Below are 72,089 nucleotides of genomic sequence, written 5' to 3' on the forward strand. Positions count from 1 at the left end.
ATCGATTTCCAAATCCATCTAATAACCAGAAAAATAGATTACAATATCACGCCAAAATCGACATGGGAAACATCAAGACAACTCAAAATGAAAAATTGTGTATATCCTTGAATTTCGCCAGCAAATATGTAGACTCATCTGCTACAGATACCGTGCATATATACGAGTTTGGTCACCTTAATTGCTTTAACTTGCTTTTATGTGTTTCATGCCTTGGAAGATTTTCGAAAAGGAGCCTGATTCAATAGATGCTACTATATAACCAGATTTCAAAAGAATATAATCCTCCACATCAACACAGGGGCACGGGCGGCCCAGTCGTCCAAGGCGCCGCGATTCGCTGTGCAGAGTTGCGTCCCTTGGGCACGCCAGAAACCTATGATTGTGGGTTCGAATCCCGGTTCGCAACAGTTATGTTTTCAAGGTTTGTCAGCACCCTAAACGTGCTCGTGGGTTTCACCGAAGTGGTAAACGTCTGAGACCTGCATCACTTCGGGCTTTCCTCCAACATTAAGCTGACACGCCGTGATATAACTGGAATACTGTTAAAAGCGGCGTTAAACCCAACTCACTCACTCACTCTACATCAACACCACACCAAATATTAACCAAATTGTATCAGCAGTAACTTTTCAAAGGGTATGATTATGAATCGCCAATCAGGTTTCAAAAACATTTCCTTTTCAGCATTACTTGGTGTTATAAGATCACAACTGCGTGTACTTCCAAATAGAGTGAGTGAGATGCGTATAACGCCGTTTTGAACAGTATTCATAGGCAGCCTAGTGACGTCACGGGATTCCCCGGGTCGCCATGAGCGGGCTTTACGAACTGCAAAATAGCTTGAAATAAAAGCTGCAATCCTTCTTCAATGTGCACTTATCCGACAAATAAACAATCTGAATAACCAATAATAGCAATACTTAACATAATTATTAGCAAAGCACAGTATCTAGATACATGTCAGTAGGAGCCAAATGCAGAGTGCTCATCCCACGTCCACTCCGACTCGGCTGTAATGGCTGCCGTTTGTGCTGATCGATCATTCACATCGGCTCAATTTGTTATTGCAGGCGGAATTATTCTAACAGTTTACATTGATTTTAATTAGATGAAAAAAAAGTAAATATTTCTTTTCACTTCCGAATATGTCACATTATGCCCGTCTAGTTAAACCTTTGTGTATTTATGATTTATTTCTCCATGTCGGTACGTCAGAAAACTGTGATGGAGACAATCTTGAAGATGAAGGCATTTGATAAATACAACTGTAATAAAACAGGAAGATCGCACGCAACATTTATATTTTTGGATGTGTAAATGATAACGGCTTTAATTAATTAAAAGAATAAGACGAACCGGAAATGACAAGCCCGGTATTATTTTGCACGGGTATAAATGAAGTGTCAACACGGATCGCACGAGATGAATACACATTCAGCATGTGGTAAAAAAATGATGTGAAATGCTTCATATCTGATTAGCAGATACCCTGTAAGTATTGCATTGAATTTTAACCACTTGATAATTTAATAGTTACATAAAACAGTAGTTTAGATGTATAATAATACATTTATTTTAGTAACAGTTACATGTATGCCCATTCCTGGATAGAAAAGTGTTTACATTTCGGTTGAAAACATTTGCATGGAGCACGAGAAAGAAATTAGTTAAAATTAACACCGAGGTTTATGAAACTGCTCATGCTGTCCTATTATATAAAACGAAATTTGTTTCGACTTCAGGCTCGTTTAACCATTCTCGTGCAAACTTCAAAACTGTATACCAACTGGTCCCGTATCTGTAGTGTCTATTAATATTTTTTTCTGGAATTCCCCCTTCCTACTTTGTCCAAAATATTACCATTATAAGTATAAATAGGTATACGTACAGTTTTTAGTCATAAGAAAATAGAAAAAGCAATAGTTTGTATTTGGTACGTACACATCAAATATCATAGTAAGTCACTAAATATAATATGGATGTTTAGTTGTGAATAACAACATAAATACAGGGATGTGTTTAATAATGAAGAAGTATGCAGATTTAAAAAAAAGTAGATATGTTAATTATAAATATTTGATTGGTTGGTTGGTTTGTTGTTTAACGCCGCACTCAGCAATATTCCAGCTATATGACGGCGGTCTATAAATAATCCAGTAGGGACCAGACAATCCAGTGATTAATATCATGAGCATCGATCCACGCAATTGGGATCGATGACATGCATCAATCCCAATTCAGCGAGCCTGACCCCCCGGTCCCTTGAGTCGCCTCTTACGACAAGCAATAGTCGCCATTTACGGCAAGCATGTATAAATATTTGAGAAGATATGAATATACACTCATCGCTGCATTAACAATCAGATGGTCATGGCAAAGAGAAAAGGAAACTTTGACGGCCGTCTGGTATTGTGCTATTTTTATGAACTATATGTTCATAGGATGTATCAATTTCATGTTAGGAGATCTGTTGATCGCGTAAAACAAACGTACATATTGTATAAAAGGGATTGTATTTAAGAAATAAACAACGAGTGTGACTTATTTATCGTACAATAAAACACTACAGGGAGAACAAACCACGAGGGGCGCAGCAGTGTTTTATTCTACGATAAACAATGACCACGAGTCGTTTATTTCTTATATAAGATATCAACATTATGAACTGCCTCTTTAAGGATGTTCATAAACAGTACAAGCTTTAAAAATATGTACCCAAGTTTTATTTCAATAATTAAGTGTATGCATAAATATGTGACAGACCTTGGTATGGTCTACATGTTGAATGTGATCTTTTATTTCATAACTGACATCAGCGGGAACACAACCTAAACCTGATGTGATGTATATCCGGACATCATTCTGTGAAACTAAATACTGTGTAAACAAATACAAAATTTACAACATGCATGTTCACTGTATTTTGCTGACTAGATGATATATATATCAAGTTGTCATGGTAATATCAAATCCAGGTTAAAGTTGATCTTCAGCAACCAATGCTTGTCAGAGGCCACTAACGGGATTGAGTGGCCAGACTCGCCCGGTTGGTGCATGTCTTTGTATCCCAAATGCGTAGATCGATGCTCATGATGTCAATCACAGGATTGTCTGGTCCAGACTCAAGTTTTTAGAGACCGACGCCATATAGCTGGGATATTGCGTTAAACAGCAAACAAATAAACAAATCATTTCATTGGAAGGATTCTGTGAACCACAGACATGTGAATAGTTAAATAAACGATAAATGACTGTACATTGATTGCCATTTGATTGAAATACATGTTGAAATGTTATGCCAAACATTACAAACATATATATATGATATATAGACATACATTAATAACAGTAGCATAAAACGTAGCGTGACTTGTAACAGGTTGCTGTACATGCATATTCTTTTATCACTCTTCAAACCTCTCTTACATACATTCAAATTTATTAATTACTATATATTTTATGATAATTATGAAAATTAGTATGCAAATATACACCCTTAATATTTGCGCATCGGTTATATATTCAGAATTTGCACTTTGTGGTATCTGGTATGGTGAGAGGATGGTGATGAGCCATGGTAGCTTTATTTTATTAATTTTGGTAGATAAAAATACCGATACTGTGTGGTGAAGGTATGATTCTACATTATCTGCATAATTTTCCAAACAGTGAGTTTATATTCCATTCATTTGAGGTGAATTAGGCATGAGCTGCTATTAGATAGGTTGTCAAGGAAGTAAGAGGATATAACTCTAAATACTATTCTTCTGAGGCTACTGTGTAATGAAAGCCAAGTCATTCGTTATAAGTTGTGAGGAAATAATTTTTTTGGTGTAGCAGACGCCCCTGAGCTCCATACAGTGGTGGACCATGGACTTGTTTGGGCAGAGTTTGGTGTCTTTCATTATTCTTAAAAATGCTTTCTAATTATTCAAATATTCAAAGTCATTCTTATTGTGTACTGAGGTGAAAATAATGAAAATATTAATTGCATTATTTCGTTACTAAAATCTGTTTTTGTATTTTGTTCAGGTGAGTGAATAAGCCAACTATTACAGACAGATACAAGAGTTACTCCCCTTTCATTCAATTAACAGTTAATTCTCAACACCTATCAAAGTCATTTATCCCGCAATGAGTGAATATATTTCTCCTTTTTTGGGGGGATGAAACCTTTTTTCAATGGTAGGTCTAATAGTGGTATTCTTTTTATTCATCAGAAGGCAACATTACACAATCGTCTAGGATCCCTAGTATTCAGTTACATGTATGTAAAACCACATGTAATAACCAAGTTTCTTGTATTGTAATCTTAAATCTTTATTCTGGTGTCTTTCTTTCTTTTTTATCTATTTTCTTTTTGATCTTTTACACAATACAGATTGACTGAAACAGATGATAAGCTGTCTCAGTGCTTAACAAAAACAAACAATTAAATGACTATTCGTTTTGAACGATAATTAACTTAAAGGGAGAATCAGGCTGACAATTAAACTTGATGGGCAAGTATGGTAAGGTGAGCTTCTCCAGCTGAACTAACACACACATGGTGAAACAATTATCAGTTCTAACAAATATTATATTTGGGATAACACTTTCTTAGTAAAGTACAGATTATCTTACTTTTTTGGAGTTGAGTCCTGTCCGGGATTCGAACACACACTTGCCAGAGTGAGGCACCTAATCGCCAACACTCAAAGTCAGCGATCTAACCCACTCAGCCACCGAGGCTTCCACAAAAATGAAAGTCCGACAACTGGTAGTCTAGATAACGTACTTTGTGTATCCCTCTGACAAGATCAATTCCCACTGGTTTCAACTCGGAAGCATGACAGAAAATCTAAATAAAACTAAACTATTTTTGACACAGAAACAATGACTGGCCAGCAGGTTTCTACACTTGTCAAAGCATGTTTTGTCCAAATATATTTATGACAACTGATAACGGCATATTTTTGAAAGGACGAAGACATACATGGCTTACCATTTCCCCCCAACATTGACTAAACAATTTCATGGACGGACTTGAGATCCAGCTCCGTTGATTGTTCTATCCCTTACTTTTGTTTGTTTGTTTGTTTGCTTGCTTGTTTGTTGTTTGACGCCGCACTCAGAAATATTAAATCTATATGACGGCGGTCTGTAAATAATCGAGTCTGGACCAGACAATCCAATGATTAATATCATGAGCATCGATCCACGCAATTGAGAAACGATGATATGTATCAACCAAGTCAGCGAGCCTGACCACTCGATCCCGTTAGTTGCCTCTTACGACAAGCATAGTCGCCTTTAAGGCAAGCATGCTATCCCTTACTACTTCTATAACTTTCCATATTCTTTATAATTCAGTAAAGTCAAACAAGCTCAAAGTTAATATAACCTACAAAAAACATTTCCATAATCATAACAAATCGTCACTGAAATCTTCACGCGAATGACAATGATGTTAGCATATTTGTTGTTTTTGTGATAAAATGAGTCCAAAAGTTAAGAAACTTGTGATAATTGTATCAATTTATCAATTTATCAATTTTACCAATTTATGATAATTTTATTTCGTTGACTTTGATGTTGGATGTTCTAACTTAAAGGGCAAGTTCACACGGAAATTAACCTATTTTTCTTGTACATTTTCCACATTAAATGTGTTAACCTAGAAGTGTCATAGACAAAAATATAAAAATATCACAATTAATTAACATATTTTTCGCATTAAAACGATTTATATTTTTCACATTTACCAAGTGTTCTATTTCCACATCAAAAACACCATGGCTTATGCCCCTTGCAATATGACGTCATTGGTGCCAATTGATAAACATTATGACGTCATCATGCTTTGTTAGAGCCGCTTCACGTGGTGTAGGTCTAGGTGTGTGATTCTAGCGTCTCAGATGCCAGCCAGCAAAGTGTTATGCTGAGTCACCACTGCGCCGGAGTGTGTCGTAGGCCATGTTGTTTTACCGCAAATTGGTACTTGATATCTTTTGCGTTGAGAATAGACAGGGACCCAGTTGAATTGGCACCAATTACGTCATAATCTAAGGGGGATAACTCAGGCCTGTTTAGCTCGAAAAACGAAGGCCTCATAACGGCATATCATTTTCACACTATTGTGAGCTTCCTACTTTCACTGTGAAAAAAATGAGTGTATATTTTCAAACACAGATACTAACTAATTCTAAAATTGCGTTTTGTTTAGAAAAAGAAAGAAAGTAATTTTTGCGTGTACACTTCCCCTTTAAGTGACATGAGTGAAGGAGCTGTCACCTGACTGATTTGATGGAAGATGTAGCCCGTTTGTCTGAGGCATCGTGGTTCGCTTTGCAAAGTATCCCCTGGACACGCCAGAAACCTGTGACTGTGTGTTCGAATCCCGGTTCGCCCCATTCAGACCCACAACAATTCGGGCTTTCCTCACACATTAAGCTGTCACGCCGTGATATAAGTGGAATACCGTTGAAAGCGGCGTTAAACCCAACTCACTCACTCACTCTTGTTGATATAATTGTCATGACGCATCGCATATTTCCAAAGATGGATTACAGTAGTATACCAGAATCGACGCCCCCCCCCCCCCCCCCCCCCCCCACACACACACACCCGAAAGATTGATATTTCTTTTGCCGAGATTTAAATTCTTGACCAAAATGAAAAAAAAAATGGATAAGTATTTGATTTATGCCTGAAACTAGGAATTTTAGAAGACCCCTTTGTCACTCATATCTTGCATATAAAAGCCGAATTCCATCTAAAATTTCTTGAACCTTAAAATAAACGTTTCATGTCTATGTCAGATGTTAGAAAGCACTCCTAAATCAATAAGCGGTATCTATGATCTGATCTTCAAAGAACGCCACTATTTAAAAAAAACCCACAACCAAACACATTTAAAGAATAAGAATTTGAATGATCTGAGTTGAAACATTCGGATTTTCCATTAGTTCTCTAATCTTAACCTACCATGGAGATGGGGTTAAAAACAAATATGCCTCGCGAAAACGGCACCATGTGCATATATTATGATATGCAGAAATGAGTTCAGGAAACAAACAATATTCCATTCATTTCACCCTTCACATAATTTTAACAAAACAGATTTTTCTAACGTGCAGTTTACATGGTTTTCGGATTTCCTATTAGGAGAAAACATTGTCAACGCGAAAATGACGTTATAAGCGTTTGAACGACGCGTTTTGATTTCCCACGACAATGTATTATAGAATTGACGTGAACAGCGATTGACGACTTCCACAATCCTAGGGAATTCGCTAGCCTGAATACATTTCAGAACAGTTTTTATTATCATTTGGACATTTTCATCTTGAAAGAAGCCGAGAGTTTTTTTCCACAGAAGCGTTGATCATGTCGGCCATTTTAGCATCATATACTTGTCGTCCATGTATTACAATGTACAGTACCTCTGACTGACTTACTGAGGGTGGTTAATACCAAATGAAGACGATATATTGATTATATTATTCGAATCTGTCATATTTCAATGGATAATGTTACGATAGGACATTTCGAGTATCCATACATGTACGTTCACTCGCTTTAAGGGAGCGGTCGGGTAGCCTGGTGGTTAAAGCGTTCGCTCGTCACGCCGAATACCCGGGTTCGATTCCCGACATGGGTACAATGTGTGAAGCCCATTTCTGGTGTCCACCGCCGTGATATTGCTGGAATATTGCTAAAAGCGGCGTAAAACCGTACTCACTCACTCACTCACTCGCTTTAAGAATCTACTTGTCTGCCATAACGTTGTTCGTTATTCGGAAGTGTTGGAAATGAAGCTTTGAGTACAAGTGAGTGAGCAAAGTTTTACGCCGCTTTTAACAACATTCAGTCAGTATAATGCAAGAAGACAGAAATGGGTTCCACACATGCTACCCGAGCCAGTTATCGTTTTCGCACATATGATAGCATATGTCCTTGGTTCACGTTTTGACAACGTCCTGGTGACGTTTAAGCTACATAGTCTGAAAATATATGTATGAGCATCACGGATACATAGAGTTGCTGTACCACTGCTGGTGAAGAGAGACAAAGCCCGGTGAATTTGAAACCCATTTCACTGATAAGTAGGAATCGTATCTTGGCAAGAGAACCATAATCAATAATTTTGTCTTAATGTGATATTCTTCAAAGGTATTTAAGTTTACTTTACAATAAATTATCTTAAAGGTTGCAGACTATTTGGCATTTTGAAGATCTGTTAGCTGACTTGTGGGTCGTTGTTAATAATGTACGCTTGTCTCGAAATAGACATTTCATTAGTATGTGAGTGAGTGAGTGAGTGAGTATGGTTTTACGCAGCTTTTAGCAATATTCCAGCAATATCACAGCAGGGGACACCAGAAATGAGCTTCACACATTTTACCCATGTCGGGAATCGAACCCGGGTATTCGGCGTGACGAGCGAACGCTTTAACCACTAGGCTACCCGACCGCCCCCTTGTTGGTTTGTAAGTATGATGCAAAACTGACAGGTGAAGAAAGACATGTATGGGTACCATGTCCGAATTGTTTTTTCAGGGAGATTATCGTCATTTCTTTAAGTTGATGTCAGTTAAATTTAGTGTTTTATTGTCATTTGTTACCTTTGCGAGAAGAAACTTATGGAATCAGTATGTGCGGGTACAACTACACGTGTTATCGATTGGAAGATTTCAATATGGTTTTTTTCTGCCACTTTTTTCAGCTTTTCCTTGTGACCACGAGTCGTTGATACAAGAGGTATCACTCATTGACAAACACCCACTCATACATCTACGATGAATACATTTTGATGAATATTCGTAGGCGATACACCGAAATAATGTTCATCTTACCAATGATCTACTTATATTTAAGACCCGTGAAGATCCGGGGTAGAATAGGTCTTCAACAACCCATCCTCGCCGTAAAAGGCGACTATGCATGTCGTAAGAGGCGACTAACGGGATCGGGTGGTCAGGCTCGCTGACTTGGTTGATGCATGTCATCGTTCAAATTACATGGACTGATACTCCTGATATTAATCACTGGATTGTCTGGTCCAGACTCGATTATTCACAGACTGCCGTCATATAGCTGGAATATTGCTGAGTGCGGCGTTAGACAACAAACCAACCAACCAACCAACCAGCTTATATTTAAATACATACACACAAATCCATTCACTATTTTGTTAGTACGTCTCGCTGACCTCAACCCAGTGACACAAGGGTGAGGGAATCTTGTCTACTTGTGCTGTCAGCGAATTATTGTTCTTTCAGCCAGTACGATGGAGAAGAGAGATAGATACATACAGACAGATTCTTGCATCATTGTTCATACCCACGGAAGGAGATGTGAACTGTACACTGTACACAGTTCCTCAACGAAAACTTCAAAATTAAAACCTCACACAGTGAAATATTAATGAGTGGATTAGTTTTCGTTCTGTTCAGAACAGGTGCTTACAAGACAGTTGGTCAACGGTATAATAAGTCGATGTTAAATAATACTTTGACCCTGAAAAGTTCATACATACAAGATCGGAAGATACAAAATTGTCACTGTGAAGGGATGGGACTGGTTGAAATGCTTGGAAGGATAAGTGTTGAAGGTATGTGATTAGAGCTTTCCTGCAGATGTTTATAGTGTGAGGGGTCTTGTCAACTGTAATGATGTTAGAGTTGTCAGATGTAAGATTGGCAGATTGGATTTTCAGACTTGACTTGAGTTGACTTGAGGGGATATTGCCCCGCTGAAGTAACATTGCACAAAAAACATGTAAGAATATCTTTGACAAGTATGGTTTATAATTACTAGATGACGGTAGGTTCTAATGCATCATGGATATTTTTATAACATGAAATTGCTGAAAGAAATTGCACATGTATACGAAAAGCTGAAATTCTACGTAACTAGATCTGCTATTGTCAAAATAATCAGAAGTACGTGACAAACAATACATTGAATCTGTGACGGACATATCAAATGTCTTCTATTCAGGTTGTTATGACTCAAAATGATCATGATGTCAAGCCCGTATGGATCGTGTGGTCAAGACTCGATTGCTTAAAGGCCGTTGTCGTATGGCAGGGGTATTGCTGGGTGCGGCGTTAGGCAACACTGTCATTAACACTGACTATATTTTATGAACATTGTGTGGGTTGCGGGCCGTACCGGTAGAGCAAGACATGTTTGTCCTTATCGGAAACACCTGGTTCATCATCACTGATTTTCAGTTATCAATTCACATAATTTTCACCACTATGGTTCCTTTTAGACCCAATGATATTTAGATATATCGAGACTGATTGTTCTTTGGGGTTGACGTCTGAATTCCGATGCAAGTGGCTAGTTGTTAAATTACCTCCCTAAACTGTGACATGTGGAGTTTCCCTAACGTAAAGAGACAGTTTAATATGCGAACAGTAAAAAATGCGTCATGGGCCACAGAATGCACAGTAACCTTCATTTTGATATAATTTAACTGATGAGATAATACGAAAATATACTTTAAAACAGTAATCTAATAAAGTTAAATACTTTAACACACAAATGATGCCACCTTCAGGAGAATAGCTAAGTAATTATGCATCCATAGGTTTCAACACCAGAATGCCAGAAGTGATGAAAGAAACCCATTTATTTTAGATACACAGAAAAACATACAGTTCGGAAACAAAACTAATAACAAAACTGGTCATCTTTTTTCTTTTCCTTTTGCTCGCCTGACAGTATATATTAGAGCAACGCGCACCTGTGACCAGCCCCATACTTCAATCTTTTGAACAAAAAACCCCGAAACTTGTTGTTGCAGTATCATTGTTTTCATATCAAGTCGACCGCTTAATGCAACATTCATGCTCTCACGCCTTCATAAGGAATTTGGAAATGAGAAATCTTTTTCATGGTCCTTTGAGAGAGTTTTCTTACTTCTGTTGATCATGATGTCGAAATTCATTTGCTCTTGTGTCTGGTCGATGACGAGAGACCTTGGTTACTTACGCTAGGCCTTTGGCGGCGTACTGGAGGCGTCTACTTCAAAAGATGAGAACTTTGATGTTTTTCAAGTTGCAGATCATGGCAAATATGTAGATATGGCCGCCATGAGAAGATGATACTGTAAATGTACAGTGTATGTACTGTCTAGGGCCATGGACAAGCTTAGAAGGTGATTAATTGTATAGAAGTGAACATGGTTGAGTGCCTTCGAGGGAATGTTAAGATGTCAAATACTCGCGGGACAAATGTGTTTTTCTCAACTTCTTGCTCGCTGGTTTGTTGTTTTATATTTTTTTTCTTTTTTAAATAAAGTTCGATTGATGCCAACTAAGGTGGCTATGAAAAGGCCAGTAACGGGATTGATATCTATAGTGAGTGAGATTGGTTTAACAATAACGGTATTTCAGTTATATAATGGCGTGGGATGTGGGAGGATAGCGCGGAGAGATGCAGGTCTTACATTTTACCATTACCATTTTATGGTGCTGACAAACCTAGAATCATAACTATGAGGTGCAGAAGGTGATTGGTGATCTATGTTCTGATTTCGAATTTGGCGGCGCTGTCACGAAAGGGAACAGAAAAATGCACTTCACACATGTGAGGAAGAGAATTTATGGATGTCAACTTCTTTATTATGAGGAACAAAACGTTTCGGAGTATAAACTTACTCCTTCATCACCCCCGAAACGTTGTGTTCCTCATAATAAAGAAGTTGACATCCATAAATTCTCTACGTTATGTGTATCACTTCTAAATGCCTTAAAGTTTCAAAGACTTCACACATGTAGATATCGACACCGGGTGCTTTGCGTCATATACCAGGCTGTCTCGGGTGTGAGGATCGGAAGACGAGGATGACATCGTTGGGAGGTATGACGTATAGATTTACTTCAGAATATCATGGTATAATTATAGTTATTTCCTATGTAAATTGGAAATGGGGGAAGCGAAATAATATGACGTGACACTGATTAAAAACATGGATGTTTTAATATGACTTGTTGATCTTAATTCACCATACTCGTTCTCGAGGGTACCACCACCGTGGTTCTAATCTACCGTTTATGTCATCTTTGACTTTCCGCATTTACAACGAACACCTCGTGATGTAATCAAATGACTTTTAAACGACGTCAAACACAAGTGAATCTATTGGAAAGGGGGACATTGAAATCAGATGGAGCAATTACTACGAAATAGACGCGCACCGTCTGTTTAACGTGCCTAATAATTTTCATCATAATTTTGCCTTTACGCTCAATGGATTCATGTTTCGGAAGATAATCGAGACTGATTGTTCTCTGACGTTGACATTATATATCTATATCTATATATATCTACTTAATAACTGAACATAGCACTGGCATTATCGCAGTCGGGACACAGATGGCTCCGCGTCTAAGAGCTGCGTCCCTTTGGCACGCCAGAAACCTTTGATCGTGGGTTCGAATCCCGATTCACCCCGATTCTGTTTCTAGGTTTCCCAGCACCATGCCCGTGCTCGTAGGTTTCACAAAAGTGGTAACTGAAACCTGTATATCTTCGGACGTTCTTTCCACATTAAGCTGACACGCGGTGGTACAACTGGAATACTGTTCAAAGCGGCGTTAAACCCAACTCACTCACTCACTCATTATCTCAGCCATTTATTGTTGGAGTCCACTCGAAGATATCCATCAGCAAATTATCCAAATTAACATTGAAGGCACTGTTCCTTTATACATTTCATTAAAACACATAAACTTCTGTGAATAGAATACTAAAGATTTACTAAAACATCGACTCATTCTTTGGAGTTCATGCTCAACACAGCCAGACATTAGTCTGCTTATCGATCCATCTGGATCAGTGTGACTGGTTCCCCACGAAACGTAGACATGCATGAAAGCGAATACCCTCTTCAGAATCAAATTGGAAAATCAAATCAACATTTTTCGAATTATCAGCCACTGCATGTACCATATTTTACCGTAATTAATTTAACTGTGACAGGAATACTGCATTGCAGTGTACGCCTTTATATATAAATACACTTTAATTTCGTAATGAAGAAATCAATCTTGTTTGCCTCATGCTGTTCAGGGCCTCTGATATACGAAATCAAAAACCTAATTACTTCTCCGCAAGATTTACGACATTTGGAGCCAATATCCGCCACAGGTTCCGATCCAGATAATCATTTAACCCCAGATAGCTGCCTCACTTCCGGTTCATTTGACCGACTCAGTCTTTTTTGTCACGCATGATGAGGGGCCGGTCTAATGAACCTCGATCTGGCATCACTCACTTCCTGCTCGAGCTGACATCATGTCTTATTTAGTTTCGCATCCGAAGATTAGGAGAGGATGCGAATGAGTCGGTTGCATCACTGATCACAGGATATTATAGTCTGCAGTGATCCCTTTGCTTTGGTAAATTGTTCGCAGAGCCCCCAAACCGGATCCTTTAAATATGTTCCTGTTCGAATCAAGGTGGCTGTTCTTGTCCGAGGTTTAATAAGAAAGTATTTTGGGTGTAGATGACCTGAACAATAGACGTACTTCATTACCAGACCTTGTTGTGAGGGAGTTGACATATACATTTACACTGCCTAGATGCTGGCTGGAGGGAAATGGATTTTGAAGCCATCTGACTCCGTTACATCACGACATAGAGTTTCAGTATAGTTTCGACAGCAGCTATATAAAGATGGATTTTATGTAGCATCTTCACAAGAAAAGTATTTATAGTATGGAGGGGACGCAGGTGGCCCAGTCGTCTAAAGCGCTGCAATTCGCTCTGCAGAGTTGCGTCCCTTGTCACGCAAGACGCCTTTGGTCGTGCGTTCGAGTCCCAGTTCTACCCGATAGTTCTATGTTTGTCAGCACCATTTCCGTGCTTATGGTCTTCACGAATTGGTAACCGTCTGAGACCTGCGTCACTTCGGGCCTTCCTCCAACATCAAGCTGACACGCCGTTATATAAATGCAATATTGTTTAAGTGGCCTTAAACCCATCTCACTCACTTACTCAGTAAAGTATGGCATGGGTATGTTCTCATGATATCAACCCTTGGGCTGTCTGTACTGCCAGTTAGTATAAGTGTTGGCACAATCATCAATTCGCGTTATAGTTAATGCTTAATTTAGTAAATATTATTTTTTAACCTGAAAACAATCTGTAACCCATTCGACAAATTGATCTCAACAGCTGACGCAACTCTCATAAGTTCGTACAGACTCAGTATCGGACTGAGGGGTAGAGATGGGTGCATAGGGTCGTATATATAGTCCCCATCCCACCCGTCCCCACAGACTATAAAACTATACAATACCCCACCGTTACCCCACTGAAGGTAGAGATTATACAATCTCATAAGATATACTGGATCCGCTGAGCCATAATGAACAAAAACAATAAATTCAGAATATTACATTTTCCGCCCAGTGCCTTTAATCTTCAGGGTCAAATCCAGGGCAGCCAACACTTGCAATCGGCCTCTGACACCATAACATCAGCATCACCTTCCTTGCCAAACTCCACCGAGCTGCCAAATTTTCATAATCCTACCCCGAATCAATAATTCACTCTCAGAGAGCGTCCTTCAACCTCATCTGACTCTCCGGGGCGGCCGCAGCTTTCTGGCATACTCGGAGGTGCTATACGGGAGAGCAGATCACACGCTAATTTAATTTTGGCTAATTTCCCATGGCCGACTTAATTTCTACTTCATTTGTTTTTCCCATTGTGACAGCTGTCTAGCGAACTTTACGTTTAAGTTAAGGTCTTCGTATCGCCTGAGAAAAGACGGAACCGGATGGAAATTTACTTGCAAAATGTTGAGTAGTTTCGTTATGAAATTTGCGAGTTTGTACAGTATGTAGCGACATTTTAATCAAGCAATGTTTAATGTTCCGTTCAAGATTATTGCACGGATATAGCGACGTGCGTGCGTGCATGCGAGAGTGCGTGCGTGCGTGCCTTTACCAGTCCGGACTCTATGGTGCTAGCTCACTGAGATACCATGCCTCAGTTTAACAAGGTTGTTCAATGTGATATATATATATATATATATATATATATATATATATATATATATATCCGGTCAGGGATATGACGCGGCCAGGGTTTTGATCTACCGACCCTCTGTTCTTCATGGCCGGCATATAAGTACATTCAGTTACTCACACATTTGCATACACAATACATTACAATACAAGCGCAATAGAATGCAGACGCCCAGCATGTGTAATATGTTTGGGAGATTATATAAAAATGCATCTTTATTTAAGTAAACTTAAATACTTTAAGGATGAAATAGCTGATGTCGAGTGCATGATAAGAAGATGCGGCTGTGACTAAAACATACATTGTTTGAACCAGTTATCGTTTACATACAGTTCAACTTGAGTGTACATATAGCGTGTAAAACCTTTCCAATATTTGCACGTGGGCAGTTTTCGTCACGCCAAAAGGCCCGGGTCCGATTCCAAACATGGGTACAATGTGTGAAGCTCATTTCTTGGTGCCCCGCCGTGATATTACTGGAATATTGCTAAAAGCGACGCAATACCATACTCACTCACTCAATTATGGAAATTCTTTACGCTGATTCGATGTGACGTCACACTGCTTCAACATAAAGAACAGAATGGAATGACGTTATCCATTGTTCAGAATGTTACAAAAAACGTTAACATAAAGGGAACATTACGTCATGTAAACAATGTTGAGGGATTCAGTCGGGACAGGACCCGTGAAGATCCGGGGTGGAATAGGTCTTCAGCAACCCATGCTGGTCGTGAGAGGCGACTATGCTTGTCGTAAGAGGCGACCAACGGGATCGGATGGCCAGACTCGCTGTCGTGGTTGATGCATGTCATCGTATCCCAATTACGTGGATCGATGCTCATGATGTCAATCACTGGTTTGTCTGGTCGAGACGCGATTATTTACAGACCGCCGTCATATAGCTGGAATATTACTGAGTACGGCGTTAAACAAAAACAAACAAACAAACAAACAAACAAACAAACAAACAAAACATCATTCGGGTCAGATAGTCCGTGACTCCCCGTAGCTCGGTGGTTATTCTCTAAATCTTAACGCGTTTCCATGACGACAGTTGAGACAAATATGTAGAAGTAAAGTTCGAAACACTTATTTCAAATTAGGACCATTAACCGTTCGACATAATGCCATGAGACACATGTGAATGTTTTCATTTGACATTTATCCGAGATCCTGGTATTGAAGGTGGCATTTATTCAAGATGTATGTTGCCCTATGTTATGGATATGGGGAAATTGTACTTCGATGATTATGTGAATTTTCTGTACGTGAATTCAGGGCCAATACGAAACACAGTCATTTACCATCTGGAAATCACCGATCAAAAAAAGAAGTTATTAGCATATTCCTAATTCGTTTAAAAGAAAATATTTCGAAACTTGACTCCAAAGGTTGAGATCAATTTCAGTATATTTGCATTATTTAACACCCAATCGATCTTGTTTCGTTTCTTTTGCCTCTAAAGTTTCAATTTTCTACGTGTCACATCTGAACTCGATGTAATCAGTTATACGGCGTCAGATCGGTTAAGTATGGAAGATTCAAAGGAACAAAAACCTTAATTGCATTGTATGCTATGTAAAATGCAACAAATACGACACTAGTTTGACATTTTGACAACCCCCTGCGTTATTGCGTTTAAGTTAGATATATCTCCGTGAAATACTGAGGAGATATCTTACATAGGAAATTATATTAGTGATATTCTGGCATCGACAGAGCTCCGTACATTCCATACAAACACATATGAGTGAAGCGCTCAACCAATGCCGGACATCAAGTTGATTCTATGAATGAGATCGGAAGTGTTTGGTTCTTGAAGTTTGTGGAATGGGGTTGGTTTTAATAGAGTTTCGAAACTTGTAAAGGAAACAGACAAATTTTAGCTTTTAGTCTCCGATCTGTTACATTTTCTACGTGTGATTATATCAAAGTTTGATATCAGCGAACAGGATTTTCTCTGAACGTATCCTCAGGCCCAAAACTTTGAGAATTATCAGACTTATTCAAATAACTGACATCTAGCCTTTCATCCGTTTTACACTTGCAAGTTTTAGATCAAGTTAAGACCCGTGAAGATCTGGGGTAGAATAGGTCTTCAGCAACCCATGCTCGCCGTAAAAGGCTATCAAGGCTTGAACTATCTTGATCTACATCTAAGTAACTCAGCTTGGTACAATACATCGATGACATGTTTAATAAACACCGACGTCACGCTTAACTTTCTATGGTTATCGATAACAAAATGAAAGAATTATTGTTATTTACTTTTTATATTCGTTACTATCCAAAATACACCTTGTATGAAAACATGTGGACATCCAGTCAGAAAACCTTCAGAGTTTTATATGAGACAGTGATCACTCACACATTTACAAGTTTGGATACAATCTGCTTAATCATGTACTTGGCAAACCCGTCATATCGTACTGTGCGAGAACGTCTGCGCCACACTGAAGCACATGTAGCATCTGTAGCACCTGTAGCACCTGCAGCATCTGTAGCACATGTAACACCTGTAGCACATGTAACACCTGTAGCACATGTAACACCTGTAGCATCTGTAGCTTCTGTAGCACATGTAACACCTGTAGCACATGTAGCAACTGTAGCACATGTACCACCTGTAGCACATGTAGCACATGTAACACCTGTAGCACATGTAGCATCTGTAGTACATGTAACACCTGTAGCACATGTAGCATCTGTAGCACCTGTAGCATCTGTAGCACATGTAACACCTGTAGCACATGTAGCACATGTAGCACATGTAGCATCTGTAGCACATGTAACACCTGTAGCACATGTAACACCTGTAGCACACGTAACACCTGTAGCACACGTAACACCTGTAGCACATGTAGCATCTGTAGCACATGTAACACCTGTAGCACATGTAGCATCTGTAGCATCTGTAGCACATGTAACACCTGTAGCACATGTAACACCTGTAGCACCTGTAGCATCTGTAGCACATGTAACACCTGTAGCACATATAGCACCTGTAGTATCTGTAGCACATGTAACACCTGTAGCACATGTAGCATCTGTAGGACATGTAGCACCTGTAGCACATGTAGCACATGTAGCATCTGTAGCACATGTAACACCTGTAGCACATGTAGCATCTGTAGCACCTGTAGCACATGTACCTTCTGTAGCACATGTAACACCTGTAGCACATGTAGCATCTGTAGCACATGTAACACCTGTAGCACATGTAGCATCTGTAGCACATGTAACACCTGTAGCACATGTAACACCTGTAGTACATGTAACACCTGTAGCACATGTAGCATCTGTAGCACATGTAACACCTGTAGCACATGTAGCATCTGTAGCACATGTAACACCTGTAGCACATGTGGTGTCTACTTGGGCAGGTGACTTTGTTCGAAATATGCCTCTGTTCAACCAGCAGTGAGTGGGTACCCGGTAGAATGAGATGGTCATGTGATTGTTAACCTTCTAGCCCCTCACAGGTAGCTGGGGTTGTATACTCCACAGGGAGCTGAGAATGAAAAGTCGAGTGCACATTGATCCATGACCAAGGTAATAATATCACAGCACTACATATACATTGCGTTTCGAGTTATGATATTGCAACAGTTGAAATTGCAATCTGTTGGTATCCAAACAGTGTCTACAACCTTCCAATGCTTGACAATTCGACGCTTGTCTTTGAGATAAAGATTGCATACTACAAGATGGTATAAGTAATACTCATTAATAATCATTAAATTTTATTAATGACACTCAAGTTTATCTACAATCCACAAAAGTGATTTCAGTTGTTAATGGCAGTACGTGACTTCAACCATTGTTCGACGACGTGACATCATCAAAAGGATTACCTTTAGCCGCATAAACAGTGACCAGGAATCGATGTCACTGATAGATGGATGTGTTCGTCAACCAGTTTCCATATCCCGTGGAATATCTGACGCCATTCGACACCTAGATATGGTTAATCTAGCGACTATATGTGAGGGATATCGTGTTTGCAGACAAACTCAGCGTCAGTATTGAAGGGCCACCTTGCATGTAGGGTGTCAAACATGTACATATGCCAACAAGCGTCAATAGGTCTGAGTGTGTTGCCAATATGAACATGTTTTTATGCCAATGTCACACTGACTGGTGCTTGTATGTATATATTATTTACAGCCTCCTTAAGGGTGTTAATACAATATACAAGCTGTAAAACATTTATCCGTATTTAAATAATGATGACTCCCTGAATAGAATTCGACCTCTTCAATGTCGGACAAGTCCATTTTATAAACACTTTTTTACAACATATTCCTGTTTCTCATTATATTTACTCGAAATTGACTCCGTAGGGGGAACATTGTATTTAAAAAAATCTTTTCTAGCTCGAATTTTTTTAAACGTAAATTGGATCCCACGGGTCGAGGTATTGTCACACAACGACTTTAACTAAAAACGTAGGTGATATCATATCTTACAAGTTGTTATATATCCTCAACAAATATGTAGCAGTCAAACTTATTATATAACAATTCTATATTTAGCTATTTACCGTTTTGGCTTTATGGTCAGTCACTGGAAATGAGTGAGTGAGTGAGTATGGTTTAACGCCGCTTTAGCAATATTCCAGCAATATCACGGCGGGGGACACCAGAAATGAGCTTCACACATTCTACCCATGTGGGGAATCGAACCCGGGTCTTCGGCGTGACGAGCGAACGCTTTAACCACTAGGCTACCCGACCGCCCCACTGGAAATGACGCTTCGGGCAGGTATATACACTTCCTATTGAAACTGTGTGTATGGCCGAACCACAATGGTTAGGGATAACATATATTTCGGCCGTATGTAAATCTAATGAAACTTAAAGAAGAAGTAACAACCGCCCTGAAAGCTGGGGAAAACTGACCGCTGTTTACACTCCATTGTCGCCTATGAACGTTGACTATCCACGTCAGCTCCACGTAGTAATAGCAATAGTGTCCGATGCTGATGGGGTCAAGGTTATGTTATGTAGACACACGGAATGGGTTTCAACAGTTCGACCCACTAAGCACGGTCAACCGCGAGCTGGCCATTCTTCTGGCTGGTTAGATCGTACGGTAGCCAGTAACGTCATTAAGATATTTAACCTTCAAGCAACCTTATGTTTGCAATGAGCTAATTCCCCCTCTCTGTTTGAGGTAATTGAGCTTGTTCTCTCTACGAAGGTTTCAAAGAGCATCATATCACTTTTGCTTCAGAGTTGTGTGAGTGAGTGAGTATGGTTTTACGCCGCTTTTAGCAATATTCTGGAAATATCACGGCGGGGGACACCAGAAATGGGCTTCACACATTGTACCCATGTCGGGAATCGAACCCGGGTCTTCGGCGTGACGAGCGAACGCTTTAACCACTAGGCTACCCGACCGCCCCGAGTTCTGTGAAGAACCTTACAACATTCAAGGCCGGAGTAAAGCTTTCAAAATGTTTTATGGCGGACATATTGATGACATTTCCAAATTTGACGCATCAGTGATCAATATGATGTCCGATGCAAGTCTCTATTTTCACTTATGCCATATGTTCCCGTGTTTGGTCAAGTGAACATTTGAAACTGGCCTTTGAATGTGTTTGTGACGAGCGTCATCTTTTCGCAATCACCTGGGCCCCGTTCCACAAAGCGATCTTAGCACTAAGGTGATCGTAAGTCCCATACTCTAACATAGGTTTACGATCACTGTAGCGCTAAGATCGCTTTGAGGAACGGGGCCCTGGGCCACTTGCACAGAACAATCTTAGTTACAATCGATCTTAGGCGGCTACTATCAGCTTTACTATTACCATACAATTGTCCTATTCCACTTGCACAAACCCATCTTAACGCGATTGTAAGACGGCTTGGATTTAAGATCGCGATCTTAGCTAAGATTGAAATCTTCAAGGGTGGAGGTACGAATATCTTAAACTAGACTCCTGTCTACGGTTGTCTGCAAACGCGCAAATCTTGCTGCGCATAGAACGTGTGGAACCGGTTACGACATACAACATATACCTCCCTCCATCGCATCTTGCACAGTTGAAAGGTCCCAATTATTTGAAGGAAACTATAACTAGAATGTTGGCATATAGATTTAGTGACATTCTTATTATGAAAATAAAAATAGAAAATAATGTCCCAATAAACTAACAGGTAAATGTATGATCGTCATCTATTTGGTATCATCACTACTTGATGGTGATTCATAAACACATGCTTAGGATATTGTGGGAATCGTACAACGGACTTTTAGCAGAGATTTCTTATGAATATGGAAATGGTTTTATCGCTTTTATTTTATATTATCGTGTTAAATCTATCTTTTAGGGTGAGTCAAATCGAAGGGTCATTCCATGGCTTAATGCGACATGATTTTCATCACTGGAATTAGTTCGACAAAGCTGGTCGAAAAAGTAATGTCTGATAATTTGTATTCCCAATTAGTAAAATATTGTTTGGGTTTACTGATTGAAATAAATAACAAATACGAAACGCCTTGTTGTCCTCGAAAACAACACACCACCAGTTGGATCGTTACTCTCGTATGTTTATAAAGTACAGCGACTTCTCTCGTCACTACTCGCATTTGACCGTATTCTACAAAAAGACTGTCCCGGAATAGCGCGAGTTGGTCACGGACGAAGGCGTCTCTCAGTATTGTCTGGGTTCCGTCTCAGGACAATCAATCATGCCGACAAAACAAGCTGCGAGAAATACCTAGAGTCACCTTTCATGGACATTGTCCGACCAGTTTTAGTAAAGGAAGACAAGGGATGTTTTACAAACGTAGATACAGTTATCCGTACACCTTGATATTGTTGTTCGATAATACTGATCGATAGAGTATTCCTGCACGGTTGGTTGGTTTGTTGTTTAACGCCGCACTCATCAATATTCCAGCTATATGACGGCGGTCTGTAAATAATCGAGTCTGGACCAGACAATCCAGTGATTGATATCATGAGCATCAATCCACGCAATTTGGATCGATGACATGCTTTAACCAAGTCAGTGAGCCTGACCACCCGATCCCGTAAGTTGGTTAACGCCGCACTCAGCAATATTCCAGCTGTATGACGGCGGTTTGTAAACAAGCGAGTTTTGACCAGACAATCCAGTATCCAGCATCGATCCACGCAATGTAGGGATAAAGATGTGCACTATTGATAACAAAAGAAACTTGAACAGGTGATTGCATACCATAATTTTATTCTTAGATGTTTATCATCATGTAAAATGTAAACAATATATCTACCTTCTGGTGATCAGAAACAGTTACTTAAATCTACTGTTTGATTGGAGGTACTGTTTGATCGGTGGGGGTAGCCTAGTGGTTAAAGCTTTCGTCCGTCACGCCGAAGATCCGGGTTCGATTCCCCACATTGGTACAATGTGTGAAGCCCATTTGTGATGTCCCCCGCCTTGATATTGCAGGAATATTGCTAAAAACGGCGTAAAACCATACCATGTTTGATTGGAGGGGATAGCGTTTGGGAGGAAAGACCTTTTGGTCACGAAGAGCCTATTTGCAGTAATTTGCTAGCAGTTTGTTAAAAGGTGTTGAAGGATGGAACATAATAAAAGGGAGATAATTAGGGATCGTACAAAATGCACACCGTTAGAAAATATAGCTAGTGTAATGAACTATGGCACTAAACCGCTAAATCAGATTTGAAAACTGTGCCAAGCCTCTACAGGACACACGTACAGAAGGTGAACGTGAGGTCCCAGGAATATATATCAATATCATAACTCGCATTGACAAGGTAGCACTGTTTTCGGGAAGATGAAATGAAAACTGCCCAGAGCAACACTGGTGCTCACATCTGGTATTCATTTATTATTTATTACATTTTTGAAGTGTTGAAACACATGGCTTAGAACAAGACTTCGTTTGTCTTTGAAGGTGGAATTAAAACATTTCTTTTCGAGGAAAATTATTGGCGACCTGTTTATCGACCTCACGAGCATTTTTAGCTTTTGGTTCGGATGCTGATGCGTGTAACCGAATTCAGTCGAACTCTGCCCTATTTGATTACTTGTTGTTTAACGCCAGACTCTAAACTATCTAAAATAGCCACTGGGAGATTGCCATTTACATCTACAGTAAACTACGGTTATAACGAACACGCTTATAACGAACTGCCGGATATAACGAATTGGTTTTTAGGTCCCTGCCATTTGCTTTATATATGCTGTATATATGCTTATAACGAATTACGGTTATAACGAAAAAGAATTCGTGGTCCCTTTGTGTTCACTATAACTGTAGTGAACTGTATTTCAAAATTGATTTATCCTTATGTGTTACTTACCTCAATCTCTCACTATAACCATATTTTCCAAATGTTACGATCGTGTTTTGTTTGTGTTTCTGGAGCCAGCCTCAGCAGTATTCCAGCGGTCTGTGGATAAGTCCGGACAAACTAGTGATCGATATTATGAACAATGAATTCAGGACACACAATCAATTAAATCACCGAAACTGACCACTAGATACACTTGTCGCTTCGTGCAACAAGCATTTGTTTCAGGGGACCTATACTCTTTGTCATATGTAGAATCATCTGCTACAGATACCGTGCATATATACAAGTTAGGTCACCTTAATTTATTTACTTTAACTTGCTTTTATGTGTTTCATGACTTGGAAGATTTTGAAAAGGAGCCTGATTCAATAGATGCTACTATATAACCAGATTTCAAAAGAATGTAATCCTCCACATCAACACAGGGGCACGGGTGGCCCAGTCGTCTAAGGCGCCGCGATTCGCTGTGCAGAGTTGCCCCCCTTGGGCACGCCAGAAACCTATGATTGTGTGTTCGAATCCCGGTTCGCCCCGATTATGTTTTCAAGGTTTGTAAGCACCATACCCGTGCTCGTGGGTTTCACCGAATTGGTAAACGTCTGAGACCTGCATCACTTCGAGCTTTCGTCCCACATTAAGCTGACACGCCACGAGATATCTGGAATACTGTTAAAACTCACTCACTCTTACCCGGTATCATCACGGGCTCCGATAGAGTGAGTGAGTATGGTTTTACGCCGCTTTTTACGGCGGGAGACAATAGAAATAGGATTCACGCGTTGTGCCCATATGGGGAATAGAATCCGGGGCCCCGGCGTGACGAGCAACCGCTTTTAACCCTACCGCCCCTGGATCTCCTAGAATGCGTTGGTATTTCGTTATGAAATAAAGTTACTGGCCCGGATTGACCCGTGTAGATTACATTGACGTCACATTGCTTCAACATTGAGAACAGTATGGAATGACGTCATCCATTGTTCAGAACGTTACAAAAACGGTAACAAATGGTAAGATTACGTCATGTAAACAATGTTGAGAGGACCCGTGAAGATCCGGGGTAGAATAGGTCTTCAGCAACCCATGCTTGCCGTAAAAGGTGACTATGCTTGTCGTAAGAGGTGACTAACGGGATCTGGTGGTCAGGCTTGTTACTTTGTTGAAGCATGTCATCGACCCCAATTGCGTGAAAACGAGCATATCCACTCACTCTGATACAACAGAAGCTGCGGTTCCAGGCCTCATAGGAGGAATATATAAATAAATTAGTGGATTTGCAATATTTGATAAAGTGATGAATTCCGCTAAAGATTAAGAAGACCTGGATTAAAAGCGGCCACCATGCCATATCAGACACGGCTTGGCTTTTTCAACAAAAACACAGAGCACTTCGCTGTCTACTCAAAATGTGTTTATACTTTTCGAGATCCGTTGAATCCGCACTTTGTACTGCTGACGTTTTCAGCGCGGCAATTCCTTTCTGACGTATTTAGGTCACGTGGTACTTTCGGTCTTCCAGACCTTTAGTATGACTCGATGTCTACCTTTAACTTATACCCTGGCCACTGGTATTACACTTTGTCCAGGTTGATGCATTATAACACTCTGAGTGAACCATGCTTGTTCGTCCGTATTTGCCAAGCGTGATCATTAACCTATTGATGGACAGCTGTCTAATGCCCTGTCGTGGTCATTAGGAGAAATCGTAAGTAGTCTTTATATGAGAAAGAACTATCCCACTGACCGCTGACCCTGCGATAATCTCATCAATGACGTCAGCAGCGACCTTCAATGTTTAAGTGCAAACAAGGATATACCTTTTCGAACTGTACGAACCGTGATTAAAGACTGAGCCTAAAGAGGACAGGAAACAGGAGGTGAGGTGAAATGGGGTTTAACGTCGCGTCCAAGATTATTGCACTTATATAGCGACGTGCATGCACGTGTATGTGTGTGTGTGGCTGCTTGTACTAGTCCGGACTGATGCCGATTTATAGTGCTAGCACACTGAGATACCATGCCGCAGTTTAACATGAATACCCCACTCAGACACAGTATACTGACTCCGAGCCGACCAGTCCTTGTTTTAGCCCCTTAATGTCGAGCGCCAGACAGGGTAACAACAAGTACCATCTTTTAACGTCTTTTGGTATGACGCGGCTGGGGATCGAACCCCGGACCTTCCGCTCTCCGGGCGGACGCTCTACCACTAGACCACGGAGGCGGCGCAGGAAACAATGAGGACCAATGTGTATCAAATACACAGAAAACTCGTGAATATCTAAGGTACCGTTCCCAGTTGGCTCTCGGCATTAAGGGGATGCAACAAAGAGTCAGTATCTGTGTCTTAGTGGGGTACCCGTGTCAAACTGCGGCATGATATCTCATCAGTGGGCTGGCGCTATAAAACCGGCACCCGTCCGGACTAGTACAAGAAGCCACGAACGCCATTTCGCCACACCAACATGTATGAGTGAGCGAGTGATTTTGGTTTTACGCCGCTTTTAGCAATATTCCAGCAATATCACGGCGGGGGACACCAGAATGGGCTTCACACATTGTACCCATGTCGGGAATCGAACCCGGGTCTTCGGCGGGACGAGCGAACGCTTTAACCACTAGGCTACCCGACCGCCCCCACATGTATTAAGTCGATTAAATAAGCGTCCTTAACACAACGTTTCGGAATAACGGGGTCCGAACAATTGAGGTTTCACTGTAGAGAGAAAGTGACCAGGGATCCGCCGACAAACTGATCCTAGCTCTACGATTGATGTGGGGCGGTCGGGTAGCCTAGTGGTTAAAGCGTTCGCTCGTCACGCCGAAGACCCGGGTTCGATTCCCGACATGGGTACAATGTGTGAAGCCCATTTCTGGTGTCCCCCGCCGTGATATTGCTGGAATATTGCTAAAAGCGGCGTAAAACCATACTCACTCACTAAGTCTATGTTAAAGTATGGGAGCTGCGATCGGCTCAGTAGTAAGATCGCTTTGAGGAACGTGGACCACAAGACGTTGTTCTCGGATGTCATGTGTAGTGTGTAGTAGTTTGTAACGCTATTTGAGCGATTATGATTAGTCATTTGTCTGGTTGCTTAGCATTTTCGATACCTTCGATGTATCTTTAGGTCGAATTGGATAGCTAATTCACTGCAGCAGAACATCAATGTAATGTCATACCTTTAGAAACAACCAATGTGTGGATGAATATTCATACTGATTACTGATTACATATATGATCTGTATACTAAATAATGACGTTAATGCAAGACTTCATATTATGCCACTATAAGATGTACACTATTCTGGCTATATGAAGATGAGATACACTATTCTGGCTGTATCAAGATGAGGTACACTATTCTGGCAATATCAAGCTGAGGTACACTATTCGAGCTATATCAAAATGAGGTACACTATTCTAGCTATATCAAGATGAGGTACACTATTCTAGCTATATCAAGATGAGGTACACTATTGTACCAATATCAAGATGAGGTACACTATTCTGGCTATAGCAAGATGAGGTACACTATTCTAGCTATATCAAGATGAGGTACACTATTCTAGCTATATCAAGATGAGGTACACTATTCTGGCTATATCAAGATGAGATACACTGTTCTAGCTATATCAAGATGAGGTACACTATTCTAGCTATATCAAGATGAGGTACACTAGTCTGGCCATATCAAGATGAGGTACACTATTCTAGCTATATCAAGATGAGGTACACTATTCTGGCTATATCAAGATGAGGTACACTAGTCTGGCCATATCAAGATGAGGTACACTATTCTAGCTATATCAAGATGAAGTATACTAGTCTGGCTATATCAAGATGAGGTACACTATTCTAGCTATATCAAGATGAGGTACACTATTCTGGCTATATCAAGATGAAGTACACTATTCTTACTATATCAAGATGGAGTGAATTATTCTTGCTATATCAAGATGAGCTACACTTTTCTTGCTATATCAAGATGAGCTACACTATTTTGACTATATCAAGATGAGCTACATTATTCTGGCTATATCAAAATGAGTTACACTATTCTAGCTATATCAAGATGAGGTACACTATTCTGGCTATATCAAGATGAGATACACAGTTCTAGCTATATCAAGATGAGGTACACTATTGTACCAATATCAAGATGAGGTACACTATTCTAGCTATATCAAGATGAGGTACACTATTGTACCAATATCAAGATGAGGTACACTATTCTAGCTATATCAAGATGAGGTACACTATTCTGGCTATATCAAGATGAGATACACTGTTTTAGCTATATCAAGATGAGGTACACTATTGTACCAATATCAAGATGAGGTACACTATTCTAGCTATATCAAGATGAGGTACACTATTGTTCCAATATCAAGATGAGGTTCACCATTCTAGCTATATCAAGATGAGATACACTGTTCTAGCTATATCAAGATGAGGTACACTATTGTACCAATATCAAGATCAGGTACACTATTCTAGCTATATCAAGATGAGGTACACTATTCTAGCTATATCAAGATGAGGTACACTATTCTAGCTATATCAAGATGAGGTACACTATTCTGGCTATATCAAGATGAGATACACTGTTCTAGCTATATCAAGATGAGGTACACTATTGTACCAATATCAAGATGAGGTAAAGTATTGTACCAATATCACGATAAGGTACGCTATTCTAGCTATATCAAGATGAGGTACACTATTCTAGCTGTACAAGATGGGGTACACCTTTCTGGCTGTATCAATGTTATATGTGTTATTGAACGGATTCAGCAATCTTCTAGTCATTGACATCATGGGCATCGATCTACGACGTAATTGGGATGCAATGACATGCATCTACCAAGTCAACGAGCCTGACCACCCGATACCGTTAGTCGCCTGTTGCCACATGTCATGGGATACTGAAGACCAATTCTTACCCGGATCTTCGCGGCTGATATCAATATGATGTACAAATACGTTTATGCATATGATGATATCTTCAATCCTTAATACGGGGGCATGGGTACCCAGTCGTCGCCCTTCGCTGTGCAGAGTTGCGTCCCTTGGACACGATAGAAACCTATGATTGAGGGTTCGAATCCCGGTTCGCCCCGATTATGTTTCAAGGTTTGTCAGCACCATACCCGTGCTCGTGGGTTTCATCGAAGTGGTAAACGTCTGAGACCTGCATCACTTAGGGTTTTCCTCCCACATTAAGCTGACGCGCCGCGATATAACTGGAATACTGTTGAAACCCAACTCACTCACTAAATCTATCCGTATACACTTTCAGCAATAGATGAAAAAACTTCATTTCTAATCTTTCCGTTAAATTTGAGCTGGCATTTTCCATTATTCATCATAACATCTAAGGATCTAAAGATTTGTGTACTGAGTGGGTTAGTTTGCTGAACGCCGAATGGAACAACCTTTCACTTATATCAGATTCCACCAATTGTACGGGATGAAGAGTGACGTGGAAGTTTACATCTTTGGTGGAACTGAGAAACACAGGATCACAATCGAAGCGAATCTGAGGTTCGAACCCCTGCTCAGCGTCCCTTGAAGCTGCGGGACAACAACTCGTGACAAAGAAGATTGTACGCCCTTAAACTTGAAAAGCCAGATCTTAAAATTCGCATCCCTTGCAAGTTACATCTAATCCATATTCATACACATATATCGGAATATTTGTCGAAAATATTAGTTGAAACCAACGGGCACATGCATGGTGACAACAGACCACTGCTATTCAGATAACAAATGATAGCATTAAAATTCTATTTGAAAATGCATTACACAGCAATCGCAAGGGAGTGGTGATCAGAGGGCCCCATTATAAGATAACCGACTATAGACGTAATAAAGGCTGAATCTCAAAGAAATACTTAATTTTGCTGCATAATTCATGAAAACAATTCCATCTCCACCTTCATCCTCCCAACTGATCATCTGAGCCGTTGACACGGCACAGACAAACGGCCAAGATAAAAACATCTGCCTGTCAACGGAAATCTGTTTCGGAACGACAGACTTTTATCAGTAATTTATTTGGATATTTTCAAGGCAATTTCCTTGTCAGTTTCGGGACATTTTTCGGATTTTTCTGTCACTTTCTTGAGACACCGGAGAACATAAGAGGATCACAGAAGGTAACCTGGAGCTTTTTCTTGGCGCCTGGCCTGCTTAATGAGCTGCTTATCGTTAACGACGCCATTAGGACCAGTGCGGAGATATGACCTTTCAGATGCTCTTCAATGACTTCCGTTGTCGCTGCAATGTGAACGCATTAGGACTCTCAAGTAGTTTGAATTTGTTTGTGTTATGATGTTGTTGCCATGGTGATCTGAATGTGTGGTGAGGAGAATGTGCGGTTTGTTACCATCTTGAATGATGAATCTATATATATATCATATTGAATTTGGACAATGTATAGAATCGGATATGCTTCAGCTTACCAGAGGCATGTTAGACAAAGTGAGTGATCAGGGTTTAACGGTTTGAAACATATTTATGGTATATTACGTCGTGTCAGCTATATGTGGGAGAAAAGCCCGAAGCGATGTCGGTTTCAGACCTTTACCACTTCGGTGAAACCCATGAGCACGGGTATGGTGCTGACAAACCTTGAAACATGATCGGGGCGAACCGGGATTCTGCACAGCGGAATCTGGCGCCACGAGTCAAAGATACGTGTCCCCATTATGATACTGGAAGTTTTCACTCCAGTTATATTCCTTGGTTTGTCAGCAAGGTTGTTCACTTCTACGACCGGCGTCCCTGTGGGCTGAGATCCGTGCCTATGGGCTATCACCCGTCCCTGTGGGTTGTCATCAATCCCTGTGGGCTGAGATCCGTCCCTGTGGGCTATCATCCGTCCCTTTGGGCTGTCACCCGTCCCTGTGGGCTATCATCCGTCCCTGTTGGCTATCATCCGTCCCTTTGGGCTGTCACCCGTCCCTGTGGGCTATCATCCGTCCCTGTGGGCTGTCACCCATCCCTGTGGGCTGTCATGCATTCCTGTGGGCTGTCATCCGTCCCTGAAGGCTGTCATCCGTCCCTGTTGGTTGTCATCCATCCCTGTGGGCTGTTATCCATCCCTGTGGGCTATCACCAGTCCCTGTGGGCTGTCATCCGTCCCTGTGGGCTGCCAACCGTGCCTGTGGGCTGTCATCCATCCCTGTGGGCTATCACCAGTCCCTGTGGGCTGTCACCCATCCCTGTGGGCTGCCATCCGTCCCTGTGAGCTGCCATCCGTCCCTGTGGGCTGCCATCCGTCACTGTGGGCTGTCACCCGTCCCCGTGGGCTGCCATCCGTCCCTGTCGGCTGTCATCCATCCCTGTGGGCTATCACCAGTCCCTGTGGGCTGTCACCCGTCCCTGTGGGCTGCCATTCGTCCATGTGGGCTGTCATCCAACCCTGTGGGCTATCACCCGTCCCTGTCGGCTGTCATCCATCCCTGTGGGCTATCAGCTGTCCCTGTGGGCTGCCATCCATCCCTGTGGGCTGCCATCCGTCCCTCTTGGCTGTCATCCGTCCCTGTGGGCTGTCAATCGTCCCTGTGGGCTGTCATCCTTTCCTGTGGGCTATCACCCGTCCCTGTGGGCTGTGTCCCGTCCCTGTTGGCTGTCATCCGTCCCGGTTGGCTGTCATCACTCATCAATTGGAGCACCCTGACACAAAGGACATCGCGCTCAAAATGACGTTGAAATTATTTTGTTCATCCAGAGGTATCTCTTGCTGGACGTCAGGGGCATTCGGGTAGGACCGGTGGGGATTCCGGGGAAGAATAAAGGTATCTAGGAACCTATGCTTGTCGTAAGAGGCGCTTAAATGAATAAGGTGGACAGACTGGGTAAATTGGTTGATTACAAGTCCAATTCCGCTGAACGATGACGCCAATCACGTGTACCAGACACGATTATTTACATACCTCCGTCGTGTAGCTGGAATATGACTGAATGCAGCTTGAAACAACAAACAGACAAACAAACAATTGAGTAGAGAGTATTATTGAAATAAAACCATTTCCATATCAATGAGAAATCTCTGCATAAAGCAGAGTCTATTGTTAGATTCCCACTATATCATGAGCATGTGTTCTGAATCACGATCACATCATAATGATACTAGGTGTTCTAGAAAAGGTAAGCGTATCCTGCCCCGCCGGTGGCACCCGTCACAAACACATGCAGAGGCGAGTCAATTGTTTGCTTGAAAAGATTTGGGAACATATGGTTCAAGTCAAAATAGGAATTTATCGGACGTCATTTTTGTCACTCGTGCGTCAAATTTGGAAATGTCCTCCATGTGTCTTCCATAAAACATTACTTTACCGAGGCCTTGAATGTTGTAACCCGGATCAAACCTCAACGGTCAATGTCCATAGTTAAAGTGAGTGAGTGAGTGAGTTGGGTTTAACGCCGCTCTTAACAGTATTCCAGTTATATCGCGGCGTCCATAGTTAAAACAAGAACCAGCATGATCAACACGACACCTTGTGTGACCCATTTGGAGTCAGGTTCATGGAAACCATTGACGCATTTCCAGGATATCAAAATGTTTTATGCTCCAAATACAGTAAACTACGGTTATTACGAACACGCTTATAACGAACTGACTGATGTAACGAACTTATTTTTTAGTCCCGGCCATTTGTTGTATATATGCTGTATATATGCTTTTACGAACTACGGTTATAACGAACTAAAATAAGTGGTCCCTTTGAGTTCGTTATAACCGTAGTTTACTGTATTGCTAAACGATAACTGCTAATGTGCTTGAAGATGTAACCAAAGTGAAAACATTTGTCAGATATGGTTTAGTACGGTACCTTGAAGACAGAGGAGTCTGTCTTATTGATTAAATGCATGCTTGAAATGCTTGCAGCGTTTCAGTGACTGTTTTCAGCCTTGTAACTTTCATAGAAAGTTTTTAATGTTTAGTCATATCCAGTTTTCAAACATTACAGAATATCAAATGGTCCGTCCCTTATAAAAGCCGAATGTTTAAAAGGCCAGTGTTGAAAATGTCATAATGTTATTATTCCTCTCACATTATAATGCCATTATGCATTTAATTTAATATTGATCTTCGCTTTTAAAAACAAGAAGCGTCCCCACGACAGATCCTTTTCGGTGAAACACTCGGGTCCACTCGGCTTATTCCGTTACCTGCGTAATAATCCTAATACACCCGGCTTGCAGATATTGCGTGAATTCACTGTAAACCGTGTGATGCCAGGCGTTATTCCGTTCACATTTTTTTGTCAACAAAAGAAATTGGAAATTTATTTGGGGAAACATTTCAGAAGGACAAAAGCTTTTAAATTACAGGTGCTACACAAAATACATTCTCGTCGACATGACAGGTTGAACGGTTATACTAGGTTCGCGACTGTATTGTGTCACGCGGTAGTCGTGTGAACGAAACTTGTTCGAATATGGAGTCCTTCAATTCGGTCTTGGTCCTGGTAGACACTCGCCCATTTCCGTAACCTGCACTCGCCCCTTTCCGTAACCTGCACTCGCCCCTTTCCGTAACATGCATTAGCCCCTTTCCGTAACCTGCACTCGCATCTATCCGTAACCTGCACTCGCCCCTTTCCGTAACATACACTCGCTCCTTTCCGTAACTGCACTCGCCCCTTTGTGTAACCTGTACTCACCCCTTTCCGTAACATGCACTCGCCCTTTTCCGTAACCTGCACTCGTCTCTTTCCGTAACCTGCACTCGCCCCTTTCCGTCACCTGCACTCGCCTCTTTCCGTAACTGCACTCGCCCCTTTGTGTAACCTGCACTCGCCCCTTTCCGTAACATGCACTCGCCCCTTTCCGTTACCAGCACTCGTCTCTTTGCGTAACATGCACTCGCCCCTTTCCGTCCCCTATTGATCGAAAGTACCTTAAGCCAATCAGAATGAGCGTAATGATTGAAGCACTTTCATAAAATCAATCCCAGGGACTCAAATCAATTATGTCAATATGTGCTTGTTTATTTCGACTTTACGAAGTAACCGAATAACATATTGTTTTGAATGACTTGTAGAATTAATACATATAGAACCATGCACGGTGAGACATGTAAATCCACACACAAGTACATGTACATTCAATTATGCAAACGTGACATTCTTGTGAAACCCGAATGGCAACTGGAAGATTTCTGAAGTCACGCACAACTTGAGACTTCATAACTCTATTCCTGTTGGAATCCAATTAATCTGTAATCACTACAAAAGCACGCGCATATTTCTATATTAGATGGAATTAAACCTCTTCGATATATTAAAACAATATTTCATACCTCACATCTAAAAAAGATATTTTGTCTAAATGTCTTGATACATTTTTCCAAGTTCATATTTTAAAGTATGAATTTAAAATGAGATAAAAAAGATGAAAGTGTATATTCTCATTTTAATGTACGCGTCCAATGCCCTCGACATAATGTTCACGAATCATTATTCTGAACTTTTTCTTGAACCTGCAATTAAAAAGCTGTTATAAGCCTGCAAAGACGTATGTATTTGTCAATAAAAGATGAAAGATATGGACTCCAGGTTAGTTATGAATAACTGTTAAACGTATTGCATCAATTTGTTTCCATAAATTAATTTTGTCAGCATGTTTTGCTTGTTCTAATAACAATTTTATCTACCTCTAATAGAAAAATCAAAGTTCGGAATAATGGACCTGTGCCTCATACAAATATATGTCATAGGTTATAAAAAACAATTCAAGAATATGTATTGAGAAAAAAATCAATAACGTTCGCACGGTAGCCTAGTGGTTAAAGCGTTCGCCCGTCACGCCGAAGACCCGGGTTCGATTCCCAACTTCGGTACAATGTTTGAAGACCATTTCTGGTGTCTCCCGCCGTGATATTGCTGGAATATTGCTAATAGCGGTGTAAAACCACGCTCACTCACTCACAGGAATATTCTGAAGACATCTTAATAGACACTTGAACATCAACTAACAGATATCCTCAATACACAAAGGAGACTCATTCAGCACTATATTAGTCAGTCATCAGACAGCCACGAGTCACATATTCCATCTTAACCCTAATCCCACTAAGTATCTGCCTGCTGTCTGTGTCTGTGATATGGTCAGTGTCATATAGCGCGACGGATAATGATGTGCCCTCTCTTTGTTTGTAACGGCATTTAGCTTTCCTCATAACATCTTGTAATGTCTTGGCTAGTCCTTAGAAACTACACAGTCGTTTCATATAATGTGCGGTTAGGCTGGAATGGTAACATTCATAGGCACGAGGACTTGTTGACGCATTGTTATGACGTTGGTGGTATTTATGGAGAAGGAATATTGAAATATAAAAATGTTAAACACATTGCAAGACGTACATCTGAAGGTAGATGCGAAGGGTTCGTGGTGAGTGAGTTGGATATTACGCCGCTTTTGGCAATATTCCAGCAATATCACGACGGGGAACACCAGAAATGGGATCCACACATTGTACCCATGTGGGGAATCGAACCCGGGTCTTCGGTGTAACGAGCGAACTCTTCGACCACTAGGCTATCTCACTGACCCCGAAGTAAGAATAATGTTTTGTATCGTCGTTATGTTAAAGAGTGAGTGAGTATGGTTTTACGCCGCTTTTAGCAATATCCCAGCAATATCACGGCGGGGGACACCAGAAATGGGCTTCACACAATGTACCCATGTCGGGAATCGAACCCGGGTCTTCAGCGTGACGAGCGAATGCTTTAACCACTAGGCTACCCCACCGCCCCTTTTATTAAAGAAGGGTAGAATAGATTGCGCCTGGTTTGATGCATGGGTGGATGGATTGGTGACAGAGACTGTGACAGTGCGCCGTGATATTTCAGCAACATCCCGACTGGGAACACCATGGGCTGCAGACAATATTTCAATGTACCTGGGTCTCATACATTACAAGCATATCCACTAGCCCCCTGCCTCTGAACAGTAACACGTAGGATTAAAAAACAAACAAACAAACACCACCACTAACAGAGATGTTTTCTTTGTTTGTTTTCGCTTGTTTGTTGTTTAACTCCTCACTCCGCAATATTCCAGCTATATGACGGCGGTCTGTAAATAATCGAGTCTGGACCAGACAATCCAGTGATTGACATCATGAGCATCGATCCACGCAATTTGGATACTATGACATGCATCCACCAAGTCAGCGAGCCTGACCACCCGATCCCGTTAGTCGCTTTTTACGACAAGCATAGTCGCCTTTTAACGGCAAGCATGAGTTGCTGAAGACCTATTCTACCCCTGATCTTCACGGGTCCGAACAGAGATGACGAAGCGGCGAAAACAAAGCAACCATGTCTTAAAATTAGTCTTAAATCTCGCTTCCAAAGTCGTAAAGCATGCAGTACGGGCAACCGCTCTCTAGACATTGTAACGGCATAAGAAATTGATTAATCGTAGGTTAATAGTCTGCAATCGTCACGTCGCTTTAAATGGCACAACTCCTCTTTTAGAATGTCCCTTGTTTTTATGTGGAGTCCCAGACTAATCAGTATCTAATCGCAGAGAAGACAATTAGTTTCAGGAAGGCAGTACTTCACAGAGTTGTAAATGACACAACACTCTAGTTCGTTGTTTTTACAGATAACATGAAATGTTTAATTCCTGTCTAAAAAAGGACAGCCACCAGTTATGCGAGCGCCCACGAGGAAGGCGAAGCTGTACCTGTGACGTTCATGTCGCGTTCATGGAGACATATAACGTGGAAGTTGTTGACGGTTTGCTGGCGGCAAAACGGAATGGCGACAGACAAAAGGCAATTGGTTACTTGTCAAGTTTTAAAAACCAATGAACGACAAATGCCGTGATCAAGATAGATAAATTTCGATTCTGTTTTGTTGACACGTTGGTCACACGTTGTGATCACTTCATAAGACAATCTTTCCCGTTCTTACTAATATTAATTTGTGGTCGGATAGTAACAGTAATCATTAAATGAAACATGACTATTTAAAACTATTACTAATATTCGTACACATTATTGGACCCGTGAAGATCCGGGGTAGAATGGGTCTTCAGCAACCCATGTTTGCCATAAAAAGGCGACTATGCTTGTCGCAAGTGGCGACTAACGGGATCGGGTGGTCAGACTCGCTGACTTGGTTGAGGCATGTCATCGATCCCAATTGCGTGGATTGATGCTAATGATATCAATCACTGGATCAATCTCATTAAAATCAGATGTTAGTCTTCGCTACCGCTAAACAAAGATCTGAGGACATCCCATTACGGGTCACGCAAGAACGACCTTTCGCGAAATTTGAACGACCAATGAAATGACTGACAAGAAATCGACATTGGCCAATCAGAAGGCAGATTTCTCGAGCTTTACGACACTAGTTTTAAACTGGCGACTTCGCTTCGAAATATATTTTGACGTTATCTCGATTAAAATTTTTAAAACTGATAAGAAGAACATTCTGGAATGGCTTATGGATGGCCTAGATTGTATGGATATAATCATAAAACCCGTAACTGTCGTTCGGAATACCCCGTGTTAAATATATCGTGGTTGTATTATTAGAAAACACATTCCGACTGTCACGTTCATGATCTGGTAAGCGACGCTCTGATTGGTTGTATGAGAGGTCGTTCTGACGTGACCCGTATTGGGATGTCCGCAGATCTTTGTTTAGCGGCAGCGAGAACTTAGATCTGATTTTAATGAGATTGTCACTGGATTGTCTGGTCAAGACTCGGTTATTTACAGACCGCCGTCATATAGCTGGAATATTGGGTCGATAGGGTAATGGAATGTTGTAGAGGAACATCACGATAGAGCAAGTGAACGTTGTAGTGTAAATTCACGAAGGGAGTGTCCTAGAAATATAACGCTTTGCCAAGAGACGTGGTTTGTAGAGATATTAAGGTATGTCAAGGGACATTAATGGTCTGTATAACTATTATGATTTATCATCCAAAACTGGCTCCCACAGGAGATATCGCTTGGATGAGATCAAGCGATATATGCACTGTAGATATCGCTGCAATGCTGTTTGCAGTACTTTTTACACTGAAGACACTGCTAATTACTGTCTACAAATTGAAAAAGTTGAAAGAATGATGTTGGATGATAAATAAAATCTCACCCTCGTGTCTTTTGATATAAAAGATATCAACACTCGTTGATAAAAGTGGCAAAAATCCTCGGAATGCCTCGGGATTTTTCCACTTTTATCAACTCGTGTTGATATATTTAACATCAAAAGACACTCGGTCGAGATTCTCTATATACCATGGAACGTGGTCTGTAGAGATATTACGGTATGTCAAGGGACGTGGTTTGTACATATATTACGGTATACAAAGGGCAGGTGAGGTGGAAACATAACAGCAGAGAAGCAGCGTGGCAGGAGAACCTGTCGTGGTTAAAAGGTTACTTAAACATGACACACAACCAAATTGACCAACTGTTTAAAGTTCGGGAAGGTGAAACACGAATCGAACTGTTCGTTATTGAAACCTACACCCTGTCAGTTCACGCGGCGGTGATTATGTCCCGGGCTCTTGAGCGATGGTCTGGACCCATCAGTGAAACATCAGTGTTGTATAATTCATGTGGAATGGAAATGCAGCACGGGGTTCAACATGAACGATGATATAGATTATGATTTACTGTCAGTCGGGTTTATGTCTGATTGATAGGTCTTGAAATTAATCACCTTGGAGTTATTCCCGGAAGCATACACAAGTATTAAGATGAGACCGTGCGGTTGCGATGGTAAGTAGGGTCCTGTCAAATGAACATTACAGCGATCACATGGCGGCATCGCGTGCACTCGGAGTCACTGATTTGTGCGTACATTTACATAAGAAAGGAATTACAAATAATCAAATTGGCCACAGGTCAGTGGTAATATAAGTGGGCGGTGTAAATATTGATTGACGCCTCTGGTGGAACTTCTGTCGCCTGTTGTAGTTGTGTGTACAGTTTTATACTGCAAGAGTGTTTTTTTATGATTTCGATGACAACGTAGCAATCGTTTTTATCAGTTTATCTAATCGCTTAGATAATGTGTGATTTAGGAGATACACCTGCTGTGTTTTGAAGTTAGATGTAGTCCCACTTTAGATTAGATACCCAATTTTAATATCAGATCATTTCTTTGAAATCGAGGTGACACCTCATTTTTTTGATATCTCACATTGTTAGGGTAGAAATAGTGAAACACATGCTGAACGAATTGATCTCCAACGAGCAATAATAATAACATGATTTTGAAGTTGTACCTATGTGACAGTTGGTTTGAAATTTCTTCCAAACAGTAAAACATATTCACAATAACTATATCTCCCTCCTGAACGTCTAGACCTGTGAAGATCCGGTAGAATGCCGTAAAAAGCGACTATGCTTTTCGTAAGAGGCGACTAATGGGATCGGGTGGTCAGGCTTGCTGATTTGGTTGATGCATGTTATCGTATCCCAATTGCGCCGATCGATGCTCATGATGTCAATCACTGGATTGTCTGGCCAAGACTCGATTATTTACAGACCGCCGTCATATAGCTGGAATATTGCTGAGTGCGGCGTTAAACAACAAACAACCAACCAACCTGAACTTCTATCTGCCGGAACCCGACTAACTTCCGTTACTGTTTGCTGTCCAAAATATTTTTTTACGAATTGCATGAGCCCAGAATACAAACCCGACCTGTAGTTATGTTTAGCATTAACCTGATGATTTGCTGATAGACACCAACCTACTGCCACAATCAATACCAACGGAAACACCCTGAATACCGTTTTCAGCTGCAGACACGAAATTGTGGTCATTTGGGTGACCGATTAGTATGTGACAATGGTTAGTGTGTTTTACTTGACTGTGTGCGTTCTGAAATAGATTTTATTATGTTTGTTAAGCTGTTGTTCTGATATGGAACGTATACAGTTCCAATGGATTATGGGCAGTCCTTGTTATGCGCATAGATGCCTGGGCTGTCGATAAATTGATGTTTTATTACCCATGGGTTTTGTGTGAAAAGGCTTAATTTAAAAGAGATGTCAACAGGAAAAGGGTACCACTTTTTAACCAATCAGAATCAAGCATTCTTTAAGGCCAGGGCAGAACGTACTTTGCTGGCTGCTTCTACACAATCAAACTCGACCGCCTGCGTATCCTTGTGGGTAGAGCGTCTCCCGGGAGAGACCTCCTCCGTGGTCGAAGGATATGGCGTCTGAAAGGATAACGTGGAAGGTCGGTGGGTATATCTCCTGCCGTGTAATACCAAAATATCTTAAAGATTGTATTTGATTTTACCCTGCCTGGTGCTCGGCATTGAAGGGATAAACAAGGACAGGTCGGGTAGGAGTCGGCATACTGTGTCTGAATGGGGTATTCATGTTAAACTACGACACTATAAAACTGGCATTAGTCTGGACTGGTACAAGCAGACACTTTCCAAGTTTCATCTTTCTCCATACAACGTCTGTGCAAAAATGTAAGACAAACGAACATAGTTTTAATAATGTGTTTTTATTGGAATTACAAAAATATTAATGTCATAAAGAAACAAATCAGCAAAGAGTGAAACACAATTGGTGTCCTTGGAGATGCCTACTTCTTGTCTGAATGTCCAATCCCCAAATTCAGCGTGACCCATCTCCCACATGAATATCAGTACTGTGACCCATCTACAACATCTACATCACCGTGATCCCTCAATATACAACTAACAATTGCTGTCCAAATGTCCAATCCCCAAATTCAGCGTGACCCATCTCCAACATGAATATCAGTACTGTGACCCATCTACAACATCTACATCACCGTGATCCCTCAATATACAACTTACAATTGCTGTCCAAATGTCCAATCCCCAAATTCAGCGTGACCCATCTCCAACATCAACATGACTGTGACCCACCTCCAACATCTACATCAGCGTGATCCCTCAATATACAACTTACAATTGCTGTCCAAATGTCCAATCCCCAAATTCAGCGTGACCCATCTCCAACATCTACATCAGCGTGATCCCTAAATATACAACTTACAATTGCTGTCCAAATGTCCAATCCCCAAATTCAGCGTGACCCATCTCCAACATCAACATGACTGTGACCCACCTCCAACATCTACATCAGCGTGATCCCTCAATATACAATTGCTGTCCAAATGTCCAATCCCCAAATTCAGCGTGACCCATCTCCAACATCAACATTAATGTGACCCATCTTCAACATCTACATCAGCGTGATCCCTCAATATACATCTTACAATTGCTCAAGCTTATCATCAAATGGATGTTACAAGCTAGAAGTGCATTGTGTTATTAGTCACCTTTATCATTTGAAAACTTGAGAGGACATTTGGAATCAGTTTTACACATTTTGCACATGTAATGAAAGCAGGAATCATGAATGTAATATATAACGGTTTTAAAAAACAACAACAACATTTGTCTCAAACGTCCGATGTTATAATCAAACCAAAATGTCATTGACATGAACCCACCAGTATTCCAACAGATATGTTATTTGAGGTCGTTCTGGTTACAAAGGGATTTTTGTCTTTCGGTAGAGAACAACGTAACTTGCGTACTAGTAGTTATCCAGTATTTCAACAGATATGTTATTGGAGGTAGTTCTGGTTACAAAGGGAAACTTGTCTTTCAGAAAAGAACAAGGAAGTTTGGATACAAAGCTCCTTGGTACAGTCTTCTCCTCTCTGTGGTCAAACGAGTTCTACACACATAATCTCCAACACCTTACGTGTATTTGCTGGGCCAGGCTGCATCATCCCCACGAATGGCCGTGTTACCAAAGGAAATACATCTTGTTATGTTTATCATTGGTTGATCTATCATTTATGATGAATGAAGAATGCTCTGAATAAAAGAATATATCAAGGAACGGCCAATTCCATTGTTTGTTACCGGCCTTTGACGATTTTGTTGGTACAATTTCCAGTTCGGTGCCAATCCAGTGTAAATTTCATAGTCTGGCCCAAGAGAATGCAGGAATTTTAGTAAATCAGATTTGTCTTTTCCCCTGACAATAATTTCAATATCGTCGTCCCGAGGAACCATGCCGTGATGAGAGTAAGAACCGAGGACAGTTCCTCCACAGATGACATAGATGATTTTGGAAGGCACACCTTTACTGGAGGTTTAATGATGTCCCCATATTTTTCTTTTTTTTCACCGATAACCTTTAAAAAAATAGAGCCTCTGCCCGCCTCCCATGTCAGCATCTGTAAGATAATTGCTGTTTCCATCATCGAACGCGCTGACGAGACATCCACCCTTTCCTTCTTTTGAGGTTTGCTATTTTTCCTATATCTCTTCCGATATTTTCTCTACTGTTTGATTTGGTTTGATTCTGTTTCTGGTAATATAATGTATGGTTTTGTTTTGTGGTTTTTGCCGTTTTTTTCTCTTATGAAGTCACTTGTGAAATCCTTTCTGAGATTCATCTTTAGTTTAGCATAGAAGTACAAACAGCAGCAAACGAACGTCACAAAGAGGACACCCTTCATTGATAGCACTTCATTTCCTTTCAAATACCGAATGGCTGAAAGAAAGGGAAAATGTAACACAATATATATGGCCCTATACAGATATGCTGCCTCTTGTAAATCATGCACGTCGCTATATAAGTGCAATAATCTTGGACGCGACGTTAAACCCCATGTCACCTCACCTCACCTGTAAATCATATATTATAAGCACCTTGAGTGGTTAACATTCAACGTTAGATTCAACATTTGGGAACAAGTCGGATGTCGCCTGAGCTGTCTTTCCGGATGAATGAATTAATTTACTGTGCACATGGCAGACTTGTTACATGGGTTGTCTCCAAAAACAACTCCATTATCACTACATGAGCAGATCACTACACTTACACTTAGGTGAAACAACAAAGAGAAATTACCCACTGATGTAGTGGAATAGTCGTGGTGAAGAGTTTCGAAAGAGAAAAGCAAGAAAGATTTGTAGGCGTGATCCCAGATAAAAACCTTCCTTTTAGCAAACATATATACTCTGCAAAAATATAGATGTATATTATATACATATCATATAAATATTCAACTGATGTTGTTTGTTGTTTAACGCCGCACTCAGCAATATTCTTAGCTATATGACGGCGGTCTGTGAATAATCGTTATTTTATTCTTTATTCATTAGGTATAATTGTAGGCCACACACCAATTATACATTACAGTGTATACAGTGAGAGAGAAACATTATAATACAAAAGTAAATTTTAGGTGATTTACGTAAGACGTAGTTTCATTGCTTTGTAGATGAATACGGATAGATTTTGAATGATTAATACATTATTTAATGCCATTAAAATACTAAACGTATGTATGGAGGGGTACAGGTAAAACATTTTGGTATATATTTTCGTCTTAAATGTACATATCGACCATATGAATATGTTCAGAGCAGACAAATTAATTCTATCAATTTCTAAGGATAAGAAAATCGAATAATCAAAATCATATCTGTACGAAAATTGAAATCTTTTCAATACTGAACATCCCTATACATATGTACCCGACACCCGAGTCCCATAGAGGGTTAGGTCAGCCGAAATTGCTGTGGCAAAAGACGACCTCATAAACACTTAAAGTAACAGCAGCAATAATATTTATTATCACAATGGTTGGCTTTAGGAATGCCGACTTTATGATGTCGTCGAAAACAAGGAAAACCAAAAGCGCTTCTTGATGATCTCCACACCAATAATCTAGAGGAGACTGACTTGCTTCCACTGGCGGTGTGTGAAATCCACATCCACGAGAAAAGTTACCACAGAAGGCAATGTTGAGAAATACGAATTAATCATAAGAGAACCGGCTCATGACAGAGGCCGAACAAACCGCCCTTTTGACTCTGCCTGTGTCCAGATAGACACAAAGAGAATGTCCGAATGTAGAAGTGAAAGGTTGGTAATTTAACTATTGTCATGACATCTGACGTAACACCCAGGAGCTAGGCCTGGGTGTGTTCTGTATAGAGGATCCAGTTTGGAATAAAGGAAACAGGCATGAGATGAGCTGATCACTGGACCATTAACTTTGTTGTTTTGAGACTGCAGTAATTTTGGCACTTAGTTATTTTGGGAGGATACCGTTACACGTAATGACTTGGGTTTCGGAAACTGGATTATAACAGGGTATGTAATCGGTTCATATAACACATGCTAAGTTAAAATTGTTATATACTGAACAACAAAAGTTCCTGAGACATTGAATAAGATTTAATGCAAAGTTATGTTTTTTACCAAATCTGAACAATTTTGGTTTGCAAAGACTCCTGTAAGTGTTCAAATGGTTTAATTTGCCTTACTGACTTCAGAAAATACGTGATTTAAAAAAACAACCCAACCATGAACATGCCAAAATGTCAATTTACAAGTCAATAGCGTGTGTGTCGACCTCTGGTTGCGATGCAAGCAACACGTCTTCGTCTCATGGAATGGACCAGGCGTCGCACAAAGTCCTGTGGGATATCTGTCCATATCTGCTGGAGCATGTTTCGAAGTTCTTGGAGTGTCTGTGGAACACATGGTTGACGTCGAAGGCGCCGATCCATCTCATCCCACATGTGCTCGATTGGTGAGAGATCAGGGGAGCGAGCCGGCCAGTGGATGACATTCACGTTGTTTTGTTGACGAGAATCCTGAACAAGTCGAGCAATATGAGGCCGGGCGTTGTCATGTTGAAAGGTAATGCCTGGGCCCTGACGACGCAAAAACGGTAGAACAACATTGCCGATGATCTCGTCGCGGTAGCGCTGTCCATTGAGATTTCCCTCTACCACTATCAAACGGGTCCTCTGTCTTGCTGTAATCCCACCCCATACCATAACGCTGCCGCCCCGAACCGATCTTCTTCCATGACACAATGATTGACGTAACGTTCACCTCGACGTCGGTACACTCGAATCCGTCCATCGTTGTGGGTAAGGTGAAAACGAGACTCGTCAGTGAATAGAACTTGTCTCCACTTCATGGTCGTCCAGCGTAGATGCCTTCTGCACCACTGTAGACGTGCTTGACGGTGGTTTCCTGTCAAAATGGGACGTCTGGCGGGTCTTCTGGCGACAATCCCTGCACATCTAAGGCGACGACGTACGGTTTGTGACGATATTCATCGAAGGCCAGGGATGCTTCTTGCAGTCACTGTTGCTGGCTGGAATCGATTTCGAAGGTGTGTTGTTCGAATCCAGTTGTCTTGTCGATTATTGGTTACGCGTGGCCTGCCACTCCGAGGATGGTCTCTGACTGCATTCGTCTGTTGCCAACGTTGCCATTAACACCAAATGGTGTTTCTGTGGACGTCAAATTGTCTTGCAACATCACGTTGACTCGATCCTGCTTCAAGCATACCAATGGCTCACAGACGCTCATTTTCGGAGAGGCCTGACATTTCGTAATGTTGAATAATTGCGTAATTTTGCTGTCTTTCTGAGTGGTTGTTGTCAGCACGATGCTAAACAATGCATACGGAATCCCGTTAACGTACATGTTTTTATACCCATTCATGGGTAGTGAAATGCATGGGGCTTGCATAAAAGTCGACTTTTGCATGGAATACATGCTTTTCTGTAGCAGTTGCGTTATTGTGACTTGATTCCATACATGTACTACAATATTGAAAACCAAACTTTACTTGATTGAAAAATACACTAAAATATTGGTGTCACAGGAACTTTTGTTGTTGAGTATAGTTTCAAGAATTGCAACTAACGCAAACTTTCTTGCCTCTGCCAAAAGTTTACATTTTCCCGAGGCAAGGGATTTAACTGACGAACTATTATGGAGTTACATTTTAGCTGGAATAACGAGTCCTATCCATAATCCAATCAAAATCTCACAACGAAATCAAAATCCGGTTCGTAAACTGTCGTGCACATTTCGATCGATTGCAAGACTTGCAAAGGATGTGCACCGCCAACTCGTTGTCAACAGATATTTTCCAAATCTTTTCATGTTTTTAATCAAGGTGCTCACATGATTTGATGCATTTCGCGATGTTAGATCCCTATTATCACAATATAGATCTTGACTATCGGTTAGATAGTCTTCGCTGGGCGCTGCCATTTTGTTTGAATCGAATGCAGGTGATACGAGAGGTGGAATCTGATTGGTCCATTGGAGAGGCTTAGAAGGGAAATAACTGGTAATAGCCACTGGTGGCGCTACGATCGAGCCCAGGAATTCCAGCCTATTTCGGCAAGGGTGGACTTTTAAAGTCAGTTAACTCTCTTGCCTCGGGAATATGAGAGAAGCAGTCGATTTGATAAATTTTAACAGTGTTTTGTTTCTTCCCCCTTTGAGCTTTTCTCCAATGAGAACCTTAAATATCATTCGCACAAAGTAACGATATAAAGTCAGCACAAGCTTAATTATGATACGCCTAAAGGCAGACTCGTCTGAGGTAATATATGTGAAAATACGTTCATTATTTAATTGAATGTAAACTCCATTATAAACAAACGAAGGTATTGAATGATTACATTCGTAATATACCTGGATCAGCTGTTCCAGTTGATCTTAAATGGCAATGAAGATAATGAATGACAGAAACGTTTTAAAGCATATATACAAATTTTTATGTCAAAACATTACGCTTCGGGTGATATATTGATATTTTATCCATGAGCATACCTGTGTCCTATCCACTGCCCACCTGTTCTCCCATCTGTTTCTGTATTTAAAAGTAGAAAATCAGTATAATTTTAACTTAACTTTAACGGGCATAGAGATTATTCTAAGTTGGGATAAATTACCCAACCCTATTCACTTTTGTGAATAAACTTTGTTTCAGCTAACCCAACCTTTATAAGGAGGGCTTTGTAAAACCAAAGAAGATTCGCGAGAGAAGAAAGCAACATGCCTATGTTTTCTTTGAAAAGGTATAATGTATTTAGAAAGTCAAGACTTACCCTTTACAATACTGCGGTGATACAGCCTTGTACCAGAAGGCTAGGGCTTATTACAAGAGACCCGTGAAGATCCGGGGCAGAATAGGTCTTTAGCAACCCATGCTTGCCGTAAAAGGCGACTTTGCTTGTCGTAAGAGGCGACTAACGGGATCGGGTGTTCAGGCTCGCTGACTTGGTTGACGCATGTCGTCGATCCCAATTGCTAGGATCGATGCTCATGATATCAATCACTGGTTTGTCGGGTGGTCAGGCTCGCTTACTTGGTTGAGTTGATGCATGTCATCGATCCCAATTGCGTGGGACCCGTGCAGATTCCGGGGTAGAATATGTCTACAGCAACCAATGCTTGCCGTAAAAGGTGACTATGCTTGTCGTAAGAAGCGATAACGGGATCGGGTGGTCTGGCTCGCTGACTTGGTTGACGCATGTCGTCGATCCCAATTGCATGGATCGAGGCTCATGATATCAATCACTGGATTGTCTGGTCCAGACTCGATTATTTACAGACCGCCGTCATATAGCTGGAATATTGCTGAGTGCGGCGTTAAAAACAAACAAACAAACATACATAGACACACTGATTGACTGTTTTATCAGACCTAAAAGTGCCACTCACCGGTGGCAACAGTTCACTCCATTAACAGATAAAACGAACATGCTTTATTGTAATCCGTTTAAGAGTTGTCTTATGTTCATTGTCCGACCAGTAACTTATATATTGTTTCTTTTAAACCGACGTACCCTATCTCATCGTGATACAATACCACATCACTTTATACCGTATCACCGTTTCATCGATTCTTCGTTGGCGTTGTAAGGAGTCGGTCGTCTTGTTCCGAGCGTATTAGTTTAAGACTAAAAGAAATATTTATCTAAAATGATTCTAAATGATACATTCTGCCCAAACAGAATTAGGATAAAGTATATATGTCCAGCTCTCAGCTTTCATGTAAAGCGCACCGGCCCTATCGTAATGATACACATATAGCTTAGAATATCGATGATATAAGTTGTACGTACATGAGGTGCGGGGCTGCGATTAATTTCGATCTAAAACAACTGTGTCTCTAGGACTGCCTCCCTGGTCCAGTTGTAAACCGTCTGCCCGGAGAGGGGAAGTCTGGGGTTTGACCCCTGCCGCGTCATACCAAAAGACGTTAACAGATGGTACTTGTTGTTACCCTGCCTTGCGCTCGGCATTAAGGGGCTAAATCAAGGACTGGTCGGCTCGGAGTCAGCATACTTTGCCTGAGTGGGGTAATCATGTTAAACTGCGGCATGGTATCTCAGTCGGCTAGAACTATAAACTCGGCAGTACAAACAGCCACACACATACACACACAAGGACACACAGACACAGACACACGAGCATGCACGTCGCTGTATATAAGTGTGTCTATTGAGTGAGGGTAAACTGGTCCCAAAAGAGATCGCTGAAAGCTCTAGCGTGCAGTGTGCGCTGCGACATTAAATGTGTGTGGTGATATTCTCAAAAAGCGCCAGTGGATGTCATAACTACTACAGGGGTGGTAGGGTGAAATGTAGATTATGCAATGAATGTATGTGAGACTGTCCACCACATTGTCATTGTCAGTGGATGCCAAGCTTTGGCACAAACACAGTATCTTAAGCGACGTGATGGAGTGGCTCGATCCTTTTATTACCGTCTTCGCCATGCTTGTGGTTTTGACACGGAGGTCCATCCATGGTACGACCCAGAATATGTAGAGGGCGTCATGGAAAATGATAAATACAAAATTCTTTGGAATAGTACCGTATACAGCCTCAGACCTATCCAGGCCAACAAACCTGATCTTGTCCTTTTTGATAAATCTAGTGAAATTGTTCATATCATTGAATTTTCTGTCCCTTCTGACTCTGATATGATTGACAAGAAGCATGGCAAATATGCAGACCTCGCTTTCGAAATGTCACGCTTGCATCCCACTTACCATCTCCGACTCCCCATTGTTCTCGGTGCCTTAGGTTTTGGTACCTCCCAATCTGTAGACTGACATTGGGAGAGTACCTGGGTGTGCTTCCAGGAATACAGCCCTTCTGACAATCTGGGTGATGCAGAAGGCTGTGCACAGTGTTTGGGAGTCTTCACATTCTCCGAAAAGTTCTGGGCGGGTTCGACTGGGCAAGTCCCATTCGCTGTCTGGGCAGCGTGTAGTGGGGGCAAGGGCCATGAATCTGATGATGAGCCTAACAAGCCTGACTGTGTCAGGATCACCCAAACCCTCTTTGCTGCATTTTAAAAATTTAATCTGTAAATATTAATAATTTTAAAAAATAAATAAAAAATAATAATAATAAAGCGACAATATCCTTTCCATGATCATATGATTGTATCAATTCTTTTAGGTTGATCCTTTATGTGAATGAGTGAGTGAGTTGGGTTTACGGCCACTCTTAACTGTATTCCAATACAATGATGGCGTGTCAGCTTAATGTGGGAGGAAAGCCCGAAGAGATGCAGGTCTCAGACGTTTACCGCTATGGTGAAACCGATGAACAGGGTCGAACCGGGATTCGAACCTACAATCATAGGTTACTGGCGTGCCCAAGGGACATGACTTTGCACAGCTACATGTAATTGCGGCGCCTTAGACGACTGGGTCACCCATACAGTCTAATAGAATGCATATACACTAAGTAGCAAAAGAAACTTTACCTCTCTGTTGATTCTATCATAGGGTGATTTTCAATTGAAAATATGTTGAACTAACGATATTATGAAAAATTGAACTTACAGGCTCTAAGTCAGCACTCAAAGAATACTTCTACATAATTTTATCATTTAAAAAAATATACTTTGATTTAAATTCTTTGTAAATTAAAAACAAGAATGCATAACATAAATTGCTATGGGTATCTTCGACAGCTTTAAAAATCAATTTTTTTGCAGAACAAATTTACAACATTTAAAGCATGGTAGGGTTCATGTGCTTGCAAATTCATTTTCTACCACAGTTTTTATTGAACCAAAATTACCCAGAAACGGATTATAAGTTCTAGCCGGGTCACGAGAGGTACACGTTGTTTCATGCGTCCGGTGTTAGGCTCTGTACCATGAGTGAGTGAGTGAGTGAGTGAGTTTGGTTTAACGCCGCTTTTAACAGTATTCGGCGTGTCAGCTTAATGTGGGAGGAAAGCCCGAAGTGATGCAGGTCCCAGACGTTTACCACTTCGGTGAAACCCAGGAGCACGGGCATGGTGCTGACGAACCTAGAAACATAATCGGGGCGAACCTGTACCATGAGCCGGAGGGATGCTTGAAACCACATGTACCCCGCGTGATACTGCTACAATGAATTTATCTCGCCGACACATTTTAATCTGCTATTGTAAACGAATTAAAAGTAAATTGAAAATTGATAGAAGACGGCTGTTCGATTGAGCTGAGGTTTATTTGTGCTGTGTCACTTGAGTTTCATTGACTCGTAAGCAACGGGTAGCTTTTTACTTGGTCGGGGGGTATAGAGGATTCATCACGAAAACCTTTAGACAAGCGACCTAAGATCAGGCATGGGACGTTGCTCATAATATCAACCACTGGTTTGTATGTCCAAAACTGTATTATTTGTAAGCGCCGTCATATAGCCTGTATGTCGCCCAGTCGTCTAAGGCGCCGCAATTCGCTGTGCAGAGTTGCGTCCCTTGGACACGCCAGAAACCTATGATTGTGTGTTCGAATCCCGGTTTCTTACTTAGCACAACATCTCCCCCGCCCTTAAGAATTATTTAAATAGACATCTACACTTGGCGTGGTTGGGTCCAGGGTATTTTGTATATCCGATGATGTATTTTCACAGATCAAAGCAAAATATTCCTGAATATCAATTAACAAATAATAGACACGTAGTTATTTAGCTTTAATAATGTACAGTGTTTCCTAACAGAAGTGCGTAAGAAACCTGTGGTCTCTGGTTCGAATCCCAGTTTCTCCCTTATGATGTTTCAAGGTTTGTCAACCCGTGATTGTAGATTTAACTAAAGTGATAAATGTCTAAGGACTGCATCACTTCGAATTTAAACTTTCACACCACAATTAGCTGACACACGGTGATATAACTTAAATATTGTTCAAATTGGCATTAAGAGCAGGGCATGCTTTCCCTTTTCGCAAACACCTGGTGTCATCATAGGTTTTCAGTGTTCCATTCATATACGTGTGTAGAGTATTATGCATTTTACTCCCAAAGGGATCTGGGGGCACGGCTGGCCCAGTCGTCTAAGGCGCCGCGATTCGCTGTGCAGAGTTGCGTCCCTTGGGCACGCACGCAACCTATGATTGTGAGTTCGACTCCCGGTTCGGCCCGATTATGTTTCTAGGTTTGTCAGCACCATACCCGTGCTCGTGGGTTTCACCGAAGTGGAAAACGTCTAAGACCTGCATACTTTAGGCTTTCCTCCACATTAAGCTGACACGCCGTGATATAACTGGAATACTGTTAATAGCGGCGTTAAACCCAACTCACTCACTCACCCAATGGGATATTTTTGGCAGATATTCGCAACTGATTATTCTATCGCGTCAACGTTGTGAATGTAAACTCTGATTCTTTAAAGGAGTGTTACGGGACGAATGCAACCCGGATTGAACAGGTTTCCCAGTATCATTCAAATAAAAATGCAATGAACCCAATCTCTGTAAAGGCGTTCAATGACAAAAGATACATCAAAGCGACTGAAAAATAACGTCCCATGTTGCCCATCACGCAACCGCTGGAGTATGATAAGAATAGATGTCGAAATCAAAGTTGATTTGATCTTGCAAAAAGAGCGGGCTGTTCAATGTTTTATTTGATTTAAATAATCTATTCCGCACTATTTACACAGTACTCTAAATCCGTTTTTGCTTAAGCCGTTCGAATCAAGGGTTCCCGACTGAATACCTTCAATTTTGCGAGAGCAATCAGAATTAGAAGCCAGGCACCTCTTACAAAGCCACCAGGATCGAATTCCTCTCTTAATTTCAACGATAGCATTGTAAGAATCCATTGATTATTTGCTTTTAATTCTGATCCGAATTTTTGTAGGACCCTTCACTTCCTAACAGGATCTGATCTCGGGAAACGAAACGAACCCTCGCCTCATGGACGCAAAAATAGATAAACTTCACCGACATTATTTGGGGCTTTCAGTCGCACAATTATTGGAAAATTGCGAGACAAGAGGGCAAAATCATAGAACGTATTGATTATAACATTGTCAGCTTAAGTTAGAAGCCAAAGTCATTACGATGCCTTGTCTTATCAACAAAAGTAGGGGATGGCTATTTATTGGGCTTGTCGAGGATTTGTGCACATAATGTTTTTGTGTTCGTTTATGACATCTCGATAGAGGGTCTTCGAAACCATACTGTGACATTTTTAGCATTATCTAGAACTGGATGTCCTGGTAAATTTGATTGAAATCCTTGAAGCACCAATTTGTTGTTCTGGAACCAAAAGTGTCATAAAGTACATCTATCTAGCAGTTCATGATGCCCTAATTGCACATGTCACTAATTACATGCACACAATGCATATTGGACACATGTCACTAATTACATGCACACAATGTTTCTTGAACACAGTTAAGTGATTAATTACATGCACACAATGTTTGTTGGACATATATTGCTAATTATATACACACAATGTTTCTTGAACACAGTTAAGTCACTAATTACATGCACACACAGCTTGTTGAACACAATAGATATAAATAACCTGTCTAGATAATGCGCCAAAGCAGATTCAGTTGGGCGTAAAGGGAGAAATTACTGTACAAATTATGTGAATGGAATACTGGAAATCGGTGATGACATCTTATGTTCTCGAAAGTGGTAAGCATGTTCTGCCCTCTCGTAAGTGAGTGAGTAAGTGAGTATGGTTTTACGCCGCTTTTAGCAATATTCCAGCAATATCACGGCGGGGGATACCAGAAATGGGCTTCACACATTGTACCCATGTCGGGAATCGAACCCGGGTCTTCGGCGTGACGGGCGAACGCTTTAACCACTAGGCTACCCGACCGACCGCCCCCCCCCCCCTCCCCCCCCCCGTAAGCATCCGTTAGTCACATAATTTGGATAAAAGGGTAAGTATGTATTACATGACACTGCATAGCAGTACTCCTGCCAAGCTACGAAGGCCTGAAACAAACCAGACAATCAAGTGATCGACGAACCAGGAACTCAGTTGACACTGAATTACGTCTGTCTATGCTGTGTACAAGTGCAGAAATTCTGCTGCGAATAAGCATGTGCCCTCCAAAAATATGTCAGTAGAAGATGAGCCTGTTGAATGTCTTTCGGAAGTTGTTAAGTGTTTGTGCGATGTTGGCATTGATAGAATGCGCAAACTGAAAAAGAGGAAATAATTGACTTGCCTTTGCATGTGTTTATGATGGGGTAGGATAAGCTGCCCTTTTTCACGAATACCCTGTATCATCAGTGTTTAATTGTGATTCATGAACAGATGCTTATGGTATTGTCGGAATCGAGTAATGCAAATTTCTTATGGTTATGGAAATGGTATTGTTGCTTTTATTAGGTATGATTTCAAGGTGCCAACTCGCTCATCGCTAAGGGGTTGACCATTTGATCTTCTTGTAAGGGTAATACTGGATTAAACAGTTTTGATTTGAAAAGAAACGAATTCTTCCCTGGTCTCCACAATTAATTGTACCCTTTCTTTCAGAGAGTGGGTAAGTATGGTTGTATGACTCGTCTAGCAATAGCCCATCAATAGCAAGCCGAGATACACCAAAAAGGCTTAACACATTGTGTGGAGAGGGACTTCGTCACAACGCTAGGTTACCCCACCTTCAGAGATAACCCCCTAAGTAGTAGTTTTTCATAACTGTTGGGGGATGTTTGTTCCAGACATAATATTGTCTCAGTGTGGCCGGTGTACCAGGGAAGTATCACCAACACACTCGCCAGGTTTAAAACAATCAGAATCTTGGAGACAGTAATAAAAATATTTCTAATAAGCTTCAAATGGTGAACAAATTGACAAAATAATGGGGAACTTTACCAAACAAAACATCAGGGCAGTGTCATCTTATGGGTAAGAGTGAGTGAGTTTGATTTTACGCCGCTTTTAGCAATATTCCATCAATATCACGGCGGGGGGCACAAGAAATGGGTTTCACACATTGTAACCATGTCGGGAATCGAGCCCGGGTTTTCGGCGTGACGAGTGAACGCTTTAACCACTAGGCTACCCGACCGCCCCTTATGCGTAAGAAATCTGCATGTTACCAACAGATGAAATTACAACTTTGAAGTTTTGAATTTCGAATATCCTGGATATAAAACCTCAAAAACACTTCTTTATATCTGATCGGACTGTTCTCTGGATCTGCGTGACAGTTCCATGAGTGTGTAACACGTATTTATCCCAATTCCTAACTCTTTAAGCCTACACAATGAACATGTTTGTGGCATCACCGTGAATAACATTTCTACTTAACACTCACGCTTTGATCTTTAACAAATCTCATGGACCTCCACGACAGACAATAAACCTCCATTTGTGTTCATGGACTGTAAACGACATCTGTGTCTATTGGCCGTGGGTATAACCAAACCACAAACAGGCGTATGGTTGAGGGCACATTGATTATTAGCTCAGTTACGTATACTATTTAGTAAATATGGAATAAAATTGTAAGATGCGGGCCTTGCTCCAATGGTTGGTTCCAAAGGAAACCCATGATCGTGGGTTCGAACCCATTATGGATTTGACCACAATTACAAACATTAGCTAGGCTGAGATCAATCAGCGAAACAGTGCAAACTTTAGGTCCAACACACAATAATAATAATCATATGAAATAATCAACATTTCGTGTTTGTTTCATTTTTAGCCACCATCGTAGTTTTGTAATTCGTAAAGATAGTCGTGTCCGGCCTGTACGTCGGCTGTATAACTTTACATCTAAACCACCCGGTTGATAATTATCTTCACCGCATTTGCATCGATCGTCCGTCTTGAAATATATAAACGCCGATTACACAATTCAGTCCTCGCCGGGGGAACGGAAAAATGCGAATAGTTCCTCAGGTCGTCTGAGGTTTCTTCAGATAGTTTCACTTTATACCAATAAAAGTCGTAAAGATAGTAGTGTCTGGCCAATGTAACACAGGCGATAAACGCATTTTGTCTGACATGATAGCGCCCTCGAAGATTGCCTCTCCACGAATATCGACTTTTATTTTTAACGGATCCCTCTAACGTCATAAAACAATAAAAACTGTTTGTAAGACAACAGTGTAACTTAAGGTCCAACTCATAAAAAACTGAAAATCGCATCAAATACATCACCATTTCGTGTTTGTTTCATTTTTAGGCATGAGTGTATACTTTCTTTTGCCCGGCAGTGTATCTACATATGTTTTTAAAATGTTAACTAATGGAAACATATTATGGTGTGTATCGATTATATTCTCGTACGAGTTACATACAATACATGTTCCAGATCCCCAGTGGGAGCACCGTCGCAACATAAAGCACGAGTTGGAAGTTAGAACAGTGAGTGAGTTGGGTTTAACGCCGCTTTTATCAGTATTCCAGTCATATCACGACGTGTCAGTTTAATGTGGGAGGAAAGCCCGAAGTGATGCAGGTCTCAGACGTTTACCACTTCGGTGAAACCCACGAGCACGGGTATGGTGCTGACAAACCTAGAAACATAATCGGGGCGAACCGGGATTCGAACCCACAATCATAGGTTTCTAGCGAGCATAAGGGACGCAACTCTGCACAGCGAATCGCGGCGCCTTAGACGACTGGGCCACCCGTGCCCCCGGAAGTTAGAAGAAGATGTTGCAATTTCTACTGCTCGAGGTTTGGACGTTCATGTCGAACAATCTGTATTTTTAGTAAGGGTAAAATAATGATATTGATTCATACATAGCTGCCAGAAACCTCTGATCGTAGGTTCGAATCCCTTTTCGTACCTATTTTACCAGGTTTGACAGCCGTGCTCGTGAGTTTCACCAAGCGGTATGCCTTAAGAGATACATCACATCGGTCTCGAGCTTTCCTCCCACTTCAAGTTGACACGCCATGTTACAACTGAAGTACTGTTGAAAATGGCACATATCAAACATGGATGTCGATCAAAAATTGCATTCGAATCATCAGGCTCCGGCAAAAAGTTTACGTAATTGGTCTTAATGCAATCTACAGTGAATGTTAAATTGATCATCGCTCTCTGTTACGCATGCATTCCTAGTCAGCATCACCTTCAGGACAAATACGTGGAAGTCTTGACTCCTGTTGTGGTCTTCATCTATTATTCCACGAGTGATTATTTATATCAGACGAGGAGGGTTTCCCCTGTACGTTGACTGTATAACTTTACATCTAAACCACCCGGTTGATAATTATCTTCACCGCGTCTGCATCGACCGTCCCTCTTGAAATATATAAACGCCGATTACACAATTCAGTCCTCGCCGGGGGTACGGAAAAATGCGAGTAGTTCCTCAGGTCGTCTGAGGTTCCTTCAGATAGTTTCACTTTATACCAATAAAAGTCGTAAAGATAGCAGTATCTGGCCAATGTAACACAGGCGATAAACGCATTTTTTCTGACGTGATAGCGCCCTTGAAGATTACCCCCTACGAATATCGACTTTTAAACGGCATAACAGCATATACGGCATAAAATAATAAAAACTGTTTGTAAGACAACTGATTATTAGATTTGTAGCGCCTACCATCGGACCTTGAGTGGTCGCATCAATGTATATCACATTACATTGTGTAACTACTTGCAAGCTCAACATTGACCAAACATGCCAGGGCTATGTATAACATCAACACGACAACTGATGCTGCTGTGATAGGATTAATGATAATTATTTCCTTGAAATTATTTGAAATTCAGAGATTAGGCTGTAATAGTTCCAGCGAAGAGGAAGCAAATTTAACACCCATTACAAAAAAATACACATGAACCGTATTATTATAGAGATTCAACAAAGTAGGTAAAACTACATAACGTCATTGTCTGTAATGGGTAAAACCATCAACAATGTTTCACAGTTAAAGGTTTATCCGAACAATTCGGGGATTTGATTTGGTTGGTAGTATAAATGGCAGCATGAAGATTTGACCATGCTCACTGTTTCCTCGCGATACATGTATGTTATTGTTATGGTCTGGTCTAGAACGTAAAGACGCTCAGGATGTCATTTACAGTAAAACCTCAATTACTCAAACTCACATACCTCGATACATTAAGACAAATCTAAGATGGCAAAACCTTGGTCTTATAACGGAACCACGATGGTCTCGAACTATGCACAACACGCTATATTTATCATAGTTCCAACTATTTACGTTTCATAATATTCGTTTTCTCATTTGAAATCCTAAAGTAATAAAACAAATTCTGGTATGTAAATGTATTATAGATGAGAAGTTACTAAAATACAGATCAAAACTGTTAAAACCAATAGATCAGGATATCCACACTGCAAACCATGATATTCGGAAGTTTATGTGCGTGATTAAAACCAAGCTTTACAATTTGAACACATCACGCTATATCAGTACGACCTTGCGACTTGCAAATCCCTCACTTCCACAAGTATCATTTTGAAAAGTGTTGCCATCACGCATTCTTTCTGATTTCACATTACAATTAAAACCCAAGGGACTCCCAAGAAACTAAAAAAACAATAGTATCACATGCTCTTGGGGGTGGTGCAACGCATTTATAACGATGAGAAATATCCGAAAAAGTTATGTGCTTTAACTATGGACTTATACATTCAACAAAGATAAGAAAAAATCCCTCAAGACGATAGGGTTACCGATGGAAAATGTGAGTTTGGATGTAAATATGAGCTAATTTATTGAAGAGAGACGCGAAAGGTTTTATTGTCAGCTTCTTATCAAAGTCCTTGCTCGTCAATTTTCCAGATAAACTTGACAACAGGATATAGGCCCAGCCTTGCACCGGAAGTAAGTCTTAATTAATACAAACATGGATTCCACTGGGAGAAAGGACAGTGTCGACCGTGAAAAAACAGCAAAAATTTAGTAATCACTGATAATCAAGTTATGTGGAGAGGTGAAGAAAGAGGGTTTGTGCAGATGTGTTCGCCAGATTGGATGACACAGGATCTCTGGCTGATCTTCAGATCAATTTGATGAGGAACTTGGTGTTGGTTAATTAGGTTAGGACACAGATGGAACTGGTGGAGTTTAACAGGGCGAAGGTCTTCTTGTTGGTTGGAAAGGATGACTGACTGAAGCAGAAAAACCTTGCAAGATGACACAATGCAACTTTAAATGAGTTAGTGTCCTCAATTCATTGACCTTTGGTTTGAGTCTTGAGAGAAAACTGTAAACATTGAAACATGAAATGTATTTTTTTCACTTGAACGCATGTCTCTTAGGTGTGCCACTTCTTTCTTATATTTCTGCGAGAACTTTTTATTTTTGTTAATATCTCTAGAGGCTAGACTATGATTTGAGGTTAGTGGTGGTTTGATATATCATATGACTCATATATGATTATTATTGAGCGACTTGTTGATATATTGCTTAAATATCTCTCAATCTCCCTAAAGCGTTCTTAAATGAAACCATTGTTTACATGTTGAGTGTACCACCTATATTCGATGAGTAACACAAAATACACAGATTATCTTTACCGGTGTACGTCAGTCTCCATTATAAGCTTCAGAGGGGCGGTCGGGTAGCCTAGTGGTTAAAGCGTTCGCTCGTCACGCCGAAGACCCGGGTTCGATTCCCGACATGGGTACAATGTGTGAAGCCCATTTCTGGTGTCCCCCGCCGTGATATTGCTGGAATATTGCTAAAAGCGGCGTAAAACCATACTCACTCACTCACTATAAGCTTCAGAACATGATCCGGTGTACAGATCTGTTAAGGGGAACTGTTATTTATGTCTCTTACAGTACTGCTACAATATGACCGAAACATACAGTGACTGAAGCTAACAACAGTTTCATTTTCCCATGCGAAAACCATCTCGTCCAAATTACAATTGACTTGCCTTTGCGTGTATTTCTAAAGGGGGCCACAAGTGGAGCAGGATAGGCTAACCTTTTTGCTAATCTTTTTAAACATATTTTCTTAAACACATGCTTTTAATATAATCGGTATCGCACAATGGACTCTGCTATTGGCAGACATTTCTTATGAATGTGGAAAGTGTTTTGTTTCTTTTATGCATCCACGAAAGGGTATGACGTGGCTTGTATTACTAATTAAGCTGAAGTGTTTTGAGTGTCTTGCTTAAAACTGATACTCGCCGTCTATGAGAGGCTCAACTCATATTTACTATACTTGTTGGACTAAACTGATAATCGATGTCCATGTGATGGTTTAATGATAATCCCTGTCTGTGTGACGGTAAACCGATACTCGCAGTATGTGTGATGGTAAACTGATAATTGCTGTCCGTGTGATGGTAATCTGATACTCGCTGTCTGCTTGATAGTAAATTGTTTCTCGCTGCCCGTGTAAGGATGAACTGATAATCGCTATCTGTTTATGGTGAACGTCTGTTCGTTGTGTGTGTGATAGTGAAGTGATGGTAAACTGATTCTCGCTGTCTGTGTAGGGTTAAATTGAAATTAGCTCACTCAAGTCATCAAAGTTGACAAATTCTCCTTAGAAAAGACACAATCTTAGTAATGAGTGAGTGAATGCATGTCGTTTCCCGATTCAGTTAGCATTATTCAATCTACAACGACATGTAAATAATCGAGTAAGTGCCTCACCAAAACAAATGACCATGGAATGAGAAACTATCATTGCCATGCCACAAATTGTGACCATCCGTTCCTGGAATCCTGGGTATTTACTTTCCCCCAGAATCACCAAAGATCACAACGGCATAAAGGTTACAATCTAAGGATAATATCAAAAGGGGACAAACACAAACATAGCCGTTCAGTTTGCAAATGTTTAACCAACCTAAAACAATAAAGCTTTCTTTACAGTAACATATCACAGATGACAGAGGCCATACGTCGACGCAGTTTCCAATCTGCACCTCTCTCGCCATCTCAACAGAGGGACCTACGTCATTATTTCATATTAACCACGCGAACATCAAAACTGTGGAAAGGATAATATTAGGCGCATGCAAGTAGAGTATCCACTTTATATCCCTCGTGAAAGAGATTCAAATGTGTACTCGATAACCTTCAAGTAAACAGAAATTAGTTGCCGTGGGACCTAATACGATAGTGCAATTTCCCAGGGCATAAACGTAGCATGAAGTCAATTTACAGTAAACTACGTTTATAACAAACACGCTTATAACGAACTGATGGATATAACGAACAGATGTTTTTTTGTCCTGACCATGTTCTATAAACATGCTGCAATTATGCTTACAACGAACTACGGAACTAAAACTAGTGATCCCTTTTAGTTCGTTATAACCGTAGTGTACTGTACATAGCTAATCTCGGCATTAAATAATCTCTGAGAGATTCTACTTCGGAACTGATTTCCTGAGCGCCCCCCCGGAGAGCGGAAGATCGGGGGGTTCGATCCCCGGCCGCGTCATACCAAAATACGTTAGAATATGGTACTTGTTGTTACCCTGTCTGGCGCTCGGCATTTATGGGCTGAAACAAGGACTGGTCGGCTAGGAGTCAGTATGCTGTGTGTGAGTGTGATATTTATGTAAAACTGAGGCATGGTATCCCAATCCCAGTGGGCTAGCACTACATATTCAGCATTAGTGCGGACTAGTACAAGCAGCCACACACACACACACACACACACACACACACACACACAAACACACACACACGTACATGCACGTCGCTATATAAGTGCAATAATCTTGGACGCGACGTTAAACCCAATTTCACTTCACCTCACGTCACATTGTGACCAAAAAGCACTTTACGTTTAATACAAATGTTATTACAAGGGCTAATGAAATGCGTTATGTTTTATTCTCTGTTTTTACGCTCCGTGTGAACACCCGCACACCCGCACACACACCCCCACACCCCCCCCCCCCCCCCCCACACACACACACACACACACACACACCCACCCACACACTTTCTCTCTCTACACCTAATCAAATATTAGGAATAACACATATGTGTTTACCTATCCAAAGGCTCGCATAATACACTTTGTATTCAAAGCCTATGATATTTACGATACCATACGATTCTCAGATTATAATCCCTCTGACCACAACAATACGCCTGTTTGGTGATACCCACGGCCGATAGACACAGATGTGGTTTTCAGTACATGAACACAAATGAAGGTTTATTGTCTGTCGTGGGAGTCGATGAGGTTTGTTTAAGATGAAAGTGTGAGTGCTGAAGCAGTAATGTGATTCACGGTAATGCCACAAACACAATCTAAGAGTCCTTTCACTGGAAACATGTTAATTCTGTAGGCTTATAGAGTTAGGAATCGGGATAAATACTTGTTACACACTCGTGGAACTATCACGGAGATCAACAGAAGTCCAATTGATATAAAGCTGTGTTTGTTTACGTTATATTTCCAGGATATGCGAAATTCAAAACTTCAAAGAAGATAGTTGATCTGTTGGAAACTCATTTACCCCAAAGATGACACTGCCCCAATGTATCTATTGTTGGTAACGCCCCCCACTTTTCGTCGTGATATTGATGGAATACTGCTAAAAGAGGCGTACCGCCATCCTCCCTGATTCACTCTCTGAAAGGAGTCAATTTATTTTGTGGGGATCTGCAGCACATTTGTTTCCAGGACATTCAGGGAAGATTGTTTTACTTCGGAAACACTTGAGACAAAACTATTTGTTCTAGTATGACTCACGCAAGAATATAACATGACTCTTATGAAAGTTATGACACCTTGAAATCATAGTGAAATAAAAACAACAAACCCATTCCATAATCATAAGAAAGTTCTCCTAGCAGCAGAGTCCATTGCACGATTCAAATTATATCGTAATCCTGTGTTTATGAATCACTATCAAATAGTGATGAGAACATGTGTTCGTGAAAAGGCGAACGTATCGTGCCCAACCACACAAACACATATAAATGCAAGTCAATTGTTTCCTTTGTTTGTCTTTACATTCAACCAATTGCAACATCACGCACTGACTTAACCCACTCTGAAAAATAAAAGCGACAGGACCCTTTCCTTATTTATAAATCTCTGTCCAACGTAGTCGATTGTTCATTTTCTCTATTGGCCAAAATTTGGCATATGCTTCGATAGCATCCATAATGATTTTAACGTGGTGGTCCCAATTATAGTTGCAAGCTGTTCATGACTTTGTGACGTATATTTGAATTACTTACGACGGTTGTCCAGTAACAATAGAGAAGTCACTTGTGATTAAATGCCCACAGGATGGTAGCAGTCTGATGAGTCTGGGCAGCCACAAGAATAAGCATTTACACCCTGGGCTGAGAAGTCCACGCTCTAAACACATTTCTAAAGATGAACAACTTGGATAATTATAAGATGGTGTTCGTATGGGAAAATGAAACAATCATGTTTCCTCGTCACTGAATGCTTCGGTCATAACGTAGTTGTACTGCTTGAGGCGTAAATAACAGAATTCTTAACAGATCCGTATACCCCATGTTATGCACACAAGCATATAACGGACAAAAAACCGGATTATTATGTTTATCATGGGCAATGATCAGGATATATTACACTTTGAGGTATATTCAAAAAGCGATCAAAAGTTTCATTTTAGATCATCATTTATACATCTTTAAGCAATATATCATGCAATCTTTCAATAATAGTTATATATCAGTCATGTGATTTATCAAACCACCACTAACCTGAAATCCCAGTGTAGCCTTCAGAGACATTTACAATAATACAAGGTGATCGCAGAATATGTAGAAAAGAGGACTCACATCCAAGAGACATGCATTCATGGGGGGGGGAAACAATGTTTACAATTTCTTTCTCAAGACTTGAAACAAACAACAATAAATTAATGACAATAACTCATTTTATGTTTCACCGTGTCATCTTGCAAGGGTTTTCTGTTTCAAACATCTTTTACACTCAACAAGAAGACTCCCTCAGTTCCATGTGTGTGTGTGCTAACCTAATCAACAAGCTAAGTTCCTCATCAAATTGCCTTGCATGAAGATCAGCCAGAGATCCTGTTTCAACTAATCTGATGAACTGAGATGCACAAACCCTCTTCTTCACCTCTCCACATAACCTGATTATCAGTGATTACTGAGTTTATTTTATGCTGCTTTTTTCACGGTTGACACTGTCCTTTCTCCCAATGGAATCCGTGTTTATTTTAATGAGGATTTACTTCCGGTGGAAGGCTGGGCCTATATCCTGTTGTCAAGTTTATCTGGAAAATTGAGGAGCAGGGCCTTTGATAAGAAGCTGACCATGAAAACTTTCTCATCTCTCTTCAATAAATTAGCTTATATTTACACCAAAACTAACATTTTCCATCGGTTGCCCTCTTGTCTGTCTTAAGTATCGAGCATATCCTTTGAAAGGAATTGGAGGGATTTTTTCAAATCTTTGTTAAAGCATGGAACTTTTTCGGATGTTTATCATCGTTATAAATGCGTTGTAACATCTTCAAAAATATGTAACACTGTTTGTTAATTTAGTTGTTCATCATGCGTCTCTTTGGAGTTAATTGAAATGTGAAATCAGAAAGAATTTGTGATGTCAACACTTATCAAAAGAGACAATTGTGGCAGCGAAGAATTGCAAGTAGCAAGGCCTTACCGAAATAGTGCGATGTGTTCCAACTATAAAGCTTGTTTTTTTTTAACACGCACATAAACTTCACAATATCATGGGTTGCAGTTTTGTTATCATTACATGCTGGACTGAAAAGTTTTGATTTGTAATTGAGTATCTTCTCACCTATTGTATATCTATTCACCAAAACTTCTTTTAAAATTTCAGGTCGTCTATACAAACAGAGAATACAAATACTATAAAACGTGGATAAATCATTGGAACCTTGACAATCGTAGTTCCGTTATTAGGCAAAGGTTTTGCCGTCTTACATTTGTCTTAATGTATCGAGGTATATGAGTTTGAGTAAATGAGTTTTCACTGTAAATGACACCCTGAGAGTCTTTACGTTCTAGACCAGAACATAACAAAAACATACATGTATTGCGGGAAAACAGTGAGCATGATCAAATCTAAATACTGGTATTATTCTGATAATCCTTTGTCTATAAAGCATTGATGGTTTTATCCAAAGCACACGACATCATCAACTAGATAGTTTTCTTTGTCAAAACGTCCACAGCCCCATACTTCACACAATCACCTACAAGTGTATACAACCTTTATAAATATATGTGCATTACAAAATAGCATATCATTGATAGGGTGATGAGTGTAATCTAAATGCTAGAAAAAACATATTTTGACAAACTGCTAACTGTGTCTTGACAATGACATTCGTCTTCTGCAACCTTCCAGAAACATATTTCTGAAGTCATGGAAGGAATGACATTTACCCATTACAGACAATGACGTTATGTAGTTTTACCTACTTTGTAGAATCCCCATAATGATGCGATTTAGATGAATGTTTTTTGTATTGGATGTTAAATTTTCTTCATCGTCACTGGAACTATTACAGTCTATTCTTTGAAGTATTTTCATGGAAACAGTGAACATTAATCCTATCACACCAGCATCAGTTGTCGTGTTGATGTTATACATAGCCCTGGCATGTTTGGTCAATGTTGAGCTTGCAAGTAGTTACACAATGTAATGTGATATACATTGATGCGACCACTCAAGGTCCGATGGAGAGCGCTACAGATCTAATAATCAGTTGTCTTGCCAACAGTTTTTCATTGTTTTATTCCGTTAGAAGGATGAGTGAGAACTAAAAGTCGATATTTGTAGGGGGTAATCTTCGAGGGCGCTATCATGTCAGACAAAATGCGTTTATCGCCTGTGTTACATTGGCCAGACACAACTATCTTTACGACTTTTATTGGTATAAAGTGAAACTATCTGAAGAAACCTTAGACGACCTGAGGAACTATTCGCATTTTCCCGTTCCCCCGGCGAGGACTGAATTGCGTAATCGGCGTTTATATATTTCAAGACCGACGATCGATGCAGACGCGGCGAAGATAATTATCAACCGGGTGGTTTAGATGTAAAGTTATACAGCCGACGTACAGGGGAAACCCTTCTCGTCTGATATAAATAATCACTCGTGGAATAATAGATGAGGACCACAGCAGGAGCCAAGACTTCCACGTATTTTTCATGTTGGTGTTACTGAGTAGGAAGATGTAGAATTAAGTATATAGCGTCATTAAAACAACAGTGCATGCGTAACAGAGAGCGATTATCATTTGAACCTCGATTGCATTTAGTCCAATTACATAACATCTCAGTCGGTTCCTTATATTTAAAATACGGTTTTATCGAGATCCATATTTAATAGGCTTAACATAAGGAATGAGTAGGTGGGTGGTTGAGTGAGATGGATTTACCATCGTTTTGAACAGTATTTCAGTTACATCACGGCGTATCAGCTTAATATGGGAATAAAGCTCGAGACCAAAGTGATGCACTTCTCAAACGTCTACCTCTTGGAAAACTCACGAGCACGGCTATGGTGCTGTCAACACTGATAAACAGTCAAAACATAATCAGTGCGAAGAGGGATTTGAACCCACGATCATAAGTCTCTGGCAACTATGTCTGAATTAACCTCAGTCGTGTCCCCTTAATACAAATACAGACAATTCGAAATGAGCGTCGAATATTTGTTGAGCAGTATAATATAGTTCCGTGTTTCCTCAGGTGAACGATAGACTTGCCTTTGCGTGTGTTTGTGATGAGTGCCACCGAATACATTCACCTTTTTAGGAACACCTGGTATGATCGCAATTGGCGTCATCCTGATCTGTCGAATATATAGTTAATAAGAACAAGAATAATAGCTTAAATTCCATGATAACATCTTTAGAACGTAGTGTCCATACATTGAGTTCATTAACACACGCCCATCACGTTTGTGTATTTGATGGCAGAAATCTCCGAGTTTCTACAAGGTACGGACGAGTATCCCAATGGTTGGCTTAACATTGACTTGCCTTAGCGTGTGTTTGTGATGAGTGCCACCGATTACATTCACCTTTTCAGGAACAACTGGTATGATCACTATTGACGTCATCCTGATCTGTCGAATATATAGTTAATAAGAACAAAAAAAATAGTGTTCGAACGATCAGCACTGTGTACACTCGCATATTCGACGGATCAGTATCTAGAGATGAACAATCTCAAGACAGAGCATTCCAATATTTATCAAAAAAAGGGGTATTAAGACCAAAAATAGAAGTAAACGTTTTGAATGTCAGCACTGTTTTATTACTGTCAAGTGAAGAGCTCAAATGCCACGATAAACATCTTCAGAAAGTAGTGTTCCTACATTGAGTTTATTCACACACGCCCAGCACGTTCGCAACGGAATCTGTGTATTCCGTGGCAGAAATCTCCAAGTTTCTGAGTCTAACTTTCCTTAAATTGGAGTACTCTCTTTACCCGAAAAAGATGTGAAGATAACCCAAACTAATATGTTTAAAATAAAATGGTTGACTTAATTTGAAATTATACTTGGTCGCTGTTGATTGAGTGAAGTGTTCCATAACCCCCAGGACCCCCATACTTCATGGCTTACATCAAAGATAGAAATACCAGAAAAATCCCTACTTCCAGTCATGGAATAATACTCTACGGTCAGGATTTAAGGGTAACGAATATTCTTCCATTAAAAATGTGCCTTCCTTCAAAAAATGATTTGCTTCCCCAACTTAAATTAGAATCTCAAATCATAAGGTACATGTGGAATCTAGCAGATGGCAATTCACCAGCTATTGGAAGCGAATTTCATTCTCAGTTTAAATGCAACGCACTCGAGAATGAAAGATCAATGTATTTTGATACATATTATTATTAATCTCGTCTTGTGCTTTATGTAATACATTAATCATAGGTAAAATATGCTTTTGAAACACCGTAGGTGGTTCTTGTGAGGATGAACTTTGATTAATTGATTGACTAGAGGGAACTGATTCTCAAACTAAATAAAAATGATAATCGACTAGTTCTCCTTTGAAAACATACTTAAACTAAAGCTAATATAATCCGACTAAGGCAAAGTAACTAATCACCACCCATTCATATTTCATTTATTTAATGTCGGGCGCACAGCTAAGGTATTTTGTCAAAAGTAGAATGTCAATTTGTTTATAAATGGAAATAAAAATAAGCGATGATATGTGTTTAAATTCTTGTTAAAATTGTAAAATAGTATGTTTGGTGTAAAAAGTTTATAAGTAACATGTTTAATCTGGGAGACATAGATTGTTAAAGGAAACAAGAACAATAATATACAAAGATAGGTCGCCAATAACTACCCAATCCCATTGTCTTACACCCCTAACAAAAGAAATAAGGAGATCCCAAGCAGTTACCAAGCATGGCTGGCTTCAGCGATTCGACGGATCAGGAAGGATTGTTTGTCTGTTTGTTTGTTTGTTTGTTGTTTGACGCTGCAATATGCAAGCTATATGACGCTATTGGGATCAATGACATGCATGAACCAAGTCAGCGCGCCTGACCACCCGATCCCGTTTGTCGCCTCTTACGACAAGCGTAGTCGCCTGTTACGACAAGCATGGGTTGCTGAAGACCTATTCTACCCCGGATCTTCATGGGTCCAGGAAGGAATGCATTCAGACGTTTTTCGACCGATCAGTTCAACTTGATAGTGTGTCACAAACACATGCCTTTAACATAATCGGAATCTCACAGTGGAGACTGCTTTTAAAAGACATGCCTTATGACTATGGAAAGGGTTTTGTCGCTTTTGTTCTTCCAAGGGGGCGGTCGGGTAGCCTAGTGGTTAAAGTATCCGCTCGTAACGCCGAAGACACGGGTTCGAATCCCGACATGGGTACAATGCGTGAAGCCCATTTCTGGTGTCCTCGGCCGTGATATTGCTGGAATTTTGCTAAAAGCGGTGTAAAATCAAACTCACTCACTCACTCTTCCAAGTGCTAAAAGAGTTTGACGTGGCATTCGTTCTCAGTTAAGCTGACATATTTTAAGATAGCGTTAAAAACGTCGTAAACCTCACTCACCTCTCCATAAGGTTGAAAGAAAATCATCAGTATGATAGTAAACTGATACTCACTCTGTGTGTGAGCCAAACCTACCCTCGCTGTCTGTGTAAAGTTCAGCTGACACTCGCTGTCTGTGTGAGACAAAATTGAGATTCATTTTCTGTTGCATAGTTACCCAAATGTACAAATTCTCCTTAGCATGGACACTATCTTTGGTAGTAATGACTGAGTGAGCGAGTGAGTGAGTGAAAATCGTTTTACGTCCAGCAATATTCAATCTATAATCGACCTAGAGCCAGATCATAACAAATGGCCATAACATGATACGCGATCAACGCTGATGACACAAATCATCCATGTCTCATATTGTGACCATGTCTCATATTGTGACCATGTCTCATATTGTGACCATGTCTCATATTGTGACCATGTGTCATGTTGTGACCATGTTTCATATTGTGACCATGTCTCATATTGTGACCATGTCTCATATTGTGACCATCCGATCCTCATTTGTATTTGTTCTAACGACAAGTATGGGATGCTGGGTATTTATCTTCCCCCGAATCACCAAGGATTAAAATGACGTGAAGACTACAATCCAATGATGATATCAAAAGGTAACAAACACAAACATAGCCGTTCAGTTTGCAAATGTTTAACCAACCTAAAACAATTAAGCTTTCTTTACAGTAACATATCACAGACGCCTGAGGCGCAGTTTCCAATCTGCATCTTTCTCGCAATCGCTTGAATCAGCCGTACGTTATTTGTTCATATTAATGACATGAACATAAAGTTAATGTTACACACGTTTCAGTAGAATACAAACTTTATGTCCCTCGTGAAACAGATTCAAATTTGTTCTCGATAACCCTCAGGAAACATCACGAGGGGCATAATACGATAGCAAGCTGAAATAACGGGGACAAAAACGTAACATGAAGTTAATATCTACAGTTAATCTATAGTTAGATAATATTCTCTGAGAGACTGTTATTTCTGGGCTGATGTCCGATGTGTATCTACGACAATTAGACTGATTATTCAAATTGCCAGCATTAGATAAGAACACTGACGTCTGCATCTCAGGAGTATTAATGATTATCCTCGTGATCTTGATCAATGAATTGTTGATGGCTTACGAACGTGCTAGACGCACCGAAGTAAGGATCAGTTTTCATCATGTAGATATCGTCAAGAATTGATGCTAGGTTTGTCACATCATGCATAAATAACTACATAGCGCCAGTGATGGATTCTTTCTATTCATCATCGATAACAACGTATGGATATATAAACACAGCAAGGAACCAACATCTTTCATGCAGGTATTGAGTGTTGAGTTGACATCAACGTAAAAGTGTATTGGGATGAGTAACGACGCGTTGGCAACGTATACGTTGTCCGAGATGGGCAACGACGCGTTTGCAATGTTAACGTGGATCGAAATGAGCAACAACGCTTTGTCAGCGTAAACCTTGTAAGGACGCACAGGCAACGTAAGCATGGACTGGGATGATGTATAGACGCTTTGATAACGTAAATGTGGACCAAGATGAGAAGGGACGCGTTGGCATTGAAAACGTGAAATGAGTAATGACGCGTAGGCAGCATAAACGTTGATCGATAGTGACTTCTGTAGCTATTGCTCAAATGGTAAAGCATCTATTTCACACCTATTTTTGTTGAAATGTCAAAAGGTATGCCCCAACTGTTCCAATATGGAAAACTGGCTTCTCAACAAATGAAAAATAACATTCATATTTCAAAAGAAGACGTTTAATTCTGGTATGCCTCACAAAACAATCCCGTAATCGCCATAATATTGGTGCTGAAAAACTTCATATTTATCAAAAGAATTCAGTACATAATGCCAACTTTCCAAAAAATCCAACGGGAGCTTACTCAATATTATTCAGTTAAAAATATATTGAAATGTAAATTTTGATATTAGATATTTCAACAAGTACTGGACAAGCTCCCAACTACTCTTCAACCCCCCAAAAGTACGAGAATCTGCACTTTACTAAGAAAGTGTTATCCCAAATAAAACATTTGACCACTTTCTAAATGGCATTGTGTGTTCATCGTTTTCGGCAATGGGAGCAGTGCCAATTTATACTTGACAGAGGGGTACACAAAGTACGTGATCTAGTTGTCGGACTTTCATTTTGTGGAAGCCTCGGTGGCAATGTGGGTTAGATTACTGACTTTGTGTGGTGGCGATTAGGTGCCTCACTGTTGCACTGTTGGTTCGCATCCCCGATTAGACTCAAATAAAAAAGTACTAGAATCCGAACTTTACTAAAAAAGTGTTATCCCAAATATAACATTTGTTACACTCGGATGAGATGGTATTTGTATTGGAAAATGCCAAATGCCAATTTGCCACTGTGATGCCCTTCAGCAGTGAACTAGACCATCTCAAGGAAACATTCACCTCCCTCAACAGCTATCCTGCCCACCTTGTCTCCAAACCCATCTGCAAGACCCTCAGAAACTCCGATCCCAGGCCAAAACCAGCTCCATCACCCATCAGAATCACCATCCCTACCAAGGCCCCGTCACTCATCATATTTCCTGCCTCCTCAAGAAGAAAGCCAACATAGATGTCGCCTTCTCTAGCGGCAAGTCCATCGAGACCAATCTACAAGCCAATGGCAGAGGCACAAGAAGCGTAAGTCCCAACCCCCGAGGATGTATATACCAGATCCCCTGCAACTGTGGCCACCAGTACATTGGAGAAACCCTCAGATCCCCTCAACACCAGACCCAAAGAACATCGGACCTCAGATAACAAACTCGACCTGAAATCCGCTATTTTCGAACACATCCTGAAGAAACAAAACCATAACATCATGTGGGAAGCCACCTAGGTCCTGTCTACCAACAACAACAACTGGCGACAAAGAAAACTACAAGAAGTCATTGACATCAGGAGACACCAGCCAGCCATGAACCGTGACCAGGGAACCTGTCTGCCTATTGCTTGGGACTTATTGCTTTGATCTTTGTCTGTGCTCATTACCTAGCTGGCTTCCATTTGCCCATTGCGATGTCCATTCTTTCACCTATCAGTGCTAATAACCCCCGGCCTCCTGTTTTCTCAGTGTCCATTGCCTATTGCATATTCTAAGATAACTCAAGTCCTGGCTTCCATATTATCAACGCTAATTACTGTAAAGCATGGCTTCCATTGTCTATTCCTAATCACCTATCAGCGCCAATCATCTGTTGTCTTCCCGTGTTAGTTTCTAACCTTCGTTATTTTCCACCTTTTGTTATCCTTAATAATTAATAATTAATGTTGCTGTCCTTATATGTACATATATATGCTCCATGCCTCATGACATTATTCACCTGATGTAGGAGTAAGCATATACTCCAAAATGTTGTGTTCCTAAAAATAAAGAAGATGACATCTATATATTCTCTTCCTTATGTGTATCACTTCTAAATGCCTTGCAAAGAGTACTGTAAGAGAAGAAAATAACAGAAATGTCCCTCAACAGATCTGCACATCCCATATCATATTGTGAAGCTTTATAAGGGACACTATCGTTGACAGAATCTGAGTATTGTGTTACTCATGGGCAATAATCAGGATATCATACACCTTGTTGTACATTCAAAAAGCAATCAAAAGTTTCACTTTAAGATCATCAAGGTCCACACATATTAAAGTACTATACAAATCACTTATTTATAATCATACGTCACTCATGTGATTTATCAAACCATCACTAACTTGAAATCACTGTGTAGGCTCCAGAGATATTTACAATAATACAAGGTTATCGCAGAAAATGTTTCTTCAACGGAAAAAATACATTTCATTTTTCAATGTTTACAATTTTCTCTGAAGACTCAAACTAAAAGACAATGAATTGAGGACACTAACTCATTAAAAGTTTCATTGTGTAATCTTTCAGAGGTTTTCTGCTTCAGTCAACATTTACACCCAACAAGAAGACCTTCACCCTGTTAAACTCCACCAGTTCCATCTGTGTCCTAACCTAATTAATGAACACCAAGATCCTCATCAAATTGCCTTCTGAAGATCAGCCAGAGATCCTGTGTCATCCAATCTGGCGAACTCAACTGCACAAACCCTCTTCTTCACCTCTCAACATAACTTGATTATCTGATATTACTGAGTTTGACTATTTTGTGCTGTCTTTTTGACGATCGACACTGTCCTTTCTCCCAATGGAATCCGTGTTTTTGAAAGCTTACTTCCGGTGGAAGGCTTGACCTACATCCTGTTGTCAAGTTTATCTTTAAAATTGACGAGCAATGCCTTTGATAAGAAGCTGACAATAAAACCTTTCGCGTCTCTCTTCACTAAATTAGTTCATATTTTTATCCCAACTAACATTTTCTATCGGTTGCCCTCTTGTCTGTCTTAGCATCGAGCATCTCATTTGAAAAGAAATAGGAGGAATTTTTCATATCTTTGTTGAATGTATAAGTACGTAGTTAAAGCACGGAACTTTTTCGGATATTTCTCATCGTTAGAAAGAAGGTGTGATGGAAATGCTTTTCAAAAGCAACAATTTTAGAAGCAAGGGATTTGCAAGTCGCAAGGTCGTACTGATATAGCGTTGTGTATTCAAACTGTGAAGTTTAGTTTAAATCTCGCACATA

This window comes from Haliotis rufescens, unplaced genomic scaffold, assembly GCF_023055435.1.
Source record: "Haliotis rufescens isolate VD_foot unplaced genomic scaffold, xgHalRufe1.0.p SCAF_9, whole genome shotgun sequence".
Classification (NCBI taxonomy): Eukaryota; Metazoa; Mollusca; class Gastropoda; order Lepetellida; family Haliotidae; genus Haliotis; species Haliotis rufescens.